The sequence below is a fragment of the Eretmochelys imbricata genome, chromosome 13 (genome assembly GCF_965152235.1).
Source record: "Eretmochelys imbricata isolate rEreImb1 chromosome 13, rEreImb1.hap1, whole genome shotgun sequence".
Lineage (NCBI taxonomy): Eukaryota > Metazoa > Chordata > Testudines > Cheloniidae > Eretmochelys > Eretmochelys imbricata.
This window is the reverse complement of record NC_135584.1, coordinates 20,087,397-20,155,875: the sequence shown is the minus strand read 5'-3', so window position 1 is coordinate 20,155,875 and position 68,479 is coordinate 20,087,397. Positions and strand designations below refer to the sequence as shown.

The 68,479-nt window shown below is 44.4% G+C and overlaps 1 protein-coding gene and 2 long non-coding RNA genes across 5 annotated transcripts; 2 read left to right on the top strand and 1 right to left on the bottom strand.

Moving 5' to 3' along the window:
• Positions 1–14,049: 14,049 nt before the first annotated feature.
• YWHAB (tyrosine 3-monooxygenase/tryptophan 5-monooxygenase activation protein beta) lies at positions 14,050–32,514 on the bottom strand. Of its 3 annotated transcripts, none has more exons than XM_077831671.1 (6): positions 32,373–32,514; positions 21,661–21,962; positions 20,475–20,598; positions 18,162–18,325; positions 16,466–16,561; positions 14,050–15,940 (listed from the first exon to the last, which is right to left on the bottom strand). In XM_077831671.1, exons 2-6 carry the CDS (start codon positions 21,952–21,954, stop codon positions 15,884–15,886), a joined length of 735 nt encoding a protein of 244 aa, XP_077687797.1. In that variant the 5' UTR covers positions 21,955–21,962; positions 32,373–32,514; the 3' UTR covers positions 14,050–15,883. The 3 variants fall into 3 exon arrangements, with proteins under 3 accessions (XP_077687797.1, XP_077687798.1, XP_077687799.1); XM_077831672.1 differs by lacking the exon at positions 32,373–32,514 and adding an exon at positions 26,046–29,684; XM_077831673.1 differs by lacking the exon at positions 32,373–32,514 and adding an exon at positions 22,833–22,853.
• A 27-nt stretch (positions 32,515–32,541) lies between these two features.
• Positions 32,542–52,519, top strand: LOC144273153 (uncharacterized). Its single transcript, XR_013347739.1, has 3 exons — positions 32,542–32,566; positions 49,634–49,658; positions 51,629–52,519. It is a non-coding gene; the product is annotated as an uncharacterized LOC144273153 (long non-coding RNA).
• On the top strand, positions 38,915–40,623 carry LOC144273608 (uncharacterized). Its single transcript, XR_013347776.1, has 3 exons — positions 38,915–39,020; positions 39,117–39,520; positions 40,108–40,623. It is a non-coding gene; the product is annotated as an uncharacterized LOC144273608 (long non-coding RNA).
• Positions 52,520–68,479: the final 15,960 nt, after the last annotated feature.

The window sequence follows — 68,479 nt, the reverse complement described above, 5'->3', positions numbered from 1 at the left end:
GGTATACCACAGACCCAGTATTTTCAATAAGGCTTTGCTCTCACTTATATTGATAATGAAAAGCTTGACAGGATTATGTACATTACCAGAACCCTGTTCCCCATCTCGAGCAAACTATAAAGACAATAGGCTACTTAGCTGGGGTGTTGTTCTTTATTTTAAGAGATGCCAAATGGAATTTCATTCCACAGTAAGCAAAACAACCCAATGGATTTATATTATAATCCCTTATACCGTTTTCTTCCCCTGTTCTTCAGACAGAAAAGCAAATCCAAGGACCATGGAGGGCATTTGCTGTAATAGACATTTCCTATGAAATCATGTGCCAGCAATGCCCCTCTGCCATGCACATTGGTCAAACTGGACAGTCTCTACGTAAAAGAATAAATGGACACAAATCAGATGTCAAGAATTATAACATTCATAAACCAGTCGGAGAACACTTCAATCTCTCTGGTCACGCAATCACAGACATGAAGGTCGCTATCTTAAAACAAAAAAACTTCAAATCCAGACTCCAGCGAGAAACTGCTGAATTGGAATTCATTTGCAAATTGGATACTATTAATTTAGGCTTAAATAGAGACTGGGAGTGGCTAAGTCATTATGCAAGGTAGCCTATTTCCTCTTGTTTTTTCCTACCCCCCACCCCCCCCCAGATGTTCTGGTTTAACTTGGATTTAAACTTGGAGAGTGGTCAGTTTGGATGAGCTATTACCAGCAGGAGAGTGAGTTTGTGTGTGTATGGGGGTGGGTTTTTGGAGGGGGGTGAGGGAGTGAGAGAACCTGGATTTGTGCAGGAAATGGCCTAACTTCATTATCATGCACATTGTGTAAAGAGTTGTCACTTTGGATGGGCTATCACCAGCAGGAGAGTGAATTTGTGTGGGGGGTGGAGGGTGAGAAAACCTGGATTTGTGCTGGAAATGGCCTAACCTGATGATTACTTTAGATAAGCTATTACCAGCAGGACAGTGGGGTGGGAGGAGGTATTGTTTCATATTCTCTGTGTATATATAAAGTCTGCTGCAGTTTCCACGGTATGCATCTGATGAAGTGAGCTGTAGCTCACGAAAGCTCATGCTCAAATAAATTGGTTAGTCTCTAAGGTGCCACAAGTCCTCCTTTTCTATTTCCTATGAAGGTGTTACTGTTCGTAGTATGACATCATAGCTTTCAGTATCACTGTATATTGTACTGTTCCAGGGTGACATCACACTGCAAGATTCACTGTTGCTGAAGCAGAGTGCACTGGGTGCCATTGTGCATGTTTTGTCATAGATCTAGAAGGGTGTAGGACAAACATACATGCTGTAGAAGTTGGAGGCTGGGCAAATGGCCTCTTAAGGAAAGGCTAAATAGTGCGGGGAGTGGGGGGATTTAGGGGAGTAGGGCGAAGTGGCAGAGCCTGTACAACCTTGGACAAGTCACACACTCTGTGCTTCCCCCGCTGTACAACAGAGATGACATTAATACTTCCCCACCTAAGAGGGATCCTTAATGGAAGGTGCTAGAGAAATTCACAATAGTGCCGCAGATACCCGAGCAATCCCTAACAACCCAGCCCCTCACTTCAGAGGACCGAGGCCCAAACAAAACTATTCCACATACCACTCAAACACTAGCAAAAAGGAAACAAAGGCTTTCAGGCAGAATATCAAAGAAAAATAACGGACTGAAATAAATGGCTGGTGATGAGGCACCAACCAGTGTAACCAATGTTTCTAGGCATAGTACAGCCACCATTTGTTCTGATACCACGGAGCAATGCAGTGAGAACAAGATACCAGGAGAGGTTATCAGGTCCAAGAATCACTTTACCTCCAACCCACCACATGACCTACTCTTATCAAGAATGCTGGAATCTGATGTCTGGGGGGTATCTTCTTCAACTGCACAGTTAACTTGGGGTCTTATGCAGTTTTTAACCTTCACCCTTTAGCAGCCACACACAAAAACTTCTGACATGGGTTTTCAGGTCTTAAGCCCAGGGTAGCTCTGCTTTAACTCTGGCTGGAACACACCCACTTTGCAGTGAGAATGCAGACATCCTCCCCACACACACCCCCACAAATCACTGGAATGCTGATAATCTGCCAAACCCCTTCCCACAGTTGTCCCTGAAGAACAGACAAGTTCTCCCACAATTGGCAACTGACTGGGAAAGAATCAGAGCATCTCAGCACAAAGAACCACTGGATATATTCCCAGACACAGACAGACAAGTGCAGAAACAGTGAGGATGCAGTAATGCGGCTATGGCTTTCCAGTGGAGATGCTCATTCCTGGGCTAAGCTAACCCAGGCACCCCTCACCTGAGTTGAGCTGTGCAGTGAAGACATACTTCTAGAGCAGGGCTAGTCAGCAGGTGGACCGCGGGCCAAATCCAGACCATCAGGCGCTTTTGAACAGACTCTGAAATCTTTTTATTTATTTATTATCATTGTTATTTGTTTGTATTATTTTCTCTGAAGTCTGGACCCTGACTCTACCTTGATCAAGAAATGTGGACCTTGACAAAAAATAAATTGATTACCCCTGCTCTAGAGGTAAACCAAGTGGTAGTGGCAGAATTTTCTTGGTAGCACTTCCAGGCCCCCGGGATTCGCTCCCTGCAGAAGTACTAACCTAGCTACTTCCAGAATTGCAAGATATAGGCCTTTGCCCAAGTCTTCCCAACTGATTAAATCCTGATTGGCTGGTAAAGATGCAAGCAGCAGGGAAGAGTTGTGTTGGTTTCTCTCACTGAGATTTTTAAGGTCTCAACTTAAATGTTACAAGGCTTCTTAGATAACACAGTGATGGGTGCCAAATCAATGTTTGAAATAAATATACGTATAGTACAACACTGATTATTGTATGTTAAATACTTTAAAAATAATCTATTAGCTCTGAGTCTCAGCCAAATGAGAATATCTGGAGAAGTTTGCATCAGCTCCCAAACTCAGTGCCCCTGTGTGACATACCAAGAGATTCTAATTTCTGAAGTAACTGAAAAGCACCTCCCACAGCCCTCATGCAAATATATTCACCCCCACAAAGGTAGGCTCAGGAAGGAGGTGTTAACAGCCCTCTACAGCTGGTGAGAAGGCTGCTGTTTTGTAAGGCCTTTAGCCATGAGGGGAGGGAAATTTTACAAAGGGGATGCAGAAAGCACATTAGAGAAACCCAAGAAGTGGAGGAAGTGAATCGCCATTCGTGAACTTTATTACAATTCCATTTTTAAATTCTGCTGACAGCCACATTTGGGGCAATGGAATAAGCTTCTTCGTCTGTGTGGACAAATCTGGATGAAGCTGGAAACATGGCATAAGCAAGACTACTAAAACAAATAAATCAATACACTGGGAAGGGGAGAGAAGGGGGGTGGGAGAACTAGGCAATGAGAGAGCAAGCTGCCTTTTCAGATCCATCCCATTTTGCTTGAGGATGCTATGAATAAACAGGCCAACAACAGTTCTGAGCCATGAAAAGTCACATTGTCAAATTGTGTGTGCAGCCAGCAGTAAAACTGCAGCCCATCAACAACTAAGCTAAAGATGGTGGAGATGGGGTTCCCACTCCAGCAAATAACAGAGCCTGCATCAAGACCACCCTGAAAGCTCAGGCAATCAGGAAAGAAACTTCACCTGAGAATAGAATAAAACTCAGCCCATGAAATCAGTCAGGTCACAGCAGAATGAAACCTGGTCCCCATGTGTTCAGAAGTGGCCTTTGGTCCATAGTAAAAGAGAGTAGACTGAGACTAGAACATGTAAGAATTATGGAATCCTAGTCTCCAGAAATGGTCCCAGCCCTCACTGCCCGAGTAAGTTGAAGTTCACTCTGGCCTTGCCTATCCACTGACCATTGCAAGTCCCTAGTTGTCCTCTTCCCCCATCAGCCAGTAAGAGAGAAATCTTGGAAATATGGTTCTGTCTCCTCTAGCAGGGAGGCAAAAGGAATTTCCCCAGCACTTCTCTGGTTCTTTTGGTCTGTGAATCTCAAAGCACTTTATAAACCTTAGTTAAGTCTCACAACACCCTTCTGTAGTAGGGAAGTATTATCACTTGAGGAAAACCTCAGGGAAGTGACATGCCCATGGCCACAGAGCAAGTCAGTGGCATAACTGGGAATAGGACCCTTTAGTGCTAATGTTCCAATCACTGAACACTTCCTCTCTGGTGGAGGAAGACCTAACATAAGTCACACTCTCCCTGAAGAAAGGAACAAAAACAATGAATCACCAAGGGAAGAATTCAAAGCCACATTAGCAACTCTGGAGCCTTTCCAATAGAGTATTTGGCAGAACCCAGCCAAGGAGCAGTGTGTGAAGGGAAGAATCTAACCCAGTGTTCTGCAAAGCTAGGATTTACTTCTGTAAAATGGTCTGTATTGCACTCTCATTTCACATCTGCTTGGCAAAGGAGATTTGTAGGACTGGGACTCCTAAAGCCAGTTGGAATAAGTTCAACATCAAGGGCCCATCCGAGCCATTTGTGTTCTCTCTCCCTCAAATCCACTCATTCTTGCAGGAGATTGGCCACTAGCTTTGTGGTTTCATAGCTTAGATAGCTAAGTTTACGTGTACCTAAACAACCTCCATTTTGGAGACAGGGGTATCTACCATCTCCATGTACACTCAAGTATTCATATACTTCAATGTTTGTACCATTTCCTTTAGCATGACTTCTTTCCAAGGGATTTTCTCCTTTCTGAAGGATCTGCATGCAAACAGATCTAAATGGACACTTCATCACAGTTGATTGTTGATGTGTTGGAGAATAAGAGATTTGGGGTTTTCAATATTATAAAGTGAGTTTAAATTTCACAGCTCAAGGGGAAGTCCAAGGAGTTAGAACACCAGGCTCAAGATCATTTTCTACAATACTACTACCTTGCAAAGACCCTTTCCTCAATACACCAACCCATCACAGGCCCATAAGCATCACAGGATCCGCATGCTTTCAGGTTCAAATTTTACACCATGTGCCTTCAGTGGGATCGCACAAGTACTTGAAAGGGAAGACTGTCCAAGTCACAAAGGGCAGTCAGATACCTAACCTCCATTGACTTTCAGTCACAACTGTGCCAAACTTCCATCTGCGCCTTTGAAAACTTTCCCCTAAAATCCTGTGTTAATTTCAAGGTTTCATTATTTAATATTTGTGACCCAACAGAATTGTCAAGGTGTGTTCCTGATTTCTCAGTAGAGTCAGAAGCAGTTAGCTTGACTGAGAAAAATCTCAGATACCAGAGAAGCAGCAGGGGCTTTTAATAATTTGGTTCCCCACCTGCAGAATTTGCTTCCCATTTCTGGGCTGCTCATTCCTTACAGTCTATCTCAGCATTTATACCAATGAAATCTCCATTTGCTGTTGCTTTCAAAAGCTGGTGAGATTCTGATGCATGTAAATGAGTTTTTCGGCCAAGTTACTTTTCTGGGTAAGACACAGTAGGAAAGCATTTATGCCTTTGGTAAAAGCCTATTTTAGGCAAGGAAGGAGGGGACCCGCAGGGATATCCCACCTCACCGCTTCCGCTGAAAATGCACCACCCACTCCATCAGGCTGGCTAGTTTCACCATCCAAGATCCCACTAGAACCATGCCTGGGATCAATTCCTCCACCTGTCTACAAAGCCAGCGCCCCCTAGCATAGCGCGACAGCCCTGGTAGCCAGCATTTAAGAACTACCCCCACCCCAGCACCCCCTAGGGAGTGTGTGTGTGGATGGGGGAACGGGCCTTCTATAGCTTTTTAACAATGGACTCAGGAGGCTGCAGGGGGCTGGAAGCGCTCATTAGACCCCTCCGCCCGCTGAGCCGCAGGAGCCCCCTGGGGCAGCGGGGCGGGCTGGCACCCGACCAGCCAGGAGCCCTGGCACACCCCGGAACCGCAGCCCCACCCGCTCGCTCGCTCGCTGCCTGCTTCGCCCGCGGCACCGCCCTGCCCCGTGCAGCTCCGCGGGCACGCAGGGCTGAGCGGAGGTGGGAGCCGGTGCAGCGGAGCTCATCCCCCGCCCGCGGTAGCCTCCTCCCCGCGGGCCGCCCACACTCACACGTGGCCCTCGCGTTCTCAGACCCGGCGCCTCCCGTGCAGGCGGCTGCGGCCAGCGGGGCGCGAAGCTCTCAGGGCTCCCCGGGCCCCGCCCCTTCCCTTGCCGGGCAGGCGGGGCCGGCGGCCACTCCCCCACCTGGCCGCGCAGCCAGCTGCAAGCGGGAGCGGCGCGGGGGCTCCAAGCCCCGCGCAGCCAGGGGCGCCCCCTCACTCTGCGGCCTCCCTGCCAGCTCATTGGCCCTCCCCGGCCCGGGGCCAGGCTAAGCCCTGGGCTGTGCCCGCCACCCCCTTCCCATTCAGCTGCTGCGCACGCTCTGACCCATCCCTGGCTCCGGCTACTCCTCCAGTCCTAGCCCGGGCCGTCCAAGCCCCAGGCTGGTGTAAAGCACTTGGAACAGCAGCGGAGGGGTGCTCGGAGAACCGGTTGGTTGGGAACCAGTGTTCAGAAGGGCTTCTGCTACCGTACTGTGGTGACAGGCATCGTATGTGGCCACAATCGGAGAAGGGTCGACGGTCTTGTTAAGGAAGAGGTTGGGTTCTGCTTCCTGCACTACCCTGGGAATCCTGCCCAAGCTTGGGAAATGCAGTGAGGAAGAGCTCTGTGTAAGCTCAAAAGCTTGTCTCTCTCACCAACAGAAGTTGGTCTAATCAAAGATGTTACCTCACCCACCTTGACCTTAGGAAAGTCACCTCTCCCTGTGGTGGTTTGGCTCCTCATCTGTAAAAGAGGGACTGTTACTGCTCTTCTGTCTGACTGAGGTGTGATGGGGCATTTAGATACTATGGTGATAGGAGTCAAAGAGAAATATAGAGGGAGATAGAACTAAAACAGAGTCAGGTACCCGGTTAATCTTTTCTCAGTAGCTGTTCAGCATCTCTTTCAAATGTAGATTACGTACCGAGGAGCAGATGTGTAGAAATGTGCAACTGAACCACAGGGACGGAATTTGTTCCAGCAGAGGCTTAAGTGTGCCATTCACGTTGAACCATCAGCTCACCTATGGGAACCAGCTCCTTTGTACCCCAGTTTATCAGAAGGCTACTGGATGACTTACGATACTTTGAGAAACCGAACAAGGCAGGACAGAAAATCCAAATTTAAATACCACAACTTTATAAAAGATACCCAAACACTCTGACTGAAATGAATGGGAGCACTAGGGCTCAAAATCAGTTTGGGTTACATGGGCTCACCCACCCTTCTGAAAATCAGGCCCTGTATTTATCTGAGATCATGAAAAAAAGGGGCCAAACTGTGCCAAAAATAAGAATATGTGAATGACAGTCCCTGCATCCAAGGAAAGAACACACTGTCTTAATTGTCACAGAAAAGGCATATAGAGAATTGTAGATTTATTAATACTAGTATTTATTCCCTTAGATTGTAAACTCTTGGGGGCAGAAACTGTCTTTGCTCTAGGTTTAGGCAGCACTTAGTGCAATGAGGTCCTGCTCCACAGGTAGGGCTCCTAGATGCTACCACAAGACAATAAATAATAGTAATGCAAAAACTGAAAATCCTAGAATTTACTCCCCCAGGAGTTCACCTTAGATTCAAGGATATTGTTCCTTAGTTCCATCTGCCATGCGGCTGTGGGGAGAGGAGACTCCCATTAACCTGAAAAACTACAAGAACATGGTTGGGATGAGTGAAGTTTGAAAGGATTTTATTTCATGTGATTTTTTAAAATTATGTATTGCTACTGAATTTCCTTCAGACATCCAGCCTTGGCCTCTGACACTGGCAGAGCTCATAAGCAAATGTTTAGGCCTGCTGAGTACATGACAAGAAAACCAAGGAAAGACCAGACGCTGCAAGAGGTTCTGGAGATTTAAAGTGGTGTTTTTCCTTTCCAGTCATATACCAATAGCTATCCAACATGGTTTTAGTGGGCAGTACATTACCTTTTTTAGGTGACACACAAAACTCCTTAGCACTTGTAATTAGACCCTATGGACTTTCTGTAAAGAGTACAGGTGTATTAAAGCCAGCAAGCTGGTTCTAGCCCAAAGTGGGTAATCATGTTCTACCTACTTAAATACAATTCCACCTAAATTAATGGTTGGAAATGTTATTCTTCCTTCCTAAAAGAAAAGCTGAGACGGTGCTGCTGCAGAATGACAGCTGCAGTCCACCCTAGCCCTAGTCGCATTGCAGCAATGATAGCAGTAACTAAGCCAGAGGATAGGGGTCTCATACACGAGTGGGTGGGTGAAATTCTGTGGCCTGCAACATGCAGGAGGTCAGACTAGATGATCATGATGGTCCCTTCTGACCTTAAATTCTATGAGTGCTCAATATTTGTGGCCAATCTACAATATTTAGTTAAAACTCCTCAAATGCATTTTCTGTAAAAACAGCCACTAAAAATCCAGAGAAGCAGTAGTTAAAGCATGATATGCAACCCTTAACTCACACCTTATCACCTAAACACAGTGACACCTCTGCTCCATAAACTCCCTTTCAGGCAACTAGCCAGCATGTGAAGAAGTAGATACGTGCAATCTCACAGTACATAACCTGAGCTCTGTATCTAACCTCATACTTTTTCCATGTGTAAATATGTTAGAGACTTTAGCCCTACTTTTATGCGTATAGGTAATACATCTTAATCCAGCACTGAGGTCAAAGTTCATTTTGTGCATTTGAGCTTGGCAGTGAGGAACTGGATGTGTGTAATATTCTGACTTTGAACAGGAATTTGCTGTGAAGTTGGGGAGTCTTTGGGTTTTATGTTTGAGTGATAAGATGCATCAATTAAGGATGGCATTAATATTTAACATTAGCTTATCTGGCAACTTCCCAGAATGTCAATTGCAATTGACACTGCAGAAATCTTTAGCAGCACTACAGAGAATGCTTGAAGTGCTGTCTCGGCGCAAAGATGCCATTCCTCACAGCAATGCTGCCTTTGCTCTCTCAGTTCACCAGAGGAATGAGCGAAAGCAGGCAGGAGGGGGAGAGATGACAGTGGAGCATTAGCACTTGCCTACATTCTCAACCTAACAGATCTGCATGGGCTCAACCAGGATATTTCCTGTGAGCCACAGCAGCAGAAAAATTGGATTCTCCTTCAACACAGCCCAGTGTGGCCCTAGCGCCTCACAACACCATCATCACTATTTGAGCACTGCACTCAGACCATGGCCTAGCATATGAGGACCAAAGGATCAGGGGGCATGTAACAGGAGAGCTCTCCTGCTATGGCTTCCCGCCCAGGGATTTCCCTTTTCCAGCAAGCCATTGCAGATCTATGGGCTTAAAGCAAGGAATATAATAATCTCCCCTCTTTTCTCTTCCCATCCTTTACCTTCTTGTCCCTCTACATACCTGTTCGCTTCCCCATTGCCTCTGCTGACAAGCCTGCCTCCTAGGTTCCCAGAGGCAAGGATGAGAAGGTGTCATCCCTGAGACAGGCTGATCAGCACCAGCAAACAGCAGTAGCTGGCATTATCAGGGTAAGAGGTAGGAAATGTACAGTATAAATGCTGTAACAAGAGTTGGGGATTTAAGTCCAGATGTGTCTACAAGGAGTGGAGAAACTGGCAAAATATCTGATAACTATTAGGGCTGTCGATTAATCGCAATTAACTCACACAATTAACTAAAAAAAGTAATCACCAATAATCGCTGTTTTAATCACACAATAGAATACCAATTGAAATTTATTAAATATTTTTGGATGTTTTTCTATATTTTCAAATATATCACTTTCAATTACAATACAGAATACAAAGTGTACAGTGATCACTTATTTTTATTACAAATAATGGCACTGTAAAAATGATAAAAGATAGTATTTTTCCATTCACCTCATACAAGTACTGTAATGCAATCTCTTTATCGTGAAAGAGCAACTTACAAATGTAGATTTTTTTTTTTTTGTTACGTAACTGCACTCAAAACCAAAACAAGGTAAAACTTTCTCAGTCCTACTTCCTGGTCAGCCAATCACTAAGACAAACAAGTGTGTTTACATTTATGGGAGATAATGCTGCTGGCTTCTTATTTACAATGTCACCTGAAAGTGAGAACAAGAACTCTTGTAGCCGGTATCGCAAGGTATTTATGTGCCAAAGATTCATATGCCTCTTCATGCTTCGGCCATTGTTCCAGAGGACACTTCCATGCTGATGACGCTCGTTAAAAAAGTGTGTTAATTAAACTTGTGACTGAACTCTTTGGAAGAGAAGTGTATGTCTCCTGCTCTGTTTTACCCCCATTCTGCCATATATTTCATGTGATAAGTCTCTGATGATGACCCAGCACATGTTGTTCGTTTTAAGAACGCTTTCACTGCAAATTTGACAAAACACAAAGAAGGTACCAATGTGAAATTTCTGAAGATAGCTACAGCACTTGACCCAAGGTTTAAGAATCTGAAATGCCTTCCAAAATCTGAGAGGGATGACGTATGGAGCATGCTTTCGGAAGTCTTAAAAGAGCAACACGCTGATGCGGAAACTACAGAACCCGAACCACCAAAAAAGAAACTCAACCTTCTGTTGGTGGCATCTGACTCAGATGATGAAAATGAACATGCGTCAGTCTGCATTGCTTTGGATCATTATCGAGCAGAACCCATCATCAGCATGGATGCGTGTCCTCTGGAATGGTGGTTGAAGCATGAAGGGACATATGAATCTTTAGTCCATCTGGCATGTAAATGTCTTGTGACGCTGGCTACAACAGTGCCCTGAGAACGCCTGTTCTCACTTTCAGGTGACATTGTAAACAAGAAGCAGGCAGCATTATCTTCTGCCAATGTAAACAAACTTGTTTGAGTGATTGGCTGAACAAGAAGTAGGACTGATTAGACTTATAAGCTCTAAAGTTTTATATTGTTTTGAATGCAGTTTTCTTGTATATAATGCTACAATTGTCAGTTCAACTTTCATGATAAAGAGACTGCACTACAAAACTTGTATTGGGTGAATTAAAAATACTATTTCTTTTGTTTTTTACGGTGCAAATATTTGTAATAAAAAGTATAAAGTGAGCACTGTACACTTTGTATTCTTTGTTGTAACTGAAATCAATATATTTGAAAATTTAGAAAACATCCAAAAATATTTAAATAAATGGTGTTCTATTATTTAACAGTGTGATTAATCACAATTAATTTTTTTAATCGCTTGACAGCCCTAATAACTATACATCTAAATGGAGGTTAAATCATTCAACGCAAGATTAGTGGGACAGATTAGTGCTTGAACCCCAGCTAGCCAGGTTTTAACACTATGCTTCTCTAGCAGAGAAGGTAAAGCAGTTCAATGGAGTGGGGAGACATAGGTCGATACCATTAGTGCAGGGGTGGGCAAACTACACCCCGAGGACCGCATCCAGCCCTTCAGAAGTTTAAATCTGGCCCTCAAGCTCCTGCTGGGTAGCGGGGGCAAGGGCTTGCCCTGCTCCACACGTGCTGTGGCTCCGCGCAGCTTGTGGAAGCAGCAGCAGCAGCATGTCCCCCCTCTGGCTCCTAAGCGTAAGGGCAGCCATGGGGCTCTGCACGCTGCTCCCTCCCCAAGAGCTGCCCCTGCAGCTCCCATCAGCCGGCACTCCTGACCCCCTCCAGCGCCCCAACCTCCTGCCCCAGCACTGATCCCCCTCCCACTCTCCAAACCCCTCAGTCCCACCATCCTGCACCCCAGAGCCTGCACCCCCAGCTGTAGCCCTCACCCCCTCCCACACCCCAAGTCCCAATTTCATGAGCATTCATGGCCCGCCAAACAATTTCCATACCCAGATGTGGCCCTCGCACCAAAAAGTTTGCCCACCCCTGCATTAGTGTGGTAAGAAATAGCATTAAATGAGACTGTCTACTCCAATGGATGCCAAGATGTACAGAACCTCTAAAAGTAAAGAAAATGCACGAGTTCTCTGAATCTTCTCAAACCTCACCTTATATTCAAGTTGTAGGTACAGCACAGTTACAATTGAATCTACCATATTGAATCCTCAAGAGCATGGAAGAAAAAAGGAACACCATCAGAGATAAAAGATTTAGAATACTTCCCTTGTGGGTTTTTTCCCTTGGGTGAGTGTGTATGTGTGAGTGACAGACAGCACTTTGAGAAAGGGACCTTCAGAGACTTGAGGGAGAAGTGTCTTACCACAACCCACATAGCTACAGAATGCCATTTAAATGGAGCTGAGGTAACTTGAGTCTGCACAGCTACTGTACTCCCTAATGTTCTAAAAATCTGAACAGTACAAATATATAAACAGGTGGCTTGTATGTGGATGGAATTTATGTGCCAATATTCTTCCAAAGTAGTAAGTGCAGTGCTGCAGGGCAACATCAAAAATCCCTCCCACACTCAGGCTCTACCTTGCTTTGAGAGGCTTGCCGAGAGTAATTCTGCTCTCCATAATTGTGTCAGATGCTTCCCTAGATATTAGATTAGTTCAATCCTTTGTACAGCAAAAAGGCCATTACAACAGTTATAAAGCTAAAGTAGGATAGAATGCTTTTTTCATCCCCAGCCAACCTGCTTTCAGGGTTCAGGATAACCTCTGGATCATGAAATAATTTGACTGTTACTGTTCACTGTGAGCAAATTTTCAGAATGAGGCCTCCATTTGTGTGTTCAATGTTGCACACACACTTACACATTTAATTTTCATGCACTACCATGGATACCTGTGTGTAGTGTAAGTTTTATTAGCTGTGCATACAGCTGATAATGTACAAAAACAGTAAACTGACATGCAAATAGAAGCCAGGTTGGGGCTATGTTGGAAAGCAGGACCTACATTTACAAGTTTTAGATTATTAGCAATATAAAGGTGCATGGGTCTGTTAGCAAGCTGTGGGGAAAGTGGGGAGAGGAAGGCCATCCAAACTTGGATAGTTTTCCAACAAACTACTCAGCCTTAAATAGGAACTTTTGAATTTATTTCCAGACACTGGAAAAAATGTTCAGGAGTGCCTAAGGTAACTTGGGCACAGAGCTTAAGTTTCTTTCATTGAGAAATAGGCGCCTCTATGCCCCAGTCACCTAGACACTTTTGAAAAATTGACCTTATTCTATTGATCACACCAGAGATATGACTAGAGGAGACTGGGGGTAAGACAACATCTTTGTTAAGATCTTTTGTGTGTGACAATTATAAAATAGGGAGAACCATCAAGAGTACTTACTACCATTATGAAGAATGCTTAGTCATATTTATGCATATTCCCCAGATACATACTGTTTGAGGCAAGGGATTCAAACTCCATGCACAAACATTTGTCATGAGAGGTCACAGCATTAGGCTAGCTGTCCAGTATAAGTAACTTCACTGCAATGTACCTGACAGAATATGATTTGGGAAAGAATTACACTACACCTAAGCATTTTGGCAAACTAGCATAAGTGTGAAACATAAGAAAAAGATCCACTATTGATTAGTCAGATTATAACCCTCTCTCCACTGACTGATCCCCACCCTTCCAAAACTGTTGAGCTCTGGTCTTGCAGTCAGATGCAGAGCTGTGGCTTCTGTGATGAGAAATTAGTTATTGAAATTTCCAGGGACTGACTGACAGGTACACACAGTGCTCTCAGCATCTGCTACGCAAGCCCCATTAACAAGTCAGATAGGAACCTAACAATAGTACCCAGGTCAGAATCTTGTGTGTATTAGCCATCAACAGAAGTCACTGCAATAGATGTTGTTCATATACTGTGTTTTCAACCATTACCATACTCAATGAGTCTCAAATTAAATAAGGATATTTATAGTTCCGTTTCTTCCTCCTCTCCCCCACAACATGAAAATGTACAGGCATGCGCCTAACAGAATGGACATCAAGCAACAGAACCAGTGTCCTCTACTACAAAGTGAGTACAGTAGCAGAGTTTTTTCATTTTCTTAGTGAAAGGAATGATTTAAATATTTGTACCACTTAATTCGAGTCAAGTCTCACAGAGTCCAAATTCTGGACATTACAATAACGAGGTGGTGATTCTACTACCATAATTTTCTGTTGCCACAAGTGTGACAAAGATAAAAAACCACAAGGAACTGATAAATTTTTTTTTATTATTCACTTTTGAATTCTTTTACACTTTCCTGATTATTTTGTGTAAGGTGAAACTAGAACCGTTTAAAAGACATACACAAATCTAGTACATCAATAACCAGGTATTTCTTTTTTGCTATACTATTCTCACAACCACGTGTGTGCTAGCAATATAACCGTCACAGAAGCAAACTTTAGGCAGAATACTGGTCAGTAAAAACAAAGCGAAAAGAGCTACCAGATATACAGACAGGCTCGGTTCCACATTCATCACTACTGCATTTATCAAGCGCCAAGTATTAACTGCACTATTTGTTCAGCTAGTAGAGGGGAGTTTTAAAATCAGTGCATGAAATTCTCTCTCCAGGAGACAGATGGACAGACAAACAGATGAATTCTACAGCTAGGTGAAATGGTAAAGGGATGATACTGGGAGACTGATAGATGACTATTCCTAATCTTTTCCATTGCATTATTCATGCAACTCTTATGAGGTCTTATCTGACTGGACCTATTTGGGAACACAACTAAATGAGGACATTTGGAGTTCTAATATCACAAGTTCCTAACAAGCATTACAAATGTGTAAGGTCTGCATTCCAGTACGAAATAATGGGAAATCTTGAATGTTTTAGGCAATACCAGGATCTGGCTTAAAGTGGCAGACATTAAGAGCTGAAGACTACAGCAGCACTGGCAACTCTCAAACATCTGAGTGAGAGACCTGTCCAATAGCACATTCAGGTCTCTCCATCACCCTGATATCACTTATAATCCACAAATAATGGAACATATGTAGGAGTCCAGAAATTTTTTAATGACGTTTAAAAGCAGGTGAGAGGGTGAGGATGAACATCAATTCAATGGGAGGAAGATTTCTATAAAGTGAATTCAAAGATGGCAGAGTGGAATATTAGAAATTTTTCCAGATAGAGTTCAGAGTGGGAATACCCAAGGAGATTTTAATTCTCCTAAGTGAAATCCAATCTTTGCATTATTTTACTCTTAACAGTATTATCCAAAAAACTAATAAGACCATTCATACAATATTAGTCTTTTCCTGTTGCAAGTTGACAGTAATGCACCAAGAAATCTTACTACTAAAGAACAGTCCGAGTTGTAACTAAGTAATTTACTGTTGTGGGAAGGGGTTTTAGTCATGCATGTTGAATGAGCACTGGACCATTTTTCAAAGTCAAACCCCAATTACTTGCCAATGTAATTTGGAAACCTAGGCTGCTATACTCCCAAAAAACTGAACTCTCAGAAAAGTAAGATTACTTAAAGTGAGCTTTTGACTGAAAGCAGTGCACCAAACTTGGTTAAAAAATGTCTACAGAGTGTGCCTGTTAAACTAATTCACTGAAGTGTGTTACTGAACTGGAATGCCACACAATGGATTGTTTTCCTTCCATGCCCCAGTGTCACAATATAATTTTTATAACTTTCTGTACAACTTTACAACAGAATTGTACTTCGACTATTTTGGTGCCAGATTAAGCTTTCCAGAGTTACATAATTAATATCTAGTTTCTACCAGGAAGAGTTTTGTAAAGTCAGCTGCAATTACAAAACCCATAATCACAGTGTTGAGTTAAAAATATAAACATGGTAATCATAACTGCAAATGTTCATAATAAGTTCAGAATGCAGTTGTATAACCAATCTCCATTTTAAGTACACAAAACACCAACCAATTGTTTTTACCCCACAGACAGTTTTTGCTACGTTGAGGTTGTGAAAGTCGATGTACTATTCTTTTTGCTTGTCGCACAAAGGGATATATGTGTAGGATACAGAGTGACATTGAACATATAGTGAAGCGTGACAGCCATTAGTTCTCTCCCTCCCCAGCATCCCCTTCATCTCCCTGGTTTTCCGATGTCCATAGCTGTAAGAAAATACAAACACATGTTTATGCTGAAAGCATGCAGTTAATTACATTTGTCAGGAAAGGGGAGATGGGGTAATTAGCTGTAGGTTGTGCAATTTTCTTAATGGAAGAATATTAAATGGTTGAATTTAGTGGCAAAGAAAGAATAATGAACTAAAAACAGAAGGCTGGATGGAGTCTTAGGAACAGAAAGCAAATGAAGCTTACAGGCAGTACGCACTGGAGGAAAGTTAGCTTTTGGGAAACGGTCAATAAAAGTGCACCTTTCAATGACAATTGATTGCAGAAAGGCTTACTAACTTGGGCTAGTACAGCAACTGCCATTTTATTTAGCATACAGAGGCAATGGCTCTCAGATAGGTCCAATTACACTAGTTGGTGTGGTGGTTTCTCCATAAGAGAAGTGATTTGTAAAGCAGAGGAATATACAAAACTTCTCATGATAAAGCCTATTTATTAGAGCCTGAAAGCCTAACATTTACAACAGTGACAAGTGTAGTAGTTTGTCCCAGTGATACTTACAGTAAGGTTGTCCCTTAGTAGCTGCATGATCAGAGTGCTGTCTTTGTAAGACTCTTCATTCAGTGTGTCCAGCTCAGCTATCGCTTCATCAAAAGCCTGAAATAGGCAATACAGTTTAACAGAGCAAAGACACCAGATTTTCAAATTCTGTACTCATCTGAATTCAGTTTCATTTATACAGATAATTTTTTTCTTAAAATTTTCCCATATTACATTTAAAATTCAGTGGGGGGAGGGGGTACAAAAAACAAAGATAAAAAACTAGGAGTATTTTTCCTCTCCCCAAAAGAAAAAAGTACTAGCCAGGCTCAACTACAACAAAGTGAAGACCAGGCCACTGGCCGACTGGAAGAATTCTATTTTGTTACGTGAGTTTTAAGATTAATTCTTGAACCAGGCCTACTTCCCAGACCAGCACAGAATATTCAAGAAGTGAATGTGCTCACTCCCACAGGATGGACAGCTTCACATGGCTCAAAACCAACCCACCCACCCATTTAAAGAGCAGCATTGTCAGACAAGTTCCTTAGAGTGTCTTCACTAAAAATGGAGGGCTCAAAGGTTTGAATTAGAAGCAGTGGGCATGTAGAGCTAAAGCTGAAAAATTAGAGGTATCTTCAGGGTCATATCTGCTGCACATAGAAAGGCAACTAAAGACATAGCAAACAGTGTGACAGTGGAAGAAACAATGTATTTTCCACTAAAGACTAATATGACCATAGTTGCCACCAACTTGTTTTATAAAATCTTCCATCAAAATCCATGCAGCATGTTTGACAGCTGCCATGAATAAGGCCCCTTTTTCTATTTAAATAGATTTCTATCACAAACGCAACCACATTTGTAAAGCAGATTGATTTACAGCCCAATAACTTAAATAGCTGAACTAACAGTAGTAAGTGCATTGCAAGGGAAAAATCTCTTCTTGCTACAGAATATTAGGACCCTGAACAAAGTGCACTGTACGTATATGCTAAGTAACTCTGAATGCCATCATTATCCAAGCTGTTTCTTGACAGTTTTCAATTGAAGCAAGTAGAGGTGAACTAATAAAAATACCACATGGAGCTATTCACCTCTCAGAAAGAGATTTGGTCTAATTTTAAGGAGAGGTAAAAGACAAAAACGAACTCACTTGTGATCTATTTGGGCACAATTAAATCATCAAATAGTTTGCCGCACCAATCAAACCAAAGCGGCTTTGGTCTTTGAAGAGGGACTGGGATGTTACAAGTCATGAATGGAGAGCACTGGTAAAGTCGCACTGGTAAAGTCACACTGGAGAAACTGCCCCATCAAATTTTTGAAATATGCTCAACTAAAGACAGTGTTATTATTTTCAGTTTTAGGAGCTCTAGATTAACACAAACATTTTAAAATTTCCAAAACAAGTACTTTCTGGGAGAATCCTGTGGAAGTGTGAAGAGGGCAGCTTGTCTTATTCCTCACAGGGTAATTGTCAATAGTCTAGTATGCTTTTGCTGGTTTATGTGAAAATATATTAAGATACAGATATTAGTGTGAAAGGAGGCCAGCAGCTCTGAGGCAGGCATCCTCCCGCTGACAGAGTACTCTTGAAGGAGAATCTAGTTGTTTTTAGAAGAATAGATCACTCAAAATTACCTTCAGAGGTAGTACTGTACACCTTTAATAGTTTTCACCTTCAATAGTTTAAAATATTGATGAGTCTGCTTACCGTCTTTGCCAGACTACAGGCTTTTTCAGGGGAATTTAATATCTCATAATAAAAGACAGAGAAATTGAGAGCCAGACCAAGCCGAATGGGATGTGTAGGTTGCATCTCTTTCTTGCTAATTTCAAATGCCTCCTGGTAAGCCTGCTGAGAGTTTGATACCGTTGCTGTAAAAAGCGATTTCGGTAAGATTAATACATGGTAAGTCACTACATCTCTTATTTTATCATTGTGTATTTAAGGTAAGGATTATTTATCATCATCTCACTCTGGGCAATTTAGGAACTTTGGACATCTGGTAACAATTCCAATTAGAAGGTTAATAAATATCTACATGTAAAAAACAAGCACAGAGGGATTTCCTTCAATAATTGTAATGGTAAAAATCTAACAATAAAACTAAGCTATTAATGCAGGAGTGCTCATAAGATTTAAAATGCAACAACCCAAACAAAGATTAAAAAACCATCAGACAAAGTTGTGGTTAGTACTGTTGAACTCAAACTGCATTGTGTTTAAAAGCTAGAAGCCAACAGAGGAACAGGAAATAGTTCTGGAAGGTAAATGCTGAAGAAAACTTGGGAGTGGGAATTCCCTAATGAGCCATTCCCTAATGCTTCTGAGAAGGAAGGGTCCAAGAGGCAACCTCTTGTCCTGAACTCCATGGGTTAAAAATTGGGAGTACAGAGGAACTGTGAGTGCCCCCTCCCCAGGCTGATGGGTAGCACAACAAGCTCTAGAGGGACTGTGTAGCCCTGTGATCCTGCTCATAAACAGCACTGACTGCCCACGGACTTCCAGGCAGAGTTCAAGTGAAGTTGAAGTTACTTCAACCAGTGAAGTTACTTCAGCTAGATCCCCTGATATAATTAGGAGGGTACGACTGGCAGGGCATTTTCCATGAGGAAATAATGCATTCCTCCTCTCAGGCTACCAGATCCTGGATTTGCTGAACTTTCAGACAGGTGGAAAAGCCTTTCCAGGGATGGGAGGAGAGACATTTGGGGACAGAGCAGGCTGAATGAGGGATGGCAGTGTGTTTGGCTTGATGTTAATTACAGAGACTCACCTATAATGGGTTTTTTGGGGGTGAAGGGGGGGCGGTTTGGTCAGAGCTACGACACTGGCAGACCATGTGCCAGCTCATGTCGAAGCCCTAGGCCTATTCACTTGTGTATTAGTATATATCAAAGTGATTGTTAAATGTATAAGAGTGTACTTTATGTTTTAACTTCATGAAAACAAATTGGATGTTACTTACATTGTTTTCACGTATCTGTAGCCTGTTATAACATAGTAGCAAACATTTACATTGTGTACACCCCTGTAACTAAATAACCCAAATGAGAAAGAAGCATTATAGAATGCAAATGAAGAACTCTAACAGAAAAGATCTATTTTCAAAGCAAGTGCTCATTGTGTGATGATGATGATGAGAGGTCAAAGACTCAAAATGTATTCCTCACGCTCTGTCAAAGAAAAAAAACATGTGGGTACTGACACTGTCAGCTTGTTTTCTGTGAGAAGAAGCTATAAGTATGGATTCAAGGAAAGATCCTGCATCTCTGGACTGCTTGGACTAGTATGGGAAAGTGTACTAGATGCAAAGCAGAGATCCCCAGAGACAACCTGGGTATCCTGAAAAGACTTTTTGGAAACTGGAAGTTTATTACATCACTGCCACCATTTGGAATTACAAACTGTGAGTCACCTGTACGTATATTTTACCTGTTTTAACCTCTCAATAACACATTTCCTTTTCTTAGGTAATAAACCTTTAGTTAGTTTACTATATAACTGGCTACCAGCATGGTCTTTGGTATAAGATCTAGAGTACCAACTGACTGGGGGGAAGTGACTGGTCTCTCGGGCCTGAGAGCAACCTTATGTGGTGTGATTTTTGGTTTAAAGAGACCTTTTCTCACAAAGTCCAGTTTGCCTGTGTGGTAAGATAGGCTGGAGAGTCTAAAGGGACTATCTGTGACTCCATGGTAAGACCGTTATAGTGATCCAGGAGTTCACATATGTCACTGGCTTGGTGAAATCTAATTATAGAACACACCACCAGCTTGAGGTGTCTTCTCTGTTTTCTGACAATCTGCGCTGAGGAAGACACTCCAGAGAAGCATGACAAGAGCAACTAGCACAATGCTTGTTTTCAATAGTTAGTGAACGTTGAAATCTATATAAATACTCCTCACTGAAAACAAACATTTCTCTCCATACTTCATTCTGCTTAGTGGCCATTTGACTTCTGATCGGGGGGAGGGGAGGGGCGTGTGTGTGTGTGTGTAAAAAGATTTTAACTCTACCTACTTTGTTTGCTGTCCCCAGATGCCACCTCCGAAAGATATCTGAAGTAATCGCCTTTCATTTTCAAATAGAAGACCTTGCTTTCTGGCTGTGTGGCATTGACAATAAGGTACTTATCCAAGAGTTCCTGAAAGAGGAAGCATCACAGATGCTTTTGTCATGAAAGTCACAGGAGTGATAAACCTACACACACGAAGTTTATTATCCACTACCAAAGCGCAGAGAAAAATCCACTGGGGAGTGGGAAACTTGCCCTGTTGAGGACCTATACCATTCATTTCTGCAAAATTTCAGCTCTCAAAAAGTTGATAGCCCTCCTGATTGCGAGGACAGCTTTTCATATGCAAACTGATGCAGTGCTGTGTTCATGAGTCCGCAGGTACAGAGCTCCAGGGCTTCCACTGCTATTCGTAATTTTGCTGCTGTTTGGCAGCGTGAGATTCACAAGAGTCTGATTACTTTCACTGCTGCTGTTTAGAACTGTGGACAGCAATGAAGTTGTCTAAAGCTATGACTAGCAATAGAGGCTGCACTTGCGTATTCAGAGGAACAGGACTCAAAAATGGTTGCAAGAGGAGTACCAGGAACCCTCTCCCCTTCACATGCATTAGGATCTTGACTGAGGCAACCACAAAAGAGCAGAATCGCTCAACCCCTAACTTCAGAGAAGCCAGGAAACTGGTATGGGGGAAAATGCTAGCTCCTCTCCTGTCCACAAAAGAATATGGGTAGAGGCTTAAAATTTCAGGTGATTAAAAGACATAGGAGCATCTATCACCCACTCTCCCCCACCAAACAGGAACAGCACCCTGCTAAGAATCCGAGCACCCGAGTGTAAGTGATGGGCTTCTTGCCAGGGCAGCTGGCCACAGATCCTTCTGGTGTCTTCCCCCCTTCTCCCCCAATCATCTTCCATATTAATCTCTGCCTAACAGGTTTTGTGCCTTTGGCTAGTAGATGGTTTTGTTTTGTTATTTGGTAGGTGATAGCACTTTAAGAGAAACTGAATACAGTTACATGAAAGAAACTAGAAGACTCAATTACTAAACCCAGCCAAGTTCTTTACCCAGAGCCATAAGAAATTATCTTCCTGCCTGGATCTTTAGCATCTCAGTAAGTGAGGCTCCTTAAGCCTCCCTGGCAATTGGTGCAATGCTAACTACTGTTATTTTTGCTGCTGGATTATTACCAGAACATCATTGCAGATATCCTGCAATTCAGCCTCAATTTTCTCACGATACTCTCTTCCCATCTGCTGTTTCTTCTCATTCCTCTCTGTTTTCTGTTCAATGCTGGAAATTACACGCCAGGAAGAGCGACGGGCACCAACCACATTCTTATAGGCAACAGAGAGTAGATTCCTTTCTTCATTGGACAGTTCATGTCCTTGCTCAGTGACAGCCTTCATAGCAGCAGCCATGTCATCATAGCGCTCAGCCTGTTCGGCCAGTTTGGCTTTCTGTACCAGCTCGCTTTTATCCATAGTTATTCCTTAAAAGGAGAAAAAATAATTTATCTTGATTGCACAGGTTGTGGAAAACAAATGATAAAAGGTAAAAGGGGATACAGTATAAGTCATGATCATAAGTCATAAGTGGGAAGTCTGTCTTCTTCCCGATCAATGTAGTGAGTTACTAGCAGGAGTTTAACTTTATATTTTGGTTATTTCACTAAGAGCAGCATAGAATCATCGGAGTGGAAGGGACCTCGAAAGGTCATCTAGTCCAGTCCCCTGAATGCATGGCAGGACTAAGTATTATCTAGACCATCCCTGACAGGTGTTTGTCCAACCTGCTCTTAAAAATCTCCAATGACGGAGATTCCACAACCTCCCTTAGCAATTTATTCAAGTGCTTAACCATTCTGACAGTTAGGAAGTTTTTCCTAATGTCCAACCTAAACCTTCCTTGCTGCAATTTAAGCCCATTGCTTCTTGTCCTATTCTCAGAGGTTAAGAACAACTATTTTTCTCCCTCCTCCTTGTAACAACCTTTTATGTACTTGAAAACTGTGATGTCCCCTCTCAATCTTATCTTCTCCAGACTAAACAAACCCAATTTTTTCAATCTTCCGTCATAGGTCATGTTTTCTAGACCTTTCATCATTTTTGTTGCTCTTCTCTGGACTTTCTTTAATTTGTCCACATCTTTCCTAAAATGTAGCGCCCAGAACTGGACACAATACTCCAGCTGAGGCCTAATCAGCATCTTCTGTAACATTTAAGGATCACAACCAATCACACTCCTGGAAGAACCTGAACATTACCTTCTCAAATGTGACATTAATACTAATGTTATGTCCAATCATATCAATCTTTCCCCCGCCCCAGACAGATTTCTCCTCCAATCCTCTTTATCTTACCATGACTCCAATCTAACAATACCAGAAGTCTGACAGGAAAGGTTGCATGTTCAAACAGTTACCAAAAAAGAAAACCAGGACTTGTTCATGTTACAGTATTCTCTGGTACTCGTCCATGACAGGAATAATGTTCTTAGAGCAGGAGTATCTGAAACACTGGACAGCTCCTGCTGTCATTGAGCAGCCCTCCTTTGCTTCGATGCAAAATGCAATGCTTCTGTGGATATTTAAAACAGCAAAATAAAGCTGCAGTGTTTGGTACCAGAGAAAATGTTTTTATACTGCCCTAACAGGAAAATTATTTCTTATGTCTGTGTTTCTCTACACATGAGATTTTTGGAGACAATCAACCCTGCTATCCTGCAGCATTTTCAATGTCAACCATATTTTAATACAGAGATTGAGGGAGAAAGGATGTGGCACATGACAGTCATGCAATTGTAAAGTAATTGCTTACGTGGAAAGAAACATTCATCTTTTTTGAAATGCAATTTAGCAGCTGGAAATAAGGTCAGACATATGCTATATGACCAACTCTCCACTGAGCACAGTTTAAGAACTTCTGCCTCAGGAAAATGGATGCTGGAGTTAGTAAGGAAAATGGCTTTTCCTCACTGCTATGTTCTATGTGTCTGCAAGGCACAATGGTAACATGTATACAACTGGTTTCAAAGTAGGAGCCCTGTTAGTCTGTATTCACAAAAAGAAAAGGAGTACTTGTGGCACCTTAGAGACTAACAAATTTATTTGAGCATAGGCTTTCGTGAGCTACAGCTCACTTCATCGGATGCATGCACTGAATGCATCCGATGAAGTGAGCTGTAGCTCACGAAAGCTTATGCTCAAATAAATTTGTTAGTCTCTAAGGTGCCACAAGTACTCCTTTTCTTTTTATGTATACAACTAAGTTTGAACAAAGGACTTGTGTGGTATATGCACGGTCACCTTATGGATGTGCCTGTTCTGTGAGCCATTGGATCAATACAGATTTTTTGCTGAAAGAAGCCATCCCAGAAAATGGAGTCCTCTTGCACACGTAGTTCTGCATTAAGTCTAGTTCTCTTTCAAACACAGCTTTTAAACCAGTGGAACATGGCACTTTTAAAGGGTGCCAAATTGATATTAAGATTGCCGCTCTCCCCAAAGACAAAAATAGGTACCCACAGTGAGTTAACTTATTTTACTTCACTAACATAGCTCTGTCTTTGCAGGAAGGCTCGACTCTAGGGAGACGTAGTTGGTTTGTATCACTGGCTACTGCAGACTCCAAATGAGCTCATCACTGAGCCTGCCAAGGAACCACCAGGTTTTGATTTATTTTGGAAAGACTGATGCAGATTGAATCACATCAAGACATCTCATGGAATATGTGGACAAACCCTCTTTAAATGGAAAATGAGGCAAACACCTGTAGTCACCAGGCACAAATGATGGAGCACATCATATCTAAGTGTCCCCTTCGTTCTTTTGCCAGGGGACTGCAGCAACGTGCTGGCTATCAAACTTAGATATAAATTTGTAATCATGTTACCTACCCAAGACGTATGAAAGAAGATGACTCCAAGTAAGGATGCCAAGTGAGAGACAGGTTTTTTTGTAATGCACACACTTAAGCTACATTTGCACTACAAGCTAGAGGTGTGATTTCCCTGCTCGCTGACACATGCTTGCGCTAGCTCTCATTGAGCTAGCATAAGTATAGATAGCATCAGATATCTGGATAATGAAGATAATAATCTGAATAGGATAATGGCAGTGGAGGCATGGCTTAGCCATGTTGAGTATATACCCATGAGGTTCAGGTGGGTTTGTTCTCGAAACAGCTAAGCCATGTCTCCACTGCCCCTAACACTACCGCAGCTCTGCTGCTATTAATATTTGCACTAGCTTGACAAGGGCTAGCACAAGTACGTATATGCGAGCAGGGGAATCATACCCTTAAGCACACAGCGTAGATATAGCCTTAATAAATACACTGCCTAGTAAAAATGTAAGTTGAAAAGACAGATCGGTCAAATAGCAACATTTTTTGGTCACTATTACAACCAGCATGAACCAGTTCAGATGAACTAATGATGTAGAGTTGCAGTGCTCTGTATTTCAAGTCAACAATATTCCACCACCTTCTTGCCGCATCCCAAATTGCTAGACTTTCAATTATGAAATGAATTCAATTTACATGCTTAACACAGTAACTAGTTCACAGCTGGGGACCCCCTAACTTTCACTGTTAATTTGAAGATCAAAGTATGTCTATATAAACAGTGTTTTATAGTGTATGAAAGCCAGCCATAAATACTAAAATATCTCACATAACTGTATGACTCCAATTTCTTCAACCTGCACTGCCTCTTGAGGCATTTCCATTGTAGTCACCTTTAGGTTTACCACAAGCAGTTTACACAATACCATTACCATATGATTTGGATTTTTGTTTTGAAAAATAGTCTGCATGCTGAAATTTAGGGACAAGTAGTTCTAAAGAAGTTTGCATTTTGTTATTAAAAAAGTTTGTGTTATATTCTAGCTGTACTTTTTCAGTAGCACAGCACAAGTAGTGCTATGGATCGCAAAACAAATCACCTGTGCAGCGTTCAGTTTAGGAACTGTGGAGGGTTTATTAACACGATGCTAATATGATATATTTATCTTTAAATGCAAGTCCCTTCATGGCAGTCAGTGGGTTCACTTAAGGGTACATTAGGGAAACCACAGAGGGAATAGGGAAAGGCATAGAGAAGGTACAGAAGAAAGTCTGACAAAATTGACTGTTCAACCCAAACGCAAGTACAAGACATACAAAACATGTTATCTAGCCTTAGTTATTGGACTGTCTAAATTATGTGTACATCTTAAAGACAGCTCACACTACTTACTAAAAAAGTCTGACTTCTTCAATAAGAACTTCATTAATTGTGTACATTTGTACCAGAGTCTGAGATGCCAGTGTTGGAGCCTCAATTTATTCGTTGATTTGACTATTTTAACTTGTCCTAAAATCTTTTATTGTTAGTAGGTTTGCTACAAAAGTATGAAGTGCTGTTCAGTAAAACGAATTTAACATAATTCAAATACCACAGTGTTTTCTTCCAAGAAAGGCATTGCCCCACACCAAAATGTGGATAATCTGGCAGTACGCACCTACCATCACTCTCACTGAAGGGTTTGCTGTATAAAGGAACACTGTTAGAGACTTGATTCTCCATTGCTTACCTTGTTAGAAGCTTGGAGAAGGGCTTTGCAGAGCTATGATGACTTGGGCTCCATAAGAGGTAAGTGTTTGCCAGAAGGAAAAAAAAGACACAAGGAAAGGAGTGATGTTTGAAAAAAAAAAAAAAAAAAAAAACCCAAAAAAGCCACTATCAGTTATAGCTGGTCCCTCCCATAAAGGAGCTGAAAGCTATGTCCTTCCTAACAATAGATTAGTGTGCCACAGCCTGGAACAAGCATCTCTGGGATGCCTGGGCTGGACATGTTCTTAGGCCACAAATGGAAGGCACCAGTGGTGATTACCTGCAATTAAGAGTATGGCTACACTTGCAGATGTAGAGCACTTTGAGTTAAACCAGCCTTCCGAGAGCGCAGTAGGGAAGGCGCTGCAGTCTGTCCACACTGACAGCTTCAAGCACACTGGCGAGGCCACATTTGCGGCACTTGCAGTGGCATTGGGAGTGGTGCATTATGGGCAGCTATCCCAGCATGCAAGTGACTGCAACGTGTTTTTCAAATGGGGGGGCGGTGGGGTGGAGTGTGAGAAGGAGTATGTGGTGTGTATGTGGGGGGAGAGAGAGTGGGTTTTGGGGGGGGCTGAGAGCATGTCAGCATGCTGTCTCGTAAGTTCAGACAGCAGCAGACCCCCCCTCCCGATCCCCGCCTCTCTCTCTCACACACAGCATTCCACAGTAATGGTTGCTTTGTCTCAGAGCAGATAAGCAGCCGGCTGTCAGAAACGGAGATTTCAAAGGGCATATCCGCATTCCTGCAGCGATTCAAAAACAATGACAACAGTGGCCACTTGACTTAAGGGGATTATGGGACATTGCCGGAGGCTGATCAGAGCGCAGTAACGCAACACCTCGTTCACACTGGTGCTGTGGCGCTCCAGCGGGGGCACAGCAAACATTATTCCACTCGCCGAGGTGGAGTACCAGCAGCGCTGTAGCCACGGAGTCAGAGCGCTCTATGTACCTTCCCAGTGTGGACAGGTAGTGAGCTAGTGCACCCGGGGCTCCTTTATTGCATTGTAACTCGCAAGTGTAGCCAAGCCCTAAGAGCAGTACATTCAACAACGACTGTAGTGAGAGACTGACAGGAATTGTCTAATGTAGCATAGATACTTTTGGGGAGAGGGGTGGGGCTGTTGCAAGTCATAGCCATGGAAGAGTTCTGAGAACAGGGCTTGTTAATTCTAAGTAGAAGGTGAGAGACACTAGTACTTTTCAGATTTTTAAGAGCATGCTAAACCAGGGCTTAGAACCCCTCCAAAAGGCAATGATTGCATCCTATCTCTGATCAAGAATGCCAGCAACCAGAGTGTTCAAAGGTTGGAAGCACTCAATAAGCACTCAGATACCAGAACTTTGAATCTAATGCTCCTATGTATTAACCACTGAAGCCATCACCCTTCTTCCCACTCCTGCAAGCTGAGAAAATATCTAGGTCCTGTCTAGCCTAGGGTCCAACACCACAACCAGGTCAAGTGATCTTAAAGGTATTAAACTGTGTCTACAAGGGAATTAAAAGGTTTCAGCTGAGTTTGCTTGCTCATGTAGACATGACCTGGATTGGATTTCTTTTTAATAATTGTACTGCCAGAGGTAGGTATCTGTAAAAGACACTAGTTTATAGCTGCCCCTGGCTCCTTTAGGTGAGAGGGGAAGTAAGGAGCGGGAGAAAGCCACAGTCATTTTAGAAAGGGCACCCAAGGTCAAAGTAAACCCACAGGATTTGCAAGCAAGGACAAAGGTGGTGAATTTGGGATTTATGTAAATTTTAATGACAGTTGAGATAAAAATGTTTAGACACTCAACATTCCCCACCAGATTACAAGAGATCTATGATAAACCATATTTTAGGCCCAAGTTACTTGACAGTGATCATGCCTGCTTTTATAGGCTCTGCTGCTTCCAACCTTCATGAGCTATTCAAGACCAACCGTCAAATCAGATCAGATGTAACTGCATTTAAACACTGTAGAAAGTAGATGAAAAACTGGCAATGAAAAATATCTGACTTACATAATATATTGAACTGGCAAAACAGTACTAATAAGCCTTCACTGTCCTGAAGTTTGCTTTCAATGACCTGCTCTTTTGATGCCAAATAGGTCATTGATCCTTTTTTAATAGTTTTAATGCTTGTTAGGTAGAAATAATTAGACAAACATTTCTCCATTAGAAAAGATTTGGGAAAGAAAGGAATGCAATTATTGGTTTGCCATATACGTCAATAAGAAGTCAGACAGAAAAGTGGGTTAATACACTAACCTTTCACTTTTGGAGAAATTAGTTTAAATCTAGATTTGGTCACAAGGGATAAGTTTGGTAGTTTCAGACTCATATGCATTTATTCCCATCACAAAACTGCTACAAAATTTAGCACTGGAAGAGCAGAAGAATAGTATAGGAGATATTTGCAGATCTACCTACCAAAAGTGAACAGCCCCTCAACATATCTGATTTGGTTTTAGCTGGTGACATTAATGCGGCAATTCACCCCCAAATGAAAAATCCATATCAATTACATAGCATCCCACACTCTAGTTCCATAAGTTTGGAGCCTAGATGGGGATTCAAAAGGAGGCAATTGCCTCCAAAACAAAAGGAAAGGCTTCCTTCATAATTTAGTCATGTGCATGCTAATGCAAGAACAACTGTAGTATTGATAAGAGACAGTTTGGATGATGCAGATGATATCCACCATACAGCTCACACAGCAGGCACCACTGCTGATGTGTACTCTCTAAATCAATGCATTCCTCAGCTCCCTACAAATTAAATACAAGAAGCCTGTTTGCCTTTTAATACCATTTCCCCCCCATTTAGCTAGAGTTGTGTTCTTTATCTTGACCTACGGATTTAGGAGTGGTGAGGAAGAACACTGGAAACTAAATACAGATTACTCACTGACATCAGAATTTCTCATTCATTGCCTTTCCACAAAGAAAAAAATCCATTCATCACTCCAAGCTAATGGAAATAAAGTACCCCCCCCCATGGTAGTATGTATTATTAAAAAGTGACATTTCAGAAAATTGTACATTCCCAGTAAGATTTTACCCAAACACAGAAAGCTAGATTTCTCCTCGATCACCATTAGGTTGACCAGTAAGATTAATAAAACGCACTTTCCATATTCTAGGGCTTTAAACAGGTAGCATAACATGTGGAATATCCTCTCCAACCTTATATTATGCAGCCTTACTCTCTTCCAAAACCCTCAACAAAACTCATTTCTTTCAGTTAGCTTTCCAATGTGCCCATCACCTAGGTGACCAGATAGGAAGTGTGAAAAAATCAGGACAGGGAGTGATGGGTAATAGGCACTTATATAAGACAAAGCCCCAAATATCAGATCTGTCCCTATAAAACTGTGACATCTGGTCACCCTTCTGCCACTCCAAACACTGCCCCAAAATCTTCATTGAAACTTTGAGAGAAAAAACTGACAATAAGTAAGCCTTATGATCTCTTTCTGCACAATCACCTTCCTATATATACACAACCCTTTTCCCACATCTTTTTGTCACCCCTTGCTATGTTATTTACTTAGGGCGTGTCCTCACAGGGAAGTTAGGGTGAAATAAGCTAGGTTGTGAATTTAAAGCCCAATAGCTATTCCACTCTAGCTCCGCACATTAGGGTACCTTTACACACCAGTCGGGAGGTGTGACTGCAGCATGCATATGCATTCCCTAACTAGCTTTGATCTAGCTAGCTAGCTAAAAATAGCATTGAAGCCAAGGCAGCACAGGCTAGCCCTTGAGTGCAAGCCCTCTGGGACACTAGATATGTATTCAGGTGACAAGCCCATGCCGCTGCAGTTTCACTGCTATTTTTAATGGGCGAGTTAGAGCCAGGTATGGCTACATGTGCTGCAGTCACATCTCCCAATTGCTGTGGAGATATACCCTAAAAGAGTATCTTTTTTCAATTTAGCTTAATCCACTTGCAAGGTCGATTAAGCTAAATTGGACAAAGACACCCCTACTACAGAATAAGAGTGTCCATATGTGGAGCTAATGCAGAATAGGTATTGCATATTAGCTATTCCAGGCTATTTCCCCATGTAAGCAAGTCCTTAGATTGTAAACGCCTTGGAGTAGAGACCTTTCATTCTGTCCAAACTATTATGCACATCTATAGTGCTATATAAATAAAGGACACTTACAAGTGGAAACAGGAAGGTATATAATGTACTTAACATGGTTAGAATTTTGTTCCAACTATTATAATCATTTCTGGCTAGGGTCCAGATGAAAGTAGTGAGTTTCCCCAAAAACATCTTCCCTCAGGTGTAAAACTCATGCCAAAATAAATGTGTTCATATTACAGCAAATCACCTTCACTAATATTAAAGTGAAAGTATTTCTATTACAGGATGGGATAAGTCTGTTGCAAAATAAAAAGCCATGCCACTGCAATGCTTTAGTTTTAATGTAATGTGTATCGGGACACTAGCCTTCTGTCTGAAGAACATAGTTCCAAACCTTATTTATGTGCCAGTTGTGCCTTCCAACTCAGTCTCATCCTAGTCTATTTGTGCACATAACAAAAACCACACACTTAGCCTGCTCTGCTTAAAAGCTAGTGAGAACCAGAATAGCAAGGATATTGCAGGTCAGAAGATGGTGCACTGACAAAACTGAGTGTGCAAGTGTGTGGACCCCATTTGCTTTAATGGTGTTTCACTTCCTGCATATCAAATTAACTCAAAATCTAAATATAGGTACATGGCCAGGACACTTCATTTGCAATCAGCTATTTGCTAGTTGCCCACCACTTTGGGATCTAAGACCCAAAAATAAATAGTGTTTTCTCCCTCTGGAAGGGTGAATTTATACTTTCAAGGCTTTTTTTTTTTTTTTTAAAATGGACTCTATTCTGGGGAACTATCAAAAAAGATACATCCTCCTGCATAAAATGCTCTGAGACAGTTCGTGAGACTTCTGATTTAGGTAACCTAACCACTCCTAAAGCTATAAAAGTTTTACAGCCTTATAAATGTTTTCAAGCTATTGAAGTTTCATGTACAGTACAATTTAGCTTTTAAAGTATTATATATCTTTCAATTTGCTTCCTTGTTTGGAACAGTTACTGTAACTTCAAAAAGACTAAATGAAATAAATTACTACATTTTAGTTGGAATCTTCACTCAGTGACAATGTCTGCATGGCACTGATACTTGCACTATACAAGATAACATCTGTGGATTACAACCTCATCAGGGCAGTTTATGGGTTTTTCTAAGAAGTCTTACAAGTTGTGCCTGATGCCCAAACCAGTATTCTTTCCTCCTCCTGCCTGCCTACATTTAGTTCTGCTTTGTGCCACAGCAGAGGCTAGTAATAAATAATATACCACCTTTGTTATTTGTATTACTATAACATCTAGCAGTCCCAGTCATGGACCAGGACCCCATTGTGCTAGGCACTGTATCTGTGCTCTTACACCCACCTATTATTCTATAAAGATATCAGGGCTGCATCCCTACCTCCTCCCTATTTGTTTGAAACAACACCACGAGTACCTATGTGAAAAGGATGCTATGAAGTGCCATGGACATTATTGCCATCTCCTGAACACAGCAAGAGATTTTTATTCAAGGTAGGCAATGCCTGCAGCACAGGAATCTGATCTGTGTGGAGCAACACGGCGGGGGCCCCCAGTGCAGGCAGCTGGGCATCCTGGCCCACGACAGAGAGATCGCAGGGAGCCTTGGGAAGGAGAGGCCTAGAATCAGACCGGAAGGGGGAGGCTCATTTCCCAGCCGGTAGGAGCCGAAGGGTGGCAATCACGGCCAAGGGAGCAGCCCCTGCCAGCGACGCCTGCTGCACACAGGTGTGCGAGGCCAGCCTAGCCCTCGGGGGAGAAGGTGACTCAGCCTAGGTGGGGCTGGGCTGAGGGAGGCTAGAGAAGGCGGTGCTGCCAGCTCAGGCCCTGCAGGCAGCCTGGGAGGAGGGGAGTGGGTCACACCGTTACCTGGGCGGCTTCACTTCCCCGCCCGGCTCCCCGGAGAGACACGAGCCACTGCAGCCCGGGGTGGGGGGCCGCCCCCCAGCGCGGCCTGCGAAGGCCTCTGCCCGCCGCCTGCCCCTCCCACCCCGGGCCCTGCCACCCCCGAGAGAGGGAGGAGCTGGGCCGGCCGAGGCTAGGGGACCTGCCCCCTCCTACTTCCGCGAGCCCTTGGGCCTGTCGGGCCGCGCAGCGCCCTGCCTCCCACACGGGGAAGAGGGAAGGGGCGAGGCCCCGAGGCCTCTTCGCGACTCCCACCCCCCGTACGCTGTCCCCGGGGCGATGGGGATGGGCCCGAGACCCTCACCTGGCGGAGGGCTCACACCTCGGTCCCGGGCGGCTCAGGAGACTCCGAGAGCGGCGGCCGCTTCGCTACCGCACACACCCTGCGGCGGCTCCAGCACCCCCTTCCGGTGCCAGCCCCACGCCCCTTCCGCTGCCGGAACACGCCCCATTCTCCCCATTGGGCCAGAGGGGCCGCGGTGCGGGGTGCGTGGGCGGGTAAGGAAACCTCTCGGCAGCTATGGCAACCGGGGAGGTGAGGGCTGGGTGGGTGCGCAAGGAGGGGATAGTGCGGCTGGGCAGGCGGAGAGGGGATGGGGTGGTAGAGGGGGTGGGGCTGTGGGGAGGCGGAGAGGGGATGGGGTGGTAGAAAGGGGTGGGGCTGTGGGGAGGCTGAGAGGGGATGGGGTGGTAGAGGGGGTGGGGCTGTGGGGAGGCTGAGAGGGGATGGGGTGGTAGAAAGGGGTGGGGCTGTGGAGAGGCTGAGAGGCGGTGGGGCTGTGGGGAGGCTGAGGGGATGGGATACTTGAGAGGAGTGGGGCTGTGGGGAGACTGAGAGGGGTCGGGGTCGTGGGGAGGCTACGAGGGGATGGGGTAATTGAAACAGGATGGGAGGTGAAGGGGAGCTGATGACATCATCATTGATCTCCCAGCCTCAGACCTGCACTCTGTTTCCTACTCTGTTCCCCTTTCCTCACGCCCCATCTAGGCCATATCTGAATCTTGCTGCTTTTCCTTAGTGTTTCCAAGCTCCAGACTTTCCCCTCTGCCTGTGCCTGTCCATGCCCTCGTCCTCTCCCATCTCAACTATTGTCTTGGCCTCTTCTCTGGCCAGGCCTTGCCTTCTGTAACCTTACTCCTCTCAGCCCCATTCAGAACATTGCTGCTAAACTGTCTTCCTAGCTCAACTCTTTTATTGTGTTTCCCTCTCCCTGGCCCCAACTCTTTTATTGGGTTTCCCTCTCACCCCCAATCTTCAAGACCCTCCACTGGTTCCCCCTTTTTCATCACATCAAACACAAGTTTAAAGTCTGTACCGTCAAGGTTCTTCACAAGTTAGCGCCTCCCTATTTATTATTTTCTGAACTCACTGATTCACAACCACCCCTTTCACTCCATTGGAGCCAGCAAACTCCATTAGCTACCCGTCTGCTCTCCCATAAGAGCCTTTAGCCTTCCATGTTGCCCTGTATGCATAAAGAGCCCTCTCCAAATGGATTTGTGTAGCCATCTTCCTTCAAACCCTTTCTAATGCAACTCCAATGATAAATTGTCTAATGATAATGGCTAGGCAGGTGGCCTGTTACCAAATGATTAACATCGCATCTCTTGCTATTTCTTTTTAAGTTTTCAAACTGAGCACTTTGCTAGGATACAACATTATATTTCTATTACTGTCGCCTTTTCTCCCCCTCCATTGTGTTCTTCATCCACCTGCACATTCTTGGTTCTGTTTAGACTGTAAACTCTTTGTCTTTTATGTTTGTGCTTCATTCAGCACAAAGGAGCATTGATCATGAGTGGGATTCCTGGCCACTACAGTATTACTAGGAGTAATAACAAGATGGGATGGAGGCTTAGGAAAAGTGGGGGGAGTGTCACTCTCTGAGTGGTTTCAGAGTAGCAGCCGTGTTAGTCTGTATTCGCATAAAGAAAAGGAGTACTTGTGGCACCTTAGAGACTAACAAATCTATTTGAGCATAAGCTTTCCACTGAATGCATCGGATGAAGTGAGCTTTAGCTCACGAAAGCTTATGCTCAAATAAATTTGTTAGACTCTGAGTGGTAGCAGCAACAGCTCCTCTCAGGCTAGAATGAATTGTCTACGCTTTGGTTTTCTTGCCATAGTCTTCCTATTATTGCAGTTACTGGCTGAGTCCATCACTAGGAGCATTAGTGTAGGCAATGGAAAATTTATGGCAAAAAGGCCTAATGTAAACAGAGTTGAAGAGGCAGTAATGTTCTTGCGTCATGGAATTTTGACAAATCACTGCAAACCACTGTCATCCCATTATGAAATGACTGCATGCTAACTCCAGATGGCATCATGGCATGTTACCACTGCGATACTGTGTCACGCATCTTGATATGGCATCATTTTGCATCAATATGGCATTCAGAGAGCACTGCATCAGATCATTGTCATGTTGCTTCCAGTCATTGCACTGTGTTGGGTGAGCACATCCTGTTGGTTCAAAATGTAATTATGTCATTTTGAAACATGTATAACACAAGACACCATGATGTAGTGTAAGAGTCATCACATTAAGCTGACCTGCCATCATGATGGAAAGCAATGTAACAGTTCTCTGTCTCAAAGTGTTATCGTGTGGCATCAAAATGAATTGCAAGGGGAGCTGTGGGCTCTCATGTGATTTCTGGGATGCCTGAATCCCATGAACCCTTCAGGCTGCATGATCATCCTTCGTAAATTCTTATTATTTATTTGCGGTAGTGCCCACTATTTGCTAGGTGCTTTACAAACATTTGAGGACAATCCTTGCTTAGGATGATCCCACAAACTCCAATTTGCAGAACTCCAATTGACTTCAGTTGGGCCAGGTTTTCACCAAAGTTTGGATGCTTGGTCTCAGTCCAAAGCTGAATTATTTTGGAAGGAAGGAAGTTTATTCAGCGTTCATAAGTTATGAATTTGAGAAAAAAATACATTAAATTGCAAACTTCACTAACTCAACTCAATCAGCTCACAGTTTAGATTTGAAATCATTTGGACAAACAATAATAACTTACCCAAAAATACAGCCTCAACAGATGAGCAGCTAGGTCCTCAGCCTCAGCTAAATATACTTGGAGCCACTCCAGCAGCACAAAGGGACTTAAAACTGCCCTAAAGAGGTAGCTGCACATTCCTGTTACAGAGAAATCCCCCAGTGGTGTAAAGCTATTATTTCCTTCTCCCCTCCTGCGTTGGAGATGTGTCTGGGAGCACGGCTACAGCACACTATTCCGGCAATTCTGGGTTGACAGAAGTAATGTTCCCTCTAATTTTTTTTCATCCATGTGCGGAATGAATTTTGTTATGTGCACCAGTATCAAGGTAATGTGCAGATGTGTACCACAAGTAGAAACAAATAACCTAGATATAATATATATTTTAATAAGTTACTATAGGGATAATTACTCCAGCCAGGCTAGGTTAAGCATTTTAGAACTAACTACTCAAATAATTAAATTTAAGCCTAAGAAATAAAAATTATGAAATGCGTAAACCAGTCAAAAAACTAAAATAACAGCACTTTGAAAGAATACAATTACAGAGACTATATGTGCATTGCAGGAAGCATCAAGAAGTAAAAACAACAACAATACAAGTATGTGTTGGGAGGTGAGTGAGAGATAGAGTGAGTGTGTGTGAGAGAGAGACACACAAACACACTGTGTGTGTGTGAGAGAGAGAGAGACACATGCTGTAGTTCAGCACTCACCAATCTGAATCCTTCTTGTTCAGACACAGCAGCAGCTGCCAGCCAGCTCCGTCCCACATCCCACTCCTGAGCCCTGTCGTTTCTTCCCCTCACCCCGCTCTGTGGAGATGGGGTATGGAGGTGGGTGGGGGACACCCTGACATCAGCACCCCTCCTCGCCGCCGCTCTGCATAGCTCCGAGGAGCAGCTGGTCAGGGGCTCCAAGGCAGAGGCATTGGGGGAGGGGCACCTGAAGTGCACCAGCACTTGATAGACTGCTGGGTGGCTGCAAGGCCATGCAGCTTTGAAGGAATTTAGGGCACAAGGCCCCTTAGGAGGCCATTCCAGTCAGTGTAAGTTAGAGCAGCCCTGTGATTGCTCTAATTTGTGCCTCCAGGGACAAGGGGAAAAAGTTGTTTAACAATAGCAGCAGGACAACACATCACAACCTTTGTCTCACAAGACAAAACTCTACTATGCTACTAAACAGAATAAGATAAATGAAATGGTTCTCAGCTTGCATTAGATAGTTCCAAAACCTGTTTGAGGCACTTTTGGCTTCGGTAATTTGTAACCATCAAAAGACATACAAAACAACAAGGATCTTGAGCTTAAACTGCAGTGCAGTACATCTGGAAAGATATTTATCTATAATTTACATACAGTGTAAATAATATCTGCATATTTACCCAAGTAGAGCAATTCAGCATTGGATACCCATGTACCTGACAATACCTTTGTATTTGTATACTGTTCCAAGTAACTAGGCACCTGTATATAATATCAGACCTTTCACACCTTGTGGCGGTCTCCTCAGAAGAGGGTTGAGGCAGGCATCTGTAGGTAGTGGCATATGTGGATGGAACAGATGTTTGCTCTTCTGCAGCCTATAGCATAACCTGTTTTTGTTAGTCCTCTTCCCAGGACTTAATAACAATGATGAAATTAAATGATAGTCCTGTAATAAAAGGTAGTTTGCAAATGGTACTACTGATCCAAGTCATTTCCAGCAGATGGCACAAGTGTCTTAAATGTTAATCAAATGTATGCTGACCTTTCTCAGTAACAAAAGGCATCTGAGGAAATATACTGTCTTCTGAGGGTATAAAAGATGAGTCTCCAGTTTAGAGCAGAACTCTGTACCTAAACTAGGGATGTAAAAGGTTAACCAGTAAGCATTAGGCTTGGATTGGAGTGGCCTCAGCCCTGCTGTGCCAGTCCCGGCCGGAGCAGGCCCCTGGCTGCGCTGGCGGGAGCCCAGCCCTGGCTGTGCAATGCCGGCTGGACCTCAGCCCCAGCTGCGCTGGCTGAGCCGGCAGGACCCCAGTACCGGACATAGAGGGCCCCCAACCCTGGCCGCGCCGGCCAGCAATAGCCCAGTCCTGGCTGCACGGTGCTGGCCTGCCAGAGCTCAGCCCCAGCTGTACCACACTGGCTGAGCTAGCAGGACTCCAGTCCCAGCCGGAGCAGGCCCCCAGCCCTGGCTGCGCCGCGCCAGCTGGCGGGAGTGGGCAGGAGCTCAGCTCTGGCTGGCCAGACCTCAGCCCCGGCCACACTGCACTGAGCCAGACTCCAGACCCCACCGTGCCAGGCCCTCCCAGCTACCTTGGTTAACCGGTTAAACAAAATAATTTTAATCATTTAACTGGTTAACTTTTTAAACCAATATTTACATCCCTAACCTAAACTGGTCACTAATCTTAGACATGCCAACATGATGTGTTTTGTATACTCAGATATCGTGGTGATGAGCATAGTACAAGAATTTAAATACACAGAATCATCCACAAGTATGTGTAGAGGATCCTGTTAATCAAAATGAATATTTGTGGAGCACAAGACCTCATAAGCAGTGTACCCAGCTACTTGACCTAGTTGAACTGTTCAACTCCCTGCTTGGGAGCAAAACGCTTTCCCTTTCCCTATGACTACCTCCTGTGGAGTGAATGAAGGTCATCCTGTGAAATTTAAAATACATTTAAAGAGACCCAAACTCTAACCCTACAGCCAAAATTTGTCCTGGTCTTGGTAATCATCTGTTTAGATTCGCTTCTCTCTGGCCTACCTGGCACATCTCTCACTCTCCTCCATTCCATTTAAAACCCCACCATCAAACTCATCTTCCTCTCGTACTGTTCTGACCATTTCACCCCTTTTTAGTCCCTGCACTGGGTCCACTTCAGCACCAAATTCAAGCTCCTCATCTTACCTTTAAGGCTCTAGGCCAGATTTTTAAAAGTATTTAGATGTCTAAAGATGCAGATAGGCTCTTATTTGGAGTTTCATAAGCAATGAGACTTGGGGGACCTGACAGGTTTCAGAGTAGCAGCCGTGTTAGTTTGTATCTGCAAAAAGAACAGGAGTACTTGTGGCACTTTAGAGACTAACAAATTTATTAGAGCTTATTAGTCTCTAAGGTGCCACAAGTACTCCTGTTCTTTTTGGGGGACTTGAGTGTTTCAACACAGAGCATTACAGCGCCTAACTGTTAGGGGCCTAGAAAATCACAGGAACAAACACTGTGATTCCCAAAGCCGATTTAGGCACCTAGGCTCCCTGTACAATACATGGGGAAAAAGAGGCACTTTACAATATGATCCATGGAAGTCAGCATGCTAGGTGGGGAGTCACCTAAGCTAGCCAATGGGAAATGCCAACAAGAGGGGTATATCCTAAGGCCAACAGCTCCAACGTGAAAGATGCAGGGGACACCACATCACACTATCCCAAAGCTCAGTGGTGAGAGCACTGTCCCGAGAGATGGCAGAGCCTTGTTTAAATCCTTTCTGCCAAAGAGATGGAAACTAAACCTGAGCCCTGGTCTACACTAGGACTTTAGGTCGAATTTAGCAGCGTTAAATCGATGTAAACCTGCACCCGTCCACACAATGAAGCCTTTTATTTCAACTTAAAGGGCTCTTAAGATCGATTTCCTTACTCCACCCCTGACAAGTGGATTAGCGCTTAAATCGACCTTGCCGGCTCGAATTTGGGGTACTGTGGACACAATTCGACGGTATTGGCCTCCGGGAGCTATCCCAGAGTGCTCCATTGTGACCGCTCTGGACAGCACTCTCAACTCAGATGCACTGGCCAGGTAGACAGGAAAAGAACCGCGAACTTTTAAATCTCATTTCCTGTTTGGCCAGCGTGGCAAGCTGCAGGTGACCATGCAGAGCTCATCAGCACAGGTGACCATGATGGAGTCCCAGAATCACAAAAGAGCTCCAGCATGGACCGAACGGGAGGTACGGGATCTGATCGCTATTTGGGAAGTGGAATCCGTGCTATCAGAACTCCGTTCCAGTTTTCGAAATGCCAAAACCTTTGTCAAAATCTCCCAGGGCATGAAGGACAGAGGCCATAACAGGGACCCGAAGCAGTGCCGCGTGAAACTGAAGGAGCTGAGGCAAGCCTACCAGAAAACCAGAGAGGCGAACGGCTGCTCCAGGTCAGAGCCCCAAACATGCCGCTTCTATGATGAGCTGCATGCCATTTTAGGGGGTTCAGCCACCACTACTCCAGCCATGTTGTTTGACTCCTTCAATGGAGATGGAGGCAATACGGAAGCAGGTTTTGGGGATGAAGAAGATGATGATGAGGTTGTAGATAGCTCACAGCAAGCAAGCGGAGAAATCGGTTTTCCCCGACAGCCAGGAACTGTTTCTCACCCTGGACCTGGAGCCAGTACCCCCCGAACCCACCCAAGGCTGCCTCCTGGACCCAGCAGGCGGAGAAGGGACCTCTGGTGAGTGTACCTTTTAAAATACTATACATGGTTTAAAAGCAAGCATGTGAAAGGATTACTTTGCCCTGGCATTCGCGGTTCTCCTAGATGTACTCCTAAAGCCTTTGCAAAAGGTTTCTGGGGAGGGCAGCCTTATTGCGTCCTTCATGGTAGGACACTTTACCACTCCAGGCCAGTAACACGTACTTGGGAATCATTGTAGAACAAAGCATTGCAGTGTATGTTTGCTGGCATTCAAACAGCATCCGTTCTTTATCTCTCTGTGTTATCCTCAGGAGAGAGAGATATAATTCATGGTCACCTGGTTGAAATAGAGTGCTTTTCTTCAGGGACACTCAGAGGAGCCCATTCCTGCTGGGCTGTTTGCCTGTGGCTAAACAGAAATGTTCCCCACTGTTAGCCACAGGGAGGGGGGAAGGTTGAGGGGGTAGCCACGCGGTGGGGGGAGGCAAAATGCGACCTTGTAACGAAAGCACATGTGCTATGTATGTAATGTTAACAGCAAGGTTTACCCTGAAAGAGTGTAGCCACTGTTTTATAAAATGTGTCTTTTTAAATACCGCTGTCCCTTTTTTTTTCTCCACCAGCTGCATGTGTTTCAATGATCACAGGATCTTCTCCTTCCCAGAGGCTAGTGAAGCTTAGAAAGAAAAAAAAACGCACTCGCGCTGAAATGTTTTCCGAGCTCATGCTGTCCTCCCACACTGATAGAGCACAGACGAATGCGTAGAGGCAAATAATGTCAGAGTGCAGGAAAGCACAAAATGACCGGGAGGAGAGGTGGCGGCCTGAAGAGAGGGCTGAAGCTCAAATGTGGCGGCAGCGTGATGAGAGGAGGCAGGATTCAATGCTGAGGCTGCTGGAGGACCAAACCAGTATGCTCCAGTGTATGGTTGAGCTGCAGCAAAGGCAGCTGGAGCACAGACTGCCACTGCAGCCCCTCTGTAACCAACCGTCCTCCTCCCCAAGTTCCATAGCCTCCACACCCAGACGCCCAAGAATGCGGTGGGGGGGCCTCCGGCCAACCAGCCACTCCACCACAGAGGATTGCCCAAAAAAAGAAGGCTGTCATTCAATAAATTTTAAAGTTGTAAACTTTTAAAGTGCTGTGCGGCATTTTCCTTCCCTCCTCCACCACCCCTCCTGGGCTACCTTGGTAGTCATCCCCCTATTTGTGTGATGAATGAATAAAGAATGCATGAATGTGAAGCAACAATGACTTTATTGCCTCTGCAAGTGGTGATTGAAGGGAGGAGGGGCAGGTGGTTAGCTTACAGGGAAGTAGAGTGAACCAAGGGGCGGGGGGTTTCATCAAGAAGAAACAAACAGAACTTTCACACCGTAGCCTGGCCAGTCATGAAACTGGTTTTCAAAGCTTCTCTGATGTGTACCGCACCCTCCTGTGCTCTTCTAACCGCCCTGGTGTCTGGCTGCGCGTAACCAGCAGCCAGGCGATTTGCCTCAACCTCCCACCCCGCCATAAACGTCTCCCCCTTACTCTCACAGATATTGTGGAGCACACAGCAAGCAGTAATAACAGTGGGAATATTGGTTTCGCTGAGGTCTAAGCGAGTCAGTAAACTGCGCCAGCGCGCCTTTAAACGTCCAAATGCACATTCTACCACCATTCTGCACTTGCTCAGCCTGTAGTTGAACAGCTCCTGACTACTGTCCAGGCTGCCTGTGTACGGCTTCATGAGCCATGGCATTAAGGGGTAGGCTGGGTCCCCAAGGATAGATATAGGCATTTCAACATCCCCAACAGTTATTTTCTGGTCTGGGAATAAAGTCCCTTCCTGCAGCTTTTGAAACAGACCAGAGTTCCCGAAGATGCGAGCGTCATGTACCTTTCCCGGCCATCCCACGTTGATGTTGGTGAAACGTCCCTTGTGATCCACCAGAGCTTGCAGCGCTAACGAAAAGTACCCCTTGCGGTTTATGTACTCGGCGGCTTGGTGCTCCGGTGCCAAGATAAGGATATGGGTTCCGTCTATGGCCCCACCACAGTTAGGGAATCCCATTGCAGCAAAGCCATCCACTATGACCTGCACATTTCCCAGGGTCGCTACCCTTGATATCAGCAGATCTTTGATTGCGTGGGCTACTTGCATCACAGCAGCCCCCACAGTAGATTTGCCCACTCCAAATTGATTCCCAACTGACCGGTAGCTGTCTGGCGTTGCAAGCTTCCACAGGGCTATCGCCACTCGCTTCTCAACTGTGAGGGCTGCTCTCATCTTGGTATTCATGCGCCTCAGGGCAGGGGAAAGCAAGTCACAAAGTTCCATGAAAGTGCCCTTACACATGCGAAAGTTTCGCAGCCACTGGGAATCGTCCCAGACCTGCAACACTGTGCGGTCCCACCAGTCTGTGCTTGTTTCCCGAGCCCAGAATCGGCGTTCCACAGCATGAACCTGCCCCATTAGCACCATGATGCATGCATTGGCAGGGCCCATGCTTTCAGAAAAATCTGTGTCCATGTCCTGATCACTCACGTGACCGCGCTGACGTCGCCTCCTCGCCCGGTATCACTTTGCCAGGTTCCGGTGCTGCATATACTGCTGGATAATGCGTGTGGTGTTTAATGTGCTCCTAATTGCCAAAGTGAGCTGAGCGGCCTCCATGCTTGCCATGGTATGGCGTCCGCACAGAAAAAAGGCGCGGAACGATTCTCTGCCGTTGCTCTGACGGAGGGAGGGGCGACTGACGACACGGCTTACAGGGTTGGCTTCAGGGAGCTAAAAATCAACAAAGGGGGTGTCTTTACATCAAGGAGTATTTCAGGCAGGACTTCACGGAGGGTTCCAATAAGAAATGGTGCACCTAAGTTATTGTTCTTATTGGAACAAGGAGGTTAGCCTGGCCTCTGATTGATACATGGCTAGATTTACCTCGCTGCACCTTCTCTGTGAGTGACTGCAGTGTGACCTAGAGGAATGAGTCCCCTAGACAGGGAAGGAGGCAAATGAGTACAAAACAAATCTGGTCTATTTCTTGTTTTGATCCACTCCATCTATCTTTTACATCTTTGGCTGGCAGCAGACAGTGCAGAAGGACTGCGTGCCATCCACATCTCATGGCTGCTCGGCAGAAGATGGTACAGTACGACTGCTAGCCATCCTCATCTCTTGCCTGCCTGGCAGAAGATGGTACAATATGACTGCTAGCAATCCTCAATACGACTGCTAGCAATCCTCATCTCTTGCCTGCCCGGCAGAAGATGGTACAGTACGACTGCTAGCAATCCGTATCGCCTGCCTGCTCACCATAAGACGGTTCAATAGGACTGACTGCAGGACTAAAGAGAATGACCTGGTCAAGTCACTCTAAATTAAGTCCCTGCGCCCATGTCTGTCCAGGCGCTCCCAGCTGACGTGGCCAGGAGCACCTCGGACATGACGATGATGGCTACCAGTCGTATTGCACCGTCTGCTGCCACAAGGCAATGGGTTGCTGCTACTGTGTAGCAAAGCCATACCACGTCTGCCAGCACCCAGGAGACATAGGGTGACGGTTACCTGAGCGGGCTCCATGCTTGCCGTGGTATGGCGTCTGCACAGGTAACTCAGGAAAAAAGGCGTGAAACGATTGTCTGCCCTTGCTTTCATGGAGGGAGGGAGGGAACGGGGGCCTGACGATATGTACCCAGAACCACCCGCGACAATGTTTTAGCCCCATCAGGCATTGGGATCTCAACCCAGAATTCCAATGGGCAGCGGAGACTGCGGGAACTGTGGGATAGCTACCCACAGTGCAACGCTCCGGAAGTCGACTCTAGCCTCGGTACTGTGGAAGCGCTCCGCCGAGTTAATGCACTTAAAGCATTTTCTGTGGGGACACACACACTCGAATATATAAAACCGATTTCTAAAAAACCGACTTCTATAAATTCGACCTTATTCCGTAGTGTAGACATACCCTGAGTCTCCCACATCCCAGGCAAGTGCTCTAACTATGAAAAGTGAAAAGATGGGTTGACAGCAGCAGCAGCTCCTCCTGCTCCAGCCAGATTTTGATTGGGACCTGATCTGGTAGGCAGCCTCTGAGCATGCCTACCGGACTGGGCCCCACAGGGGACTAGTTTCCCTGGTTTGTGAATTGCTCTAGGGCTTAAGTGGGAGATAAGCACCTGGCCACTTAGAGGGACTGCACATGCCCATAGGAAGTTTTACAGGGAAAATTTGGGAACCAAGTAAGTTAAAGTGTCTACAGAGTTTGGTGGGAATTTTATGGATCACTATAGAGCCAAAACTGGGATTTAGGTGCCTACATCTGAGACTTAGGTGCCTAAGTCTAGGGTTTAGGCATCTAAGTACCTTTGTGGATCTGGGCCTAAGTGCCTAACTCCCATTTCTTTCAATGGGAGTTAGACACCTAGGTGTTTTGAAAATTCCAGTGGGTGCCTATCTGCATTGTTAGGTCCCTAATTACCTTTAAAAACCTGGCCTTCTGTCCCTGTTTTAATCTCATCTCTTGTCTCCATCATGCTCTTGTCCAAGCCCTAAAGTCTGCCAAAACGGCTTCCTTTTCTGCCCCATTTGTTTCCCTCTTCTACAAAAGCTTCTGTGCCTTCTGCAATGCTGCCCCATGTCTTCAGTGTCCTGTTGTCTTATCCAAATCTCCCACAAAGTCACACAACCTCTTTCCTCATTTAGCTTCCCGCTCTAAGCTCACCTCTTTCCACAATCTCTCCAACAGTGACTCACTCCCCTATGCTATCTTTCTAACTAGCTACCTGTATAATAATTTATTTTCTATATTCCTCCCTCTTGCCTTTTGTCAATACTCTCTGCATCATGCCTTGTCGTATTAACCTGGACTGTGAGTGCTTTGGAGCAGGGATGGGGGCCCAGATCCTCAAAGATATTTAGGCACCTAGTTCTCTTATTCCTTCCTGTAAAGTGCCACAGACCTCAACTTGTATCTTATTCTCAGCCTTATGCAGTCTGTCAAAATAAATTATTCAAAGCAGTGTGCATGAGGCACAGGCCAGGCCTCAATCAATTATGAAATAATGGGCTCCTTTGAGGCACAGTGGCCATTGTCTGGTATTCTCTGCTTGGTGTCCCCCTCTGGATGCCTTGTTTTGGCCCTATGACCTTCATTCTAATCCCTGGTTTCTTATTTTTTGCCTCCCCCTCCCTCAGTTTTGCTCTGGGTTTTATAGTTTCTCCCCCTCAACGGTGGGGATCGGCCTTTCATTCTGGGTGGGGCCAGTCCCTTCTTACTTGCAATAGGTAAGAAGTGATGAGATTAGGAAGACAGGTATTCAGTTTGGACCCATGTAGTAGCCACTCCCCCTCCCATGCCAAGTATATTGGATTGAATACAGTGATATACCAGAGGAGAGCTTTGCTTTGACTTTTAACAGTCACTTTCTGGGCTCTGCAAAAGGTGCCGACAAGTATAGAAGTGGAGATAGGGAGAGACAAAGATTTAATTCCCTGCCAAATAAGTTTCCACAAGCTGCTTTGCAAATTTTCTAAATAGATGTGCACAAACAAAGATCAGGAACATGAACAGTTGCACTTGCCAATGTCCTTATACCCAGGAACTGATTTACACTCTCCTCATAACTTTAGGACCAATGCATGCCATCCCTCCCTTCCCATGGAAGGGCAGGAGCACTGTGCTGCAAGTCTGTTAACAGAAAATCAAGGGGATAGACAGATTGCAACCATCAAAAGATTTGCAAGTGGAACAAGTAACTATGAAACTGGTAATAACTGAAGGCTAATGGTCTTCATTTAGCAATTGTAAGGCTGCGAGTTTGTCATGGAGGTCACAGAAGTCACAGATTCCATGATTTTCCGTGACCTCCATGACTTCTGCAGTGGCCGGTACACCTGGCCTGGGGGCAGCTCAGGCAGCTGCTGTGCCAGTTGCACAGGCCGCTGTTGGGGCAGTCTTGGGACAACATGCACTCTGCCCCAGCAGCAGCAGGAATCTGGGTTAGGGAGGGGGCAGGAGGTTGGTGCACAGGATGGGGTGAGGTGGGTTCTGGGTGGGGCTTACCTCAGGGGCTCCCTGGAAGCAGTGACATCCCCCTTGCTGCCCATCCCCCAGCACCAGTGGGGGTCCCGGCGGAGCTGGTCACCACTGCTGCCCCCAGCACCTGCAGTGCCCCTGGGCCACCCCCCCCACAAGATTTAGTCAGGGGTATATAGTAGTAGTCATGGACCGTGAATTTTTGTTTACTGACTGTGACCTGTCCATGACTTTTACTGAAAATAGCCATGACTAAAACGTAGCCTTAGCAATTAGCCACAAGAGATTGTGAGCTGCATAAAAGAAAAGGCTGGGCTTATAAGTGAGGAGTGAGTTATGTGAAAAACTTGTGGTTTTTAAACCGAGTTTTTAGTTAAACTAGTGCTAAAGGCTAAGTGGGATGTATTTATTATGGGTTAGCTTAAATTGATTCGGAAATGACTTCAGATAGTCTAATTAAAACTTAGTTATTTTGAGTCAAGAGTGCCCACACAATTGTCTGTGCTAACTACATTGGTTTAAAAAATGATGTTAGTGAAACTGGTGCAACTTTCTCTTGTAAACAGGGCCTTTGTGACATGTCTTTTGGTTGAGATAATAGGGAAGGTGCCAAAATTCTGATTATACTGGCATGTCTATGAGACTGCTGTCTTTGTTAGATTTTCATGTAATCCAAGAACTGTTTATGTAGGAAAGGACAGGGACCATGGGTAGTGGGTAACATAGGCATGGGAAGGCTGTGCCTCTCCAAACAGCCTGGCATGGTCCTCCCATGCTCAACCCCAGGCCCCCTCCTGCTTGCTTTCAGTTCCCTTCCCGCTAGGCTGGGGCAGGCAGGCTGGGGCCAGTGCTCACACGCACCTGGTGCTGGGGCTGCAGGGTGCTCTGGGCTCCAGTGGGGGAGAGGAGTGGAAAGAGAGGGGCAGGGCCTTGGTCGGGGGGGGGGGACACAGAAGGGGCTAGCCTCCCCCAATGGCACAACTTCCCCACATCCCAGCCCAGGGCCCTAACAGCGGCAGAGTGGTCTGCCATTGGGTCAGTGGGGATCCTGACTACAACATGCTGACCTAATCTCTGGCAGCGCTGCAGCCAGCCTGGGGTCAGTTGCCCTGGGACACTTCCTATACTCCCCCTTGGGTGTACCTTGCAAGGGTCGTCCTCCGTCTCCCCAGGGTACACTGCAAGCGGCAGTCCCAGCAGCTCCTCAGCATCCAACATATCTGGCTGTACGGGTAGCTCAGGGCCCTTCTTGGGACAGCAGAAGTCTTCTGTGTCTACAGCAGGGAGAACGCATCCAACTCCTTTGGCAGCTGCTTCCCAACTGAGCTACAGAGCCCACCTTTTATACTTCGTGTTCCTGTCCCACCCCTCTGCTTCCAGCGTGGAGAGCGTGGCCTTCCTGGTTCTGCCCATCACCAGGGGGCGGCTGTTCACGGGGCCGTGAGCACGGGCATGTACTTGGCGCGGTTTACCCTACTCCCAGACACCTGCCCCTTTTGCAGCGTGAGGGAAACCCTGGTGCCTGTCTACCTGGAGTGCGCAGGCTGCAGCCCCTATTCTGGCTCCTCATGAATATTTTGTTGAGATTTTGGTTGCACTTTTCCCCTCACCTCCTTATCTATGCATTCCCTGTCCATGGCCCCACTAAGTCAAGGGACCTTTTGGTCAACCTCCTCCTGGCCCTGGCTAAAGTGGCCATCTATAAAACCAGGATGAGGAGGTTGGCCGATGGAGTCTCCTGTGACTGTGGGGCCTATTTCCGATCCTCCATCCGTTTACGCCTCCGGGCAGAGTTCCTCTGGGCGGCGTCCACTGACTCCCTTGACGCCTTCGAGGAGCAGTGGGCACTGTCCGGGGTTCTCTGCTCGGTGTCCCCGTCTGGTTCCCTTCGTTTGACCCTCATGCACATTGTGTAAAGAGTTGTCACTTTGGATGGGCTATCACCAGCAGGAGAGTGAATTTGTGGGGGGGGGGTGGAGGGTGAGAAAACCTGGATTTGTGCTGGAAATGGCCTAACCTGACGATTACTTTAGATAAGCTATTACCAGCAGGACAGTGGGGTGGGAGGAGGTATTGTTTCATATTCTCTGTGTATATATAAAGTCTGCTGCAGTTTCCACGGTATGCATCTGATGAAGTGAGCTGTAGCTCACGAAAGCTCATGCTCAAATAAATTGGTTAGTCTCTAAGGTGCCACAAGGACTCCTTTTCTTTTTGCGAATACAGACTAACACGGCTGTTACTCTGAAATCTGACTCCTGTCCCTGTTGTTCATTAGTTGTCCCCCGTAATTATTTGGTTTTCCAGGTCCTGTGGACCCCCTCTTAGGCAGGGGGGATCCTTTAGCAGTGGGTGGCTTTGCCCGCCCACTTCCTGGATCCCAATAGGACCAGGGGGCAGCTGGCTGCCCCTCACTGTCAATCTTGGAGGGTGGCCACGCCTCTTCACTACAGAGGCTCACAGAAAGGATAGAATATTGATTCTGAGGAAATTCAGTTAGCTCGTATCCATGATTCAAAGGAGATTCATCATGTTCAAGTTGGTAAATAGTAGCAGTGTTTAAAAAACAAAACAACCCCTCAATGTAACAGAAAGATGACTGGCAGCCAATGCGATACCATAACTTTTATGGTTGTTGACAATGACACACTCAGTATGTGCACATGATCCAGTGTAATGCTTGGGGAAATTTAAACCATGAAATGAACAAATGTTTTTCAAAGCTGCTGAGGCAGCAACCTTCAACAAACAATTTTTCAAAGCACAGGATGCAGAGGAAGCCAGAGGTAACTTCTCAAACCATTTACTTTATTTACTAGCTGTTCTGACAAGACCTAAAAATGAATTCCTTCTTATTTTAAGGTTGCATGGCAAGAGTTATGTGGAGAGATACTTCTTATCTATTTAGTAGCATCAGTAGTGTTCTGCACACTGATCTCTTTTCTCCAGAGTCTGGATCTCCAATAACAATCTTAATGTAACTCCAAGCTCTTCTGAGACAGTGTGCACACCAAATCTAGGATCTTTGTAACTTCTTGTGAAAATGGGCTTTGGCTTGCTCACAGAATCGTCTGTTGTCCAGGCACCTCTGATGTACAATTTCAATCAGAAAAGTGGCTATGGAAAAATAAAACACAATCTTCCTCTACAGTTCTTCTCCCTGGGTGTAATAGTGTTTCTGCTTAGTTTTATGGCTAAGTAAGTATTTCACTCCTGGCAGCCTCTTGGGGTGGGTATGGCCTGGCTGGGTAGTCTCTAAGGTGCCACAAGTACTCCTTTTCTTCCTGGGGAAGAAATTCAAGGACTCAGGACTCTGAGAAAGATCCAGGGTGTTGGCTGGATTGATGTGTCTTTCAGGGGGCCACTAAGCTTTGATGAATCTGGGTCCTATTTGACCTATACCATAGTACTGCAAAGCCACTGGGCTGCAGCCCCTCAGTATAAATAAGAGGGAGCTGCTGGCATGGCATTCTCTGTGAGAGGCCCTGAACTCTCACACTGAGAGTAAGGCACTACTCAAGGTGAGCCAGCATGGCAGAATCAGACCCTCTGGTGTCATTTCACATGGTAGGTGTTTGCTATGTACAAGTGACTCAATTAAACCAATTAAAATGGAGTGGCAGTGATAGAAGCAGGCAGGGCCCAGATGTCAGAACACACAGAACAGACAGAACCTTGGGGCAGTATGTATGAAAATATTAATGTTTTTACCTTTAGAATTGCCAGTGCATTACCAAATTTTACATGTTAATATGCTTAGAAGTACAGGGAGCCACTGCTGAATCAAATATTGTGAATAAATCACAGAACTAGTACAGGTTTCAGAGTAGCAGCTGTGTTAGTCTGTATCCGCAAAAAGAAGAGGAGTACTTGTGGCACCTTAGAGACTAACAAATTTATTTGAGCATAAGCTTTCGTGGGCTACAGCCCACTTCATCGGATGCATGCCAGAACTAGTACAGTGAGAAGTGACCCCCAAAATAGATAAGCTTAAAATTTAAAGGGATATAAAAACCCATCAGTGTATAGGGTTTAGAAATGAGGTAATTTGTGACTTTATTCTCATTGGCTCAAGGACTGAACTAGTTCAAGCTTTTAATTAGTTTCCTGTCTGATTCCTTGCAGGTGGCATGGCAAGAACTCAAATCAGGTAACTTACATGCAAGAATGATCTCAACCACTAGATGTCCCAATACTATAGTCAGACCCTGCAAACGATTAGCCTCTGCATTTAAGCCCAGTGGAAGATAATAAGCAAGATGAGACAGAGGACACCAGGCAGGATGTTGATGTTATCAAGATAATTTGTCACAGATCAACCATGCAAAATGCTTTGTGTTGATCTACATGAAAAATGCTATGTTCTATAGCTTTACATTGTACATGCTTTATCTATGGTTTGGTAGTTTAATTAAGCAAGCTGTTATTGTACACCAGCTAGCACATCTTTTATATCTCTGCATTTCTCTTTAGCATTTTGATTAGAAAGGCACATTTGCTTCTAAAGGTGAGCCTGATTCCATGATACCTCACACAAAAGCCATGTGAAGGTGGGAGAAAACCTCAAAGTGGAGAAAATAAAAATGGCTCTGAAGCTAGAGATTTCTCACTACAATAATGCTTTAGAAATTGAGCCACCAGTGCTGCGTTCACCACATGAGTATGTGAAAGCATGAGTGAGAGGGGTGTGATGACAAGTCAGAGGCAGACAGCATTCATCCCCATCTTGAGAAATTTACAGTCCTTTCAGGGCTCTTTAACACAATTTCCCTCTGCTAACCTGTTCTTTAAACATTCTATTTCAAAACTATGTTGATGTCCACAAAAATATGTCTGTTTTCTTCCACTACTATTCATTATAAAGCCTAAAGGTATATTTAGATGAAAACAGGATTTTTTAACTATATTTTTAATTTAAGCACAAAGCATATCATCATAAACAAAAGCTCATGAACTATAAAAGTCACATGAGTCATGATGCCTGTATGGTAAACAAGGAATACGAACTGCCTACATTTATACAAAAAATGATTGTCTTTTTTTTAAAAACTGAATAGCAGTTCCATCCTCAGTCCTCAAAAATTGGCTTCTACTTTCTCCACTCCAATTAAACTGCTCTCATCAAGGTTTCTCATTACTAGGTCTGATCACAAAATTTCCAATTTTTAAATTCTTCAATGAAGAAAGGGCAGATTTTGCCAAACATTTTTTGGCCAGCTCTACCAATGGCCTCTTCCTGACCAAAGTCAGGGACCCTTCCCCATCCCCATCCTCTCTGCTGTTCTACATACTGTTGATCATACCCTCTTTCTTGACATTTGTCCTGCTTTGGCTTGCACAACACAATCCTCTGCTGGTTCTCTCCTCTTCTCCCTTTAGACCCTTTCCTTAAGCTGATCTCATCTACTCACATGGCTTCAACTGTCTTCTCCATGTTGATGCCTCACAAATGCACATCTTCACCTGACTCCTCCATCCGGTTCCATATCTCAGGTTGTCTCTCTGGCATCTGCTCAAGGATGTCTTGCTATCAACTTAAATTTTACGTATCCAAAAATCAAACTTGTATTTCCTCCCAAGCTCTCCCCATTACTGTTACTGTTGTACGCACAGCCATCTTCTGTGTCATTCAGTGAGGCCTGTGACCTTAGTATCCTCTCGGACTCCTTCACCCTTGTCCACACATCCAAATCCTGCTACTTCTTCCTCAACACTATCTCTATGATCTGGTTCTTTTCTAGCTAGTCAACTACCTAAAACGCTTGTCCAGGCCTTCAGAATCTTAATTAATAGTCCCTCCTCTTCCTTTCCAGCCTCTTGAAACCCACATTGGCCTCTCCCAGTCCGCACCAAATGGATCCCTTAAAATCACAATCATATTAATTTCCTCTGACTTCCTCTACTGGCTTTCCCTTCTCCACACATCAAGTTCAATATTCTTGTCCTCCCTTTAACGACTTGCATAACTCCTCCTCCCTCCCCACCTAAATAATCCACTCTTGTGGGGCAGGAAAGACTAGCTCCTGTCTAATTTCTAGCCCACAAACCATTTGGAGACCTTCTTCTGACAAAACACCTTGTGCAATTTATTTACAATGTTCTTTCCCACCACCTTTACAGACTATGCAGCCTCGTATCAGCAGTACCACGGAGCATTTGGCTCGTGAGGGAAGGAGATCACTCACATCTGAGTTTGCAAGTCCCTCTCTCATGCATTCTTGTGTCTTTTATACTGTGACACTGCACCCCATATTTTTCAGTGATATTATTGATATGATTATGGCATAATTATGATGCATTTTGTACAAGATAAGTCATGTGAGGTGTCATTGAAAAAGTTATGATTTGCTGAATATTATTATTCTATTTGTGTGCATGTATCATTTTTGTTTCTGAAGTTATGAATATTGACTAGGGATCTTTATTTCAAATGGTCTTACTCTGGAAAACGCCTACAGCCAGCCTTTCAGATACAACAATGAAGAAGCCAGATGGGGCTGACGGCCCGTTAACAAAGACAATGGCCTGTGGAATAGCTTAACCTTCCTGTGGGCATTTTGGCAAGCCTGTAAGCAATGGCTGCTATAACACTGCAAGGACATGTGACCAGGCCACATGATTCTGGACTCCATCTTGGGATGTCAGTATTTGTCCACAAACCAGTCTGGGAACCAAGTTTTGAAACAAAGGTTTCCTGCCATATGCTAAAGCTATATAAGGCAGGGAGTGACATCATCTGTGGTTCTTTACTCTCCACACAAGACAACACCTGGAAACACTTAAGGAACAAAGACTGAACTGGGGGAAGTGCTGGACCCAGAATAAAGGGATTTCTAGCCTCTGTATGAAGACCTGAGAAACCCAAGCTGTAAAGCTAATGCAGCTTGTGCCTTAAGAATCTACACGTCTGCCTGTACCATCAGTTAGGGTGAAAATCTGTTATTAATATCCAATCTAGTATATTAAGCTTAGGTTGCATTTTTGTTTATTTGCTAGGTAATCTGCTTTGATCTGTTTGCTATCACTTAAAAGCTATTTTTTGTAGTTAATACACTTATTTTATGTGTTAATCCAAACCAATGATCTTTGACTGGAGTGCTTGGGGAAAAACTCTGCTTGGTTACCTCAAGTGTGTATTGTTCTCTTCACATTGAGGGAGAGGTGGACCAGGGCAGGACGGTACTGCTCTGGGGTCCTAGGCTGGGAAGCTGGTTAGAGAGACCTGCGTGTAACTGCAGCTGGGTGTGTCCCTACTTGGGTGAATGCTGGCGGGGGGGCTTTGCAGCTCGTCACAGCAGCACAGTGTGAGAGGGAGCCCAGGCTGGTGCATCAAAGGGCTCAGTGATATCCCAGTTCCAGGTGGCACCCTGGGTGGGAAAATGGTCAGATGTACCCGTTGGGCTAATGAGTTAATTGGCCTATTAACTCTCTCCAACCCATCTCAATCTATCAATTGGGCACAGTCCTAGGCATTGGAATTAGGGGCGCAGGGGGTGCTGCAGCACCCCCAGGTTTTATGTGGGGTCCTGTCTGTGCACACGGGATCCCAGCTGCTGGCCCTGGTCTGCGCGGGGTCCCAGCTGCCGGCCCCACTCCCAGCCGCGCACACAGGGTCCCAGTTGCTGGCCCCGCACTTGGAGTCTCGGCTGCCAGCCCCGCTCCTCGCCGCGCACGTGGGATCCTGCATCCCAGGTACTGGCCCCATTCTTGGAGGTCCTGGCTGCTGGCTCTGTGCCCAGCCCCACACACAGGTTCCTGGCTGCCAGTCCCACACACAGGGCTCCACTACTGGCCCCGCATGTTTCCCCAACCGTGGCTCCAGCCTTGGCCCCCTTATCCCTGTCCTTGTTCCCCCCGCTCCCCGGAGACACGGCCCTGCTCCTGGCCTCAACTCTGGGGGGGGTGTCAGGGGAATGAGATAAAACGTTTGGAGATAGCGGGGGTGCTGAAAGCCAGCAAAACAATAAAGAGCATTCCAGCAGCACAGTTCATATAGTCAGGTGTGTGCTCTGGGGCAACTAATTGGAGTGCTGACTCAGGTACTGGCGCCATTGGCATCAACCCTCTCCCAACCCTTCCATTGTCAACAGTGCCATCCTTGATACCCTATTCGTCTACTTCTTCCATACCACCCCTGCCCTGGGAAGCCCAAGGCTCCTTGCTGAACTGGTCTGCGCCTCTATTACCCTCTCCTCATGCAAAGCAGTCCACCTCAACCATGATGACTAAAAGAAACTAGCCACATCATTCAATCGAGGAAAAGAAACAATACCATGACTTATGGCCAGTCACAATTAAGCAACTCAGCTACCTTTTTAAGGACTCATTCCAGAAAGTAAAAAAAAAATTCAGAAAAGCCTTTTCTGAACAAATTCAAATAATGAATAAAGTGGAGGAGGTTGTGCTATGGTCACAGAAGAGCAAGCAGAAAGGAGGCTACGTTCATCCAGTGCACTATTTGATGCAGGTTATTCACTCAGCTCCTCTTCTGGGTGAGGACACTGTGATCCAATAAGCAAGATTTAGATAGAAATGGGTGGGTCAAGGGGCCTCTTAAGAGTGAGAGCTGTAAAGGGTGTAGCGAAGCAAAGATTCACTGGGGTGGCACCTCCTTCTGGTCATCTTGGGAATTAGCTCTTGTCCAGCCCAGAGTGCCCTCTGCAGGCCAGTGTCTTGCCTGCTGCTGGCCCCATGTCCCTCCTGGACCCTGGTGCCCTTTACCTCGGGGTTCTGCCCCAGCAGTACCCCCACGCTCCACCCCCAACCCTCTACCCCCACCTTGCCTCAGTGGCTACTGCCAGTTGTCCTCTAGCCCCCACTCAGGGGGGTAGACTGCAGTCTGTAATGGCCACTCATCATTGGCAAGGGGTTAGGATCAGCTGCCTCTGCCTATTCCCAGGCTGAACCTCTGTAGCCCCAGTACTTCTGTAGGCCTTCAGCCTGGGGTTTTGCCAGGCTAGAGCTCCTCCGCTCCCTTGCCCTATTCCCCAGCACTGCTCCAGGTCCGGTCCGGTCCCTTCCTCTCAGGCAGCTAGCCTTTCCCACTCCAGGGCTAGAGTGAGATTCTTTCAGCTCCTGGCCCCCAGCCCTCTTATCAGGACCAGCTGGGTTCTAGTTGAGCTGGCCACACCTGTGGCTGCTTCCCCAATCAGCCTATCTTGGCTGCTTTTAACCCCTGTTCTCCAGGGGTATCTCCTTTATTTCTTTCCATTAGACAGTGGAAAGTATGGGTAGGGTCCTTTGTGCCTAGTATTACTAGGGAATGAATGAGCAGAGGAATAATGAACCCATCAGTAAGAAAGCATTTATTAATGTTTTCTTTGGCAGAAACATCTATCCTTCCCTTTCTCCTGTGCCTTTCACCTTAACTACAATTCAGTCATATTCAGCAACAATTTCTAGCTTAGTCATTCTATCAGGCCCTATGTGATAAATCAATGCCCTGTGAAGGGAATATGCTCAGCAATATTTATAATAGTTTGGGATCTCATGAGATAAAATTTTCATGGCCCTTGAATAGGAATAAACACAATTATATACCCACTGTCAGGAGTCTATATCCCATCTTGGCAGTGAGATGGACTCAGTGGTCAAGAAAGGCCTTTTCCATCTTTAACTATGCTGATCCCATAGTTCTTGCTATTCCTTTGCAAGCTCCTTGTGATCACACTTTTAAATTCTTGTCTACTTAAGGGTATCTTAATATCCACCTCCTCATTTCTTAGAGCTTGTGTTGCTGCTTTGTCAGCCATTTTATTTCCAAGTATTCCGATATGCGCTGGAATCCATGCTGTTGTTACACAGATACTTACTTGTATTATGTCCGTAGTTAGGAACATTATTTCACTTACGGTCATTCCTGCTTTCCAGAGTCCGTGTTCTGATTGTCACAAGGCCTGACGAGGAATCAGATAAAATAATGCTGCAGCCGGTCGCACATCTCTAATCCAGCTTAGTGCCAACATTATTGCTGTTAGTTCAGATGTCAGATTGGTCACCTAATTCGATAGCCTTTTAGATTTCTGGATTCCAAGTCTAGGAACTGTTCGCACTCTGCTGTGTTGTCATCTTTTGATCTATCTGTATAGACTTGACAAAACTGGCCCCATTTTTCAGAAATAAATTCAGAAATTTCATTGGTCATGATGTGTGGCTTTTTCCTTCCCTTGTTTTTTTCATACAATTCCAAATCCACAAATGGGGGAATAACTGTCCAGCTGTAATTTGATTTCCCATAACTAAAAATGTTTGGTTCTCTCAAAAAATTTTTTTGTACATACCTTGTTTAGCCATTTTTTTTAACCCTGATGCTATGAGGAAGTCTGTAGCAAGTCATATAATTTTTCCTACTAAGCTCCTAGTAATCCCACCTCTTCTTCCTCACTACCTTCCTGATTTTATACTATACTAGCCTAGCCAAGCCTAGCCTGGCCCAGGTTTCATCATCAATTAGGCTTTATCAGCCCTGACTCTCCTCCAGGTGCAGCCGGTCACAGGTTAATTGGAGCCTTTTTACCTACTTAGGTCTCTTGTGGGGTGGATACCCTAAAGGGTCTAGTGTAAACAAGCTAAAAAGGGGTGTGGTCCTGTGTGGGATCCCCATGGAAGGCATGAAGGGACAAAGTAGAGTCAACCCCAGCATGGATAACAGCTGTTTACATTGTTGCCTAGAAATCTACCATGGCCATGGACAGTATTGAGGGAATGTTAGTGAATCTGTTCACGTTACCTGGAAAGGTGCAAAGAAGTTCCATCACTGACAATTTTTAAATCCAGATTTTTCTAAAATATCTGCTCTAGGAATTATTTGGGGGAATGTGTTGTACAGGAGGTCAGACCAGAGGATCACATTGGTCCCTTTTGGCCTTGGTGTCTATGAAGCTGTAATAGGAAGAAGCAGGCAATAAAGATGACTTATCCCAAGGCTTGCTTGCTCTTGTACTTATAGTTCCATGCAAGTGTATTAGGGACACTAGAAGTTGGAGCACTTTGGAGCATATTACTACCGGTGCGCAGAGGATTCCCCAGGCAGGGTTGGAGTGGGGGCTGTGCAGAACATCCCTTTATTGGAGCAATCCCTATTCTTACCCCCTTCACCTAACTCATTGTTTATTCTACATTTCCATGAGGAAATTTACAATATTGGAGAAATGTTAGGAGCTGAGTGAAAGGGTAAATGGTTTAAAAAACAAACAAACAAACAAACAAAAATGATAACCAGCCCCCTCCTTCAGGAGTTCCAAAAAAAAGCATGGGCCAGATCCTCATCTGGTGTCAATCATCCTTGCCCCACTGAACTCTGTGGAGTGATGCTAATTTACACCAGCTGAGGATCTGGCCCAGTGACTCTAGAAGCACAAAATCTGCTGCCTGCAGTGAGCTGATGTAGAAAATGCAGGTCTCCTGCCATCAATATCTCGTACCCCACACACAGCCTCTGGGGATTTGCAGTACTGCTGCTGTGCATTTTCGGATGAAAAGATGGAAGAATTTGGCTTTTACAAAAATCATTTAAACCTCCCATGGGACAGATTTTATGGCTATTAAAATACTTGGGTTCTGCTCTCCAGCTTGCCCTTTGCTACCGAGCACATGCTGTGCATAAGTAATGAGCCATTTTGCCAACCCTGAATCAGCCCAATATTATTTGGTTAAATCTGTAAATATTGTGCACTGGGTTATGAGAACTTTTGGCATGGAGGATAGCCACACAGAGCTTATCTCCCCACACCCCCTTTGTACCAAGGCTGTACATTTCCTTCTGACCATTCTTAAGAATATAGACAAAAAATTGAGACCTTACCTGACAAATGCAGATTGTATTTAAATGCTTTTTCTCCTCTTTCTTTCATTTTTCACCTTTTTTTTCTTTTGACTTGTATGTTCACAGAGCTTATTATAAAGAGGTTTCATATGAGCAAATGTGCAAATGTGATTTATTTGAGCAGGTGAGCTCAGACCAGCCATAAAGTTATACCATTCCAATCTTCACATGGCTGTTAATATAAAACAATGCTGCAACATTTTTCTATGCGGCTCACTCCTCCATTACATTGCTGTATCCTTCACAGTCTTGCACAATATACAATTTAAAAACCCAAACAAAGAACCCAAATTATTTGTGATGTCACCATTCTTTGATCATTATTTCCTGTTATTTGTATTGCTAGTTATTTATTGTGCTAGGCTCTGTCCACAAACACAACCAAAAGATGGTCGTTGCTCCAATAAGTTTATGATCTGAGCATACAGCAGGTGATGCAAAAGCTGGATACAATAAACAGTAACAGTGAGACAATTTTTGATGAGAGTAGTAGACAAGGAGAAGCTAAGTGAATTCTTTGCATCAGTCTTCACTGCAGAGGATGTGAGGGAGATTCCCACACCTGAGCTGTTCTTTTTAATGACAAATCTGAGGAATTGTCATAGAATCATAGAATATCAGGGTTGGAAGGGACCTCAGGAGGTCATCTAGTCCAACCCCCTGCTCAAAAGCAGGACCCATACCCAATTAAATCATCCCAGCCAGGGCTTTGTCAAGCCTGACCTTAAAAACTTCTAAGGAAGGAGATTCCACCACCTCCCTAGGCAACGCATTCCAGTGTTTCAGCACCCTCCTAGTGAAAAAGTTTCTCCTAATATCCAACCTAAACCTCCCCCACTGCAACTTGAGACCATTACTCCTTGTCCTGTCCTCTTCCACCACTGAGAATAGTCTAGAACCATCCTCTCTGGAACTACCTCTCAGGTAGTTGAAAGCAGCTATCAAATCCCCCCTCATTCTTCTCTTCTGCAGACTAAACAATCCCAGTTCCCTCAGCCTCTCCTCATAAGTCATGTGTTCCAGACCCCTAATCATTTTTGTTGCCCTTCGCTGGACTCTCTCCAATTTATCCACATCCTTCTTGTAGTGTGGGGCCCAAAACTGGACACAGTACTCCAGATGAGGCCTTACCAATGTTGAATAGAGGGGGACGATCACGTCCCTCGATCTGCTCGCTATGCCCCTACTTATACATCCCAAAATGCCATTGGCCTTCTTGGCAACAAGGGCACACTGCTGGCTCATATCCAGCTTCTTGTCCACTGTCACCCCAAAGGTCCTTTTCCGCAGAACTGCTGCCTAGCCATTCGGTCCCTAGTCTGTAGCTGTGCATTGGGTTCTTCCGTCCTAAGTGCAGGACCCTGCACTTATCCTTATTGAACCTCATCAGATTTCTTTTGGCCCAATCCTCCAATTTGTCTAGGTCCCTCTGTATCCTATCCCTGCCCTCCAGCATATCTACCACTCCTCCCAGTTTAGTATCATCCGCAAATTTGCTGAGAGTGCAATCCACACCATCCTCCAGATCATTTATGAAGATATTGAACAAAACCGGCCCCAGGACCGACCCCTGGGGCACTCCACTTGACACCGGCTTCCAACTAGACATGGAGCCATTGATCACTACCCGTTGAGCCCGACACTCTAGCCAACTTTCTACCCACCTTATAGTGCATTCATCCAGCCCATACTTCCTTAACTTGCTGACAAGAATACTGTGGGAGACCGTGTCAAAAGCTTTGCTAAAGTCAAGATACAATACATCCACTGCTTTCCCTTCATTGACAGAACCAGTAATCTCATCATAGAAGGCGATTAGATTAGTCAGGCATGACCTTCCCTGGGTGAATCCATGCTGACTGTTCCTGATCACTTTCCTCTCATGTAAGTGCTTCAGGATTGATTCTTTGAGGACCTGCTCCATGATTTTTCCGGGGACTAAAGTGAGGCTTACTGGCCTGTAGTTCCCAGGATCCTCCTTCTTCCCTTTTTTAAAGATTGGCACTACATTAGCCTTTTTCCAGTCATCCGGGACTTCCCCCCTTTCGCCACGAGTTTTCAAAGATAATGGCCAATGGCTCTGCAATCACAGCTGCCAGTTCCTTTAGCACTCTCGGATGCAAGTCATCCGGCCCCATGGACTTGTGCACGTCCAGTTTTTCTAAATAGTCCCTAACCACCTCTTTCTCCACAGAGGGCTGGCCATCTATTCCCCATGTTGTGATGCCCAGCACAGCAGTCTGGGAGCTGACCTTGTTCGTGAAGACAGAGGCAAAAAAAGCATTGAGTACATTAGCTTTTTCCACATCCTCCGTCACTAGGTTGCCTCCCTCATTCATTAAGGGGCCCACACTTTCCTTGGCTTTCTTCTTGTTGCCAACATACCTGAAGAAACCCTTCTTGTTACTCTTAACATCTCTCGCTAGCTGCAGCTCCAGGTGCGATTTGGCCCTCCTAATTTCATTCCTACATGCCCGAGCAATATTTTTATACTCTTCCCTGGTCATATGTCCAAACTTCCACTTCTTGTAAGCTTCTTTTTTATGCTTAAGATCTGCTAGGATTTCACCGTTAAGCCAAGCTGGTCGCCTGCCATACTTACTATTCTTTCGACACATCGGGATGATTTGTCCCTGTAACCTCAACAGGGATTCCTTGAAATACAGCCAGCTCTCCTGGACTCCGTTCCCCTTCATGTTAGTCCCCTAGGGGATCCTACCCATCCGTTCCCTGAGGGAGTCCCAGATTGAGGTGTCCAATAGAGGAAGTTTTGCTACAAATTGATAAATCAAACAGTAATAAATCAGCAGGACCAAATGGTATTCACCTGAGTTCTGAAGGAACTCAGATATGAAATTGCAGAACTACTGTGTTATGTAACCTATCACTTAAATCAGTCTCTGTACCAGAGGACTGGAGGAAAGCTAATGTAACACTGATTTTTAAAAAGCTTCAGAGATGATTCTGACAATTACAGGATGGTATGCCTATCTTCAGTTCCAGACAAATTGGTTGAAACTATAGTAAAGAGCAGAATTATCAGACACACAGATAAACACGATATATTGGAGAACAGACAACAGCTTTTGTAAAGGGAAATCTTGTCTCATCAATCTATTAGAATTCTTTGAGGGAGTCAACAAGTATGTGGACAAGGGTGATCCAGTGAATATAGTGTATTTGGACTTTCAGATAATCTCTAACAAGGTCCCACACCAAAGGCACTGAATCAAAGTAACCAGTCATGAGGTAAGAGTGAAGGCCCTCTCATGAATCAGTAACTTGTTAAAATGTAGAAAACAAAGGGTAGGAATAAATTATGAATTTTCACAATGGAGAGAGGTAAATAACGGGATTTCCCAAGAATCTGTACTGAGACCAGTGCTGTTCAACATATTCGTAAATGATCTGGAAAAGTGGGTAAACAGTGAGTTGGCAAAGTTTGCAGATGATACCAAATTACTTAGGATAGTTAAGTTCAAAGCTGACTGTAAAGAGTTACAAAGGGATCTTACAAAATCGTGTGACTGAGCAACCAAATAGCAGATGAAATCCAATGTTGATAAGTGAAAAGTAATGCATATTGGAAAACATAATCCCAACTGTATGTACAAAATGATGGGGTCTAAATTAGCTGTTATCACTCAAGAAATAGATCTTGGCATCATTGTGGATAGTTCTCTAAAAATGTCTGCTCAATCTGCAGTGGCAGTCAAAAACACTACCACAATGTTAGGAACCATTAAGAAAGGTATAGATAATAAGACAGAAAATATAATAATACCACTGTATGCATCCATGGTATGCCCACACCTTAAATACTGCATGTAGTTTTGGTCACCCCATCTCAAAAAAGACATATTCGAATCAGAAAAAGTACAGAGAAGGACAACAAAAATGAATAGTGGTATGGAACAACTTCCATATGAGGAGAGATTAAAAAGACTGGGACTATTCATCTTGGAAAAGAGACAACGAAGGGGGGATATTATGGAGGTATAAAATCATGAATAGTGTAGAGAAAGTGAATAGGGAAGTGTTATTTACTTCTTCACATAGCACAAGAAACTGGGGTCACCCAATGAAATTAATAGACAGCAGGTTTAAAACAAACGTAAGGAAAGTACTTCTTCACACAACGCACAGTCAACCTGAGGAACTCATTGCCGGGGAAGTTGTGAAGGCCAAAAGTATAACTGGGTTAAAAAAAGAATTAGATGAGTTCATGGAGGGTAGGGCTATTAATGATTATTAGCCAAGATGGTCAGGGTCATAACCTCAAGGTCTGGGTGTCCCTGAGCCTCTGACTGCCAGAAGCTGGGGATGGATCACTTGATTATTGCCCTGTTCTCGTCATTCCCTCTGAAGCATCTGGTACCGGCCACTGTTGGAGACAGGATACTGGGCTAGATGGACCATTGCTCTGACCCAGAAGGCCTGTTCTTATGTTCACTGCACACGAGCTACCTAGTTATTGCCTTGCTGGCAAAGTCCCCCTTTGCCTTGAAAGGAACTAGCCCTCACCAAATAAAGAACAGACAGTCATCCATCTGCAAGAAAGCAAAGAAAGCCTCAAGCCCTCAAAGTCCAAGCTGTGCCCAGTAATCAACACAAGGAAAGTTAATCAGAAATAAAATGCCAGGTTTACAAAACCAGTGCTTTCTTGCGTGGGGTGGGCACTGCTGGCAGAAGAGGTGTCCAGATGACTGGGAATGATTTTTATGTGGCAGTACCTCAGAATCAAACGCACACCATGTGCCACTGCACCATCAGTGATCCTTGTAGTTGTAGAGGCTGAACACTGAGCTGCTCATGAGAGTGAGGATCCAAGGCCCATAATGAAAACGAAACCTCACTGGAGTCCAAGTGTAGTGGATTTAGAAATGTTCCGGACAAACCACACAGTGTCAGTATGAAATAAGGGGACAAAAAAATCTTTCAACATAAAGGCCACGGTATGGTAAATCCATTTAGCATCTTGCTATAATGACAGAATAACCTAACAACAATAATCCATTTAACATCTATAGTCCCTTTCAATGATTTCAAGTACAATGCAAACCCTAATTAGACCATATAACCCTACAACACAAGGTAGAGATAACATTACAATCCCCAGTCTGAAGGAGGAACAGAAGTGAAACACCCAGAGTCACACTGGAAGTCAGTGACAGAGCTGGGAATAGAACCCAAGGTCCCTGACTTGCCGATCCCCGCTCTCATCCTTAGGTAGCAGCCCCTAATGGTTTTTGTGCAGGCTGCACTTCCCCAAAGTGACAGCAGCTCAATAGTCTCCACATTCCAACTTTAATATGACACTAAATGAAACAGACGGTGAGAATCAGAAAAGATAAATCTGCCCCTTCTGGGGAAACAGCAGATGATCGTTTTGATAATGACACTTCACCCGAAGGGGAAAGTGCCACCGTTGGATCGCTGTATTTAAAACATCAGCCACAGCAAATCAGACAGATATAAGAACCTTGTCTAGTTCCTCAAACTCCTTTTTGGCATCTGAAAGTTCTTATGGTGCTGAATCCCTGTGCTCCTTTCAATTATGTGATCAACTCCTTGTATTGTCTGCATGACGGAGCATGTACATTAACAATATAGGACAAATAGATCAGCAGGCATTGATTCACTACATCTTGTTTAGCTGGTGTTAGTTCTGTGTGGAAAACGTCACGTCCCCTTCTGCCCATCCTGAGATGAATCAGGCTGCGTCAAAGTCTATGAAATACTGAAACTACTGTGGCAATTGCAGAAGGGCAGTAATCTCCCAGTGTACTCACTAGTCAGGATGGGAAGATGTTAGCCAACGAAACACCATGAGCAGCTGGGTGAGAGAGACACTTGGGATCCATGTGAGAAATAAGCAGGCCCAACCTAATCTCACTCTTGGAGCATTATCTTTCCAACACTCTAGAGTTTGAGACAAGCGACTGAGAGGAACCGGCCTGGATTATTGCTGCTCCTTTTAGAATAAATCTGCAACAGGCATCTTTCTTAACAGAAAATTTCAAAGATGCTTGGCATGATCTGACTCAGACTTTGCAGAAAATGAAGCCAATGTTTATGAGATGCTTACTTTGTAAGTTCCTTTTGGACAGAGAAAATTGAATGTTACATAGCACCTTTTATACACCAGTGCTTTACAGTAATGGGTTACAGCCCCACTGCACAGTGACTGTCTCTACAACCAGAGCAGCAGTGCTATCCTTCACAACAGTTTACACACAGCTCCAGACAGTAAGGGCTCAATTCTCCAGTCTTGCACCTTGTGTCGTCCTGTGCAAAGTGAGTGTCAAGCACAGGCCCATCAGTGCGGTGGCCTATCACAGCTACTTAGTGTAAATGATGACACAAGGTACAAGGCAGTGGAGAATCAGGCCCTAGATCTACTCTTCGGTCTTGTCTACTGGGGGGGCACTCATGAAAGCTAATCCAAATGAACTAAAGTTGTAACTTTAAAATGGCTTAAATAAATCACATTAAACTCCTGTATGGACGCTCTTATTCAGAATTACAGTGGCCTTAATGCAGTTTATCTTAAATTCTGAATAAGAGCAGCCACGTAGGAGTTAAATGTAGTTTAACTAATCCACTTTAAAAGTTAATTTGGATTAATTCCATTTTTGTAAAGAGTATGGAGTGTTAGGCATGATAAGAGTGATAGCCTGCTCTCTGGAAGTATGGAGTGGGACCTTTCAGATTCAACTGGGCAGCCCACAGATGGGGAATGCTGTAACATCTTTCTCTGAAGGGTGTCACTGGCTAGGGCAGCAGGGTACCTGATCATCACGATGGTGGAGTGATAAAGGGGGACAAAGACCACTTTCTGAAAAAGATAGGGGGGTTGGCTACACATACTCTAGTTCCCCAACATCATCTTCAATATATAGTCAGTAGGCTTTCTCTGGGTATTAAATCCACTGGTATGTGCCCCAGGTTCTCTCTCACAGGGTTCATTCCTCCTCTCTTCTCCTGCTGTCCTCCTACTGAGCACTGAAAGATATGTACAAGAGCTTGCATTATAATGAGCCCCAGACTCCTTCCATTCCCATAATGTTTTGGTAAGAGGAGATTGATAGGCCTTCCTACTCCTACTCATTCCATGAAGCAAGCCTTCCCTGGTCCTCCAGGTAAAGACAAGTATCCTTAGTATGCTTGTTTCTTTTTCCACCTGAAACCAGATTACCCCAGCCTGATAACATTGAAGGGGTTCAGCCTTGGAACACTAATAAACAGTGCAGGAGAATAAGTCTAGTTTGTGCAAAAGCATGGTCTTTTCTTCTCCAAAACCCTTTCCTATTTCCATCTGACAGCCTGTTCTGTCATGGCCAAGGCTACGATCTGTCACAGGTTCTGTGATTTTCTGGGACTTCTTCTGGGGTAGGGCTGAAGCAGCACTACACAATAGTTTAAGACAGGAAGTCAAGAAGAATAAATATCCAGTTGAAACTGCAGATAGGCAGCATGTAATGACCTGAGCTGGGATTCAGCCAGGATTCCAAGGTTAATACTGCTACGTTAGCAAATGGTCGGGACTTTATGCCTTTTCAAAAAGGCAACACCACAGCATCTCTACATACCCTAGCACCATACTGGAGTTTCAGTTCAATACAAATTCAGAGGAGGAGAGTGCTCCCTTGTGTATTACCAGCACCATTTCTTGCAGCACCTGGCTGTTCCTTGAACTCTCCCATCCTTGTACTAACCCTCTTTAGGTTATATATGCTGATGTGCTCAGAGTGCAAGGTTGTGGTTTGGCTGCAAGCAAACCTAATGGCTTGGATTTATCTGAACATGTGTGGGCTGGAGATTTCATGAGATCAGACTTTATTTTGCAAGATTTCCAGCTCTTTTTGGTTTTGCCAAGACATAAATCTGACCAGAATAACCTTTTTTTGGACAACATCTTGGAATTGCTGCTTGAGGCTGGAAGTTCAGAATGAACTATACAGAGAACAGCTGTGGGCTCCACATGTCTGCCTACGAGCTATGCTAGTCCAGAATCCTCATAATGCTGAGTTCTAGGAGCACATGCCCTCCCATCCCCATCCCTGTGTGTTCCAGGATGTGTTCCAGGGCAGGCAGTGTAGGTAGACTTGGAAGGATTAGATTTGTATCTGTAAATGTTGGTAAACGTTGATTTCACCGAACACACCTGAACTGCCAAAAAAATATTTCCTTCGATAATCGTCAAAATTTACAGACAGGCAAAGTAAGAAAAATACTGCTTGAGAACTTATTAGAGTTTGATTTAAGAGTATTTACTTTGTGTGTTTTGACGTGATAGTGACAATTCGCGTTTTAGCGGTTAAAATGCTTTAACTTTTTGAATCTCTATGTCGTTACCATCATTAACGAATTATTGTCTGACCCTCCCTAGTGTCTGACCCCTCCATAATTTCCCATATGAAAATTTAAAATAGACAATTTAAAAAATGCTTAAAAATAAACTTCAATATTATCCACTGAAATTATAAAAGATAAAAATGGAGTTCTGCCAAGCCTATATATGGAGCAGTGTAGGCCTGTTTACTTTGGCTGTATGCTGCTCCTCCTTTGTGGTTTATGGAACTTATGGGCTGCTGTAACAGCTGTAGGGAGAGACTGGGGACAAAATCAGTCCCAGCACAAGCTGATGAGGGTTCAGTGCAGGAATCACTGGATGAAACCTCTGGCTTTTGTCCCATAGGAGGTCAGAGTGGATGATCATAATGATCCCTGCTATCCTTGAAATCTGTCGATCTATCACTGACTCCCTGGGGCAGCACTGACGCAGCACTGTTTTGAGTACTCAGCAGGGGACTTGGCTCTGGAACAGGAGTTCGGTGAAACTTTCAGCCAAAACTTTTTTCATTGGAAAATGCAGATTCAGCAGTGCTGAAATGTTTTATGGATTCGTGTCTGTTTCCCCAAATGGTTCCAGTTGGGGAAAAATATATTTGGAAAAAGTCAAAAAACTTTTGTTTGTTTCAAATGATGTTTGTTTTAACATTTTCTAAATGAAACTTTTCAATAGTTCAACTTGAAATGACTTTCCATTTGAAATTTCTTTCAGTTTGAATTTAAATCTAAACATTTTTCTTAAAATGCTCAAAATCAAAGCAAAATATTTCATTCTAGCCAAGACAAAAATCTTTTTTGACTTTTTGGTTTGCCAAAAATTTCAAAAATTTTAGTTTTGTGTTGACCCAAATTTGTTTTTGAGAACTGTCAGCAAACAACAAGCAAACTCCCACAGACCAAAACACACCAACTCAAAGTGGCACCAGACCCTGACAAAACAGGTGTAAAACCCGAAGACATATCTTCACTGCTACAATGATCAATATCACATACCTTTCAAGATCCATGGGTCCTACATATGCCTATCACAACATGTGGTGTACCTCATCCAGTGCACTAAATGCTCCCAGAACAACATGGGTGAAATCACACAATCACTGGGCTCTCCAGTGAACTCACGCAAAAAAATGATAAGACAAAAACTCCATGTCACACAGGGGCAAACTCTTTTCACAAAGCGATCACTCCATATCTGACCTCTCAGAACTCATCCTCAAAGGAAACCTGCATAACACCTTCAAAAAGCAAGCCTGGGAACTTAAATGCATACCTCTTTCAGACATCAAAAACCACGGACTCAGAGACACTGGTTTTATGGCTCATTACAACAATTTGTAACACACATCATTGTCTGCTAACACTAATTACTCACTTCACTTTAAGTGGTCTCCCACAACATGCATTAACCCCTTAATCTTAACAATCTGGCCCAATTTGTATTTAGCTCAGACATTCTGGTTTCCTTCTCCAGACCTGAAGAAGAGCTCTGTGAAGCTGAAAAGCTTGTACCTTCAGAACAACAGAAGTTGGTCTAGTAAAAGATATCGCCTCACCGACCCTGTCTCTCAGTAAACCAAAAAATAAGCTATTTGCACAGCTCTAATAGGAACTAAAGCCTGTATGCCCTGCCAGGAAGAAATATTGGGGAAATGCTGCTAAATTGCACTAAATTATGGGGAATTTACAGGTGACAGGGCCTGTAAAGTTCATGAGGTGCAACCAGTCCACAATTATCTTGCTGTTTAGTGCAACCAGTCCACAATTATCTTGCTGGCCCTCCTTTGTGTTCTACTTGCTTGTCAGTTTACAGCAATACAGTGTTCTGCTCTACATCTTCCTTCACTTGGTGGCATAAATAGTCTCCATCTCTCCCCTTCCTGCTAACATCAGCCCATATTCAGTCACACTCTTCAAGAACAATTTTTCTGTTTCACTAGTAGTCTCAGCTTCCAAAGTTAATTGGGGCTGGTGAGGTAAAAATAGACCTTGGACCAGATGGAAACTGTCCTGATTTATAGCTAGCTGAGCCATCACATGTTCCATTTGTACTCCTAACAAGGGCACTATTAATTATCACTCTGCCCTGAGAGATCGCATGCTATCTCACAGTGATGCTATGCAAGAAGAAGGTTTAAATATTGCCGGGTCGCAACATTTTGCTGAAAGAGCTAGACTCTGAGCTGACCCACCTGTTGCTTATGGTCAGTGTTATATACAATGGTTGTTTTTGGGTGTGCTTGAAGTGTTTGGGCCAAATACCCAGCTAGGGAAAAAATCAGTGTACCTCTACTGAAGGCAGTTGTGCCATGCTGATTTACATCCGCTGAGGATCTGGCCCTGTGTCTGTAAAACCAAGTCACAGCAATAAAAAAGGGATTTTCTCCATAGCAAGATTGTATTTAGTTGCCACTTCAGTGTCCTTTCTGTTCCGCCATGTTCTCAAGTTGCAGTGGGGGAGGTTTAGGTTGGATATTAGGAAAAACTTTTTCACTAGGAGGGTGGTGAAACACTGGAATGCGTTGCCTAGGGAGGTGGTGGAATCTCCTTCCTTAGAAGTTTTTAAGGTCAGGCTTGACAAAGCCCTGGCTGGGATGATTTAATTGGGGATGGGTCCTGCTTTTGAGCAGGGGGTTGGACTAGATGACCTCCTGAGGTCCCTTCCAACCCTGATATTCTATGATTCTATGATTCTGAGAACCACACACATGCCATGCGCATCAGTCCCTTGGATGTAGAACAGGCCCTTCAAATGGGGGACAAGCACATGAAGGGGTTTGTTTTGATTAAGCTTC

What these genes read in the sequence shown, in the direction of transcription:
- YWHAB (XM_077831671.1), bottom strand. Translation starts at nt 21,954, where the DNA reads ATGGATAAAAGCGAGCTGGTACAGAAAGCCAAACTGGCCGAACAGGCT. An exon ending in ATATCTGCAATGATGTTCTG is followed by an intron (nt 20,599 to 21,660) that starts GTAATAATCCAG and finishes TTCCTCTTTCAG; the next exon opens with GAACTCTTGGATAAGTACCT. An exon ending in TACTAAGGGACAACCTTACT is followed by an intron (nt 15,941 to 16,465) that starts GTAAGTATCACT and finishes ATTTTCTTACAG; the next exon opens with CTATGGACATCGGAAAACCA.